A 60948-nucleotide genomic window follows, 5' to 3' on the forward strand; every position below is an offset into this window, starting at 1 on the left:
GTCTACAGCCATATTCTTGTTTGTCAAACTCAAGTTTAAATACTGTTTCTGTAACTGATAGCTAAGTGAGTGTTATTTTTAACATTATAAATCCTAACTTCATCATTTGTAAATGTGGAAAATAGTTTTTAAACTTCATAGTGTTAAAGTAAGAATTCAATGAGACTACTGATGAAGCAGTTTCACAATAGTCAACACAATCTTCCAAACACACCAATTCTCACTGCTATGATAGGTATTGAAAATATGAAGATCGGGATCCCTGGGAGGCTCAGCGGTTTGGCACCTGCCTTCCGCCCAGGGCATGATCCTGGAGACCTGGGATCAAGTCCCACATCGGGCTCCCTGTATGGAGCCTGCTTCTCCCTCCCTCTGCCTGCGCCTCTGCCACTCTCTCTCTCTCTCTCTCTCTCTCTCTCTCTCTCTCCGTCTTTCTGTGTCTCTCATGAATTAATAAATAAAATTTTTAAAAAAAGAAAATATGAAGGTCATTATTAAATTTATTTTTTCAAATGTGTAAATAGAGCTCCCAATTGAGTATATCTACTAGGAGATCTTATTTCTTTAATTTAACATGCCCCAATGTGGACATTCTGCACTTATTCCCCCACCCAAACCATTCTAAAAAATTTCTTCTCTCAGTGAATCACATGCCAAGTCACTGCAATAAGTTACACAAAAACAATTAATGTCATAGAGTATTTATTTTCAAATATAAGGCAAAGATACATGAGAAACATGGTGGTAAAAAAATATTAAGTAAGTAAAGAGAAAATAAAATTCACCAGCCATCCCAGATAATGTAGACAAAAAATTAAATATAATATAGTTACAAACATGTAGATGATGGGTGCTTGGGTGGCTCCATTGGTTAAGCATCTGACTCTTGATTTCAGCTTGGGTCTTGATCTCAGGGTCATGAGTTCAAGCCTAACATTGGAGCCTACTTTAAAAATAAATACGTAGATGATTATCAAACAAGAGAAAGACATCAAGTCTGAGAATATTCTAATTGAAGGATATTGGAGGAGATGCCAAGAAAAGGCTGATTTGAGCATTGAAGAGTGATGATAAGATTACCAGGTAATAGGGGGCGGGTTTCCAAGTAGAGGTAACATCTCAACAGAAGTGAATAGACGTAGTAAAAAAAATAAAAATTCCTGCAGAAGACAGTGATGTTATAAAAACAAAAGAAAAAAAAAGCTTCAAGGAAAAACATACAATTAAAAAAGCAGTTGGGACATCCAATAAGAGAAGATCTGGTGTATGGCACTATGAAGGTCATTGGTCACCTTGGGAAACAAAGAATAGTACAATGGTAATGGTGAAAAGTCCATACAATCTTTCGTATAGTGGATGACACTGGTTTCAGGTGATAAACCTAGTCCAAACCCTGAACTTATGAATTACACAACTACACTATATTTTGTACTTATAAAGCCTACCACTGTTCTTAATCACATAGATTATGAATATGTAAAATCCATGCGACAAACCATTGCACACAGATCAAATCCAGCATGTTGCCTATTTCTGTAAACAAAGTTTTATTGGAGCATCACCATATCCATGAATGTATGTACTGTCTATGGAAGATTTGCCCTCCACTGGAAAATTTGAATAATTAGGACAGAGATCACATGACCAAAAAAGCTTAAATTACTTCCTTTTTTTTTAAATTAATTTTTATTGGTGTTCAATTTACCAACATACAGAAAAACACCCAGTGCTCATCCCGTCAAGTGTCCACCTCAGTGCCCGTCTGTCCTTCTACCTAAAAAATTGGTACATAATTTAGAATTACTAATTGCATCATAATGTCCTTTCTTTTTAAAGATTTTATTTATTTATTCATGAGACACACACACACACACACACACACACACACAGAGGCAGAGACACAAGCAGAGGGAGAAGCAGGCTCCATGCAGCAAGCCTAATGAGAGACTTGATCCCAGGTCTCCAGGATCCAGCTCTGGGCTGAAGGCAGCACTAAACCGCTGAGCCACCCTGGCTGCCCCCATAATGTCTTATATTCCTGTACTATTATCTTTATTGACCTGCTCTTAAGCTTTAAACCTTTGATCAAAATTTTCTATGAGAATTATAAAATCCACCGAAACATTTAGGGGAAAACGCTAGAAAAGATAAAGGTCTACTTTATCACTCAGTATTTCCTATATATACACATTTATGTGTGAAATTTATTTTAGAGTTTAGTCCCAAGGACACACAAAATTTTCAATGGCCAAAGTGGACATATAGAATACCAAAATGAAGTGTCTCCTTTGAAGAATTAATCGTTGTACTCTTTAACTGATATCTATAGTTACAACAATTTCCTTTAAATTCGTTACACTTGGATATCAGATATCAATTCAAAGTAAATATGTAAACCACTAATGAGAATATATTCAGTATTCAAAAATCATTTAGTGTTATCCTTTGTATCAACAGGCTAAAGAGGAAAAATCATATTATTATATCAACTGATTCAGTAAAAGCATTGGCAAAATCCAAAACCCATTTCTGGCGGTGGGGGTGGGGGACCTCTCAGCAAACCAGGACTAAAGAAAGGGTAACTCTTCAAGTTGGTAAAGAACATCTACAGAAAACTTTATATCTAATATCATACTTAATGGCAAGGAACTGGATGCTCTTTCTCTAAAGTGAGCAACATGGCAGATATGCCACCACTCACTATTCCCATTCAGCATCATACTGCAAGTCTTAGCTAGAACTATAATGCAACACACAAAAAAATAAAAGGTATACAGATTTTGAAGGTAAGAATAAAACCATTTGTCTACAGATAAATAGGTGAAGTACATGTGATTTTTAGGTAGATCAAATTCTTTTGTATGATACTGTGATGGCAAGTACATGATATTGTACACCTTAAAAAAAAGAACTTTACAACATAGAATGGATATTAATATATATAAATTAGAAATGATTACTTAGGGGTACCGGGGTGGCTCAGTCAGTTAAGCATCTACCTTTGGCTCAGGGCATGATTCCAGGATCCTGGGATCTAGCCAGCATTGGGCTCCCTGCTCAGTAGGGAGTCTGTTTCTCCCTCTCCCTCCGCCCTTCCCTGTCCTGTGCTCCTGATCTCTCAATCTCTTTCTCTCTCTATTTCTCAAATTAACAGATAATTATTTAAAAAATAATAATTATTTAGCAAATTAGAGGATTCCAAGAAGGAACGTAGATGATAAAAAAAATAATCTGCCTGTTTGGTAAATGCATTGAATAGCTTCACTGAATGGGATGGTGGGAAAACATACTGACTTAAGTTACTTTGGAAAAGAATGGAATGTAGGCATAAAAGCAAAAAGAACTGTTCATAAACCCTTTACTCCAGTTGGTCAAGTTGTTTCCACAGGGGCATGGATTAACAACTTTGATATGGTTTTAGAGGCATATTGGAAATCAACAAGTAAATGTGTGACAGATTGGTTGAAGCCAGATTTTTCACTGTTGGAATGGGACTTTAGCAATAAGCAAATTGAAGTTGTTAGAAAGATCCTTGTGGTAACAAATTCATGTTGCAGATATTAGTAAGAACTATAAATTAACTTAATTTAGATGCAAGTGTTTATATATAGAAATATTTATAGATATGCATATGAACATAGGTTAGCTAACACACAAAATTCCTTGCTCTGTCACCTGAGAGAACTTAAAGCATACCTAAGGCCCTGTTCTTTGTTTCTAATTCTACTCACCAATAAAAAGAACAAAACATCCCAGGGAAATCATAATTCTAGAACTGGGGCAGGAAATACCCAAGATTAGCCTGGAGCATCTTCCAATACCATAAAGCAAAAAGTCACATACACACACACACACACACACACACACACACAGGCAATGAGGGGTAAGCCAAAAAGGAACAAAAGCATCCAATGGTCAGGTTGAAACAATATGAGCAATAAAAAAAATAAAGTAATATTGGATTATACTCAAATTATGACAAAGATACCCATAAATCCATACTGATATAAATAAATGATTAAAGAAATTAATAAGTAGGGAGAATAAATCAATTGCCTTGTAAAAGAATTTTAAGTAATTTATTAAATTATGTATCTACTCCATCCTCAAGGAGAAGGAACATAAATCCCTACTCCTTAAGTGTCGGTTAACTAGAGCAATATTCCTTCCAAAAGCACAGTATGAAATGGTAATTAAACTGAAGAAACCTGACAAATACTATCTCAGATAAGTAATTATGCTCAATATACACAGTTAATCAATTATGTTGGTAATAAGTATCCTTGATATATAATCAAATTGGAATTTAACATCTATGTTTTTCCTCCCCAAAGCACGTAATTCCAATCTAATCATTACATAACATCAGATAAATTCCAATGAAAGGGATTCCTATGGAATACCTGAATAGCACTCTTCAATGTTGTCAAGGTCATTAGAAACAAGGAAAGTCTCAAATATTATAACTAAGAGAAGCTTACAGACTTGACAACTAAATGCAATGTGTCATCCAGGATGGGATCTTTTGAGGAAATAAAGGAAGTTAGGGAAAAACTAAGAAATTTTAATAAAATATGGACTTTAGTAAATCATAATGTATCAATATTGATTCATGGACTATAACACATATTAATGAAAGATAACAATGAGAAGGAAAACTGGGCAGGGGTTCAATGGGAACTCTCAGTAACTAGATACTTAAGTTTTTGTAAAACCAAATCATTTGGATTTAAAAATAATTCATCTTAATAGTCAGATGAATGTAAGTCAAAAAACAACTGAAGACTTGAATGGTGATGACAATTAAAATGATAAAGATGATGAGTTGGAGGAGCAAGATTACTGAAATTAGAAGACAAAAAAGAAATTAGTTCATGATCCTTGGAATTATCAACCTTATGAATTAATTTATTGTTTTTAAAGAACACAATGAAAATATTTCCTCAGAGGTTAACTACTTAAATTTACTTGTGTTTTTAGGAAAATTCCTCACTGAAATATTAAACTAAACTAAACTAAATTAAATTAAATTAAATTAAATTAAATTAAATTAAATATTGACTAAACCAGAAGCAAATCTGCATGTTTTCTGCCTTTTATGTCATCTACTAATAAGTTGATTCTGTATACATAAATACTAATGTTTTAAATACGAATGAGAGCCTGTCTCCAATGTAAAATCTAGAACTGTATCTTTCAGCAGCATAAATGAACTTGAGAAAGACAAAATGTGATCCCAACTATTTCTCAAATTGAATTTTATTATTTGAGAAAAAGTTAAATGAGAAGTCAAGATGAATCTTTGGAGTGGAAAACCTTGGACGCTCGATCTCGAATCTGTTTGGTCTTCACCCCATACACTATAGGATTGAGCAAAGGAGGGACAAGCAGGTAAAGGTTGGACAGAAGAATATGAATGTAGGGTGGAATATGGAACCCAAACCTGTGTGTAAAAAAGGAGAAAAAACCAAGGAGATAAAACTCAAGGAAGACACAAATATGGGCAATGCAGGTGTTGAAGGCTTTGAGCCTAGCTTCCCTCTGAGGCAGATTGAGGACAGTTATAAATATTCGGATGTAGGAGAGTGTGATGAAGATTATGTCAAATCCAAGTATGGTGAAGGCCACAAAGAGACCATAGATCTTGTTGACCCGAATGTCTTCTGCTGCCAACTTCACAATGGCCATGTGCTCACAGTATGAATGGGAGACCACAGTGGTCCAGAAGTGTTTCAGCCGACATTTGATGAGGATGAGACATGGAGCTACAAGGAGGGCTGCTCTGAGTGTCACTCCCACTCCAATCTGAGTGAGAAGTTTGAGTGTAAAGATGGTTGCATGTCTCAGGGGATCACAGATGGCCACATAGCGGTCCAGGGCCATGGCCAGCAGAATTCCTGATTCAATGCATTGGAAGGTGTGGATAAGCCACATCTGAAAGAGACAGGCATCAAAGTATATGTCAGGCAGATGAAACCAGAAGATGCCTAGCATTTTTGGTAGGATGCAGGTACTGAGAGCAATGTCTGTTGCTCCAAGCATTGCCAGGAAGAGATACATGGGCTCATGGAGGCTGCGTTCTGATTTGATGATGACCAGGAGCAGGGAATTCCCAAACAGAGCAATGATGTACATGGCACAGAAAGGAATTCCAATCCAGAACTGCACAGACTCCAAGCCGGGGATCCCAATCAGTGTCAGCACCGGGGGCATGAAGATTGTGCCATTGAGCTTGAACATCTTGGCTTAGAACTGCTTGATTAATGTTGCAAATTTTGTATTGGGTTTCTCTTTATTTGTTCTCATCTAGATTTATTGAAATTTCTAGAAACAGAAATTGAATGTGTTTTTAAAGGGCATTTTGTCAAGCATAGCTGTTGACTGATTGTGTAATTCTAGGAATGCACAGACAGGCTCCCCAAATTCTCTGCCTCAGTCTCTGTCTCTACCTCTCTCCATGAAGGCACACAAATACACAGGACAATTCAACATGCAAAGCAGACCCACTCACATCTGAAACTGTAAGTGCATTTGTGGCCATTTGTCAGTTAAAGAATGTTAGTTTGGTTTTATAATAGGTTCAAGAACTTAAGATGTTACATGTATCAATTTTGTTTTTACCCAAGTGGAATTCACAGGCAGTCATTAGTCTGCAGTCAATGCAAAGAGAGAGAGAGAAAAAAAAAAAAGAATATTCACCATTCTGAGCAGTATTCTATACCAATGGAAAATAGGAAGTTACAAAGTACTGACCTATACCTTAAAGACAACAATCTATCCATGAATATTCGTTGTTTAATAAAAAGTTAAATGTCTCTGTCCTTACGAAAGGATAACAATATGATTAAGAGTCACTTATTGTAGACTTGAGGTACATATACAATGTAACTCTCATCAAAACCCCAGCAGGTCACTTTGCATGTATGTACAAACTGTTCTTCATTCACTTAATATGAAAGGCAAAAGACCCAGAAGAGCAACAGGCGCTAGAGAAAAACAAAATGGAAACAAACAGAAGTGAGAGCCCATAAATAGACACACACATATATAGAATTAACTGACACAAGAACAAAGGCAATTTAATGGAGAAGGAAAATCTTTTCCACTAATGGTGCAGGAACTACTGCATATCCACATGCAAAAATAAATGGATGCAGATGTATAGACCTTACACCTTTCACAAAAATTCACTCCAAGTGGATCACAGTACTTCTAGGTGGGAAATAAAGTATAAACTTTCTAAAAGAGAGGATTGGATAACCCATAGGAGACCATGGCCCCAACAGTCAACTTTTTGTTAACTTTCAAAGTATGATCGGTGAAAAAAGAAATTGATTAAGTTGATCTTCATTAAAGTCGGAAACCATCTGTTCAGTGAAAGCCATGGTTAAGAGAATTAAAAGACAAATCACAGACTGGGACCAAATATTTACAAAGTACGTATTTGATTAAAGGACTTTTATCCAAAATGTACAAAGAACTCTTAAAACTCAACAATAAGAAAGTGAACAAATTAAAAACGGGCAAAAATCTGAACATAAACCTCAACCAAGAGGAGGATATATTGATGAAAAATGAGCACATAAAAAATGCTCAACATCCTAGGTCACGGAATTTCAGAACGAAACAACAGTGCAATATTACCACACACCTTTTTCAATTGCCTGAAATTCAAGACTCTGATGTGTTAAATGCTGGTAAGGAAGTGGGTCAACAAGAATTCTCATTCATTAAGGGTGAAGATGCAAAACGGCACAGCTACCTGGGAGACAGTGCACAAAGCTAACCATAGGCTTATCATGAAATCCAATAACTGTGCTCCTAAGTATGACCCAAGTGAATTAAAAGCTTATGTGAACACAAAGCTTGTGCATGAATATTAATAGCATCTTTATTCACAATTGCCAAAACTGGGAAGCAACCAATATCTCTATCATGTATACACAGACTGTGATACTTCCACATGATGAAGTATTCAGTGACAATAAGAAATGAACTATCAAGTCCCAAAAGATTTGGAGAAACTTTAAGTCCATGTTGCTAAGTGAATGAGGCTGCCCTGGAAAAGCTACCTACATGGGATTCCTACATATAATATTCTAGAAAAGTAAAACTCTAGAGACAGTATTCACCAGGGCTTCAGGGAGAAAAAGAGAGGGGTGAATAGGTGGAGCCTAGGACTTTTTTAAGGTAGAAGAATATTCTATAAGGTACAACAATAATGGCTCTAAGATATCATGCATATGTCCAATCCTGAAGAAACGTAGAACACAAAGAATGAGCCCTAATGTAAATTATGTACTGTAGTTAACAGTAAATATAAAAAAACTAATTAATACCAATGTGTTCATCAGTTGCAACGAATGTACCACACTAGTGCAAGATGTTAATTGCCAGAGAAAATGTAGGATGGGAGAGGAAGAGAGTGCACTTTCTGCACAATTTTTCTGTAAACCTGAAACAAACTGATTTCAAATGAACTGTATTGGAAGTCTATTCAAATATACCCTAGGAAAAGAGCCTCCAGTATCCCAGATAAAATTAGATAACAGTACAAAATAAAATTGATGATGGTAAACGGCAAATTAAACACATTCGACTAAAACTTGATGCAAGGATAAATGTTCTTACTGAAATTCAGATAAGCATTTTGTATATTATGTACAGAAAATAGTGCTTGATAGAATAATGGCCTAAAATGAAGTTTTACTATGTTGAATTTCTCTTGGAAAACTTTCTCATATCAATATCTGCTCAATAAATAATATTGTTTCAAAGAATAGATGGCAATTATTAATTCTAAACAAGATAATTTTGGTAAAATAAATCTGATAATACCAACACAAGTATTTAAAATATCATGGAAGATATAAAAAATGTCTTTATTCAATTAAATTCAACTGCTATGATTTATTGATGAAAAATATTTTTCATATATTTCTTATTACAATTATATATTCCTTACATAAAGTCTCATTGATTTTTGGTTGGATGGGTGGAATAAAATGCATGGAACACACAACTGGATTTAATACAGCCAGGAAAAAAGAGATTAAAATTGTCCTGAACCTGGCAATGCTAATTAGAAAATACAAATTTTGAGGAACTGTGTCCTCTTTAATCAAAGATGCATTACCTCACACCCCTAACCCAACCCTTTAACCACTTCCTTTCTCTTCCAAATACCAGCTCCTCTAAAACCCACCCTTGGATGTCAATGCACAGCGCAGTTTCCTGTTTACTGTCATTCATTCCTCTGGGAGAATGTTAGTATTTGTTCCAGTTTAAACATTGCTCGCACATCACATAACTATGACATTCGCACATTCACTTTGAAGTTCTTCCTTCTCTTTGGTACAATAGTAATACCAAAGGAATTCAGTTAAGTTCGATCTGAGCGCTTTACCTGATATTTCCCACGTAAAAGACACTGTGCCAGGGGCTGAGCAAACACACATGACATCTGCAGAATTTGCCTGCAGCAAACAATGAGGCTACACTCTTGTTGACTCCTTTAGGTTGCAGCTCTATTCTCCCAACAGGACATCTGGCCCTGTGCTTAGCCTGGAGCATGCATTCAGATCGCACGTCTTCAACTTAATAATGTTGTTGATCTGCAACATAAATATCAAGCATTAGCTTTATTTTTCTCATTTATAATGGCAGATGTTGATAGAAATGACTCAGTCAATTGCTGGTTCTTTGGGCCCTTGCTCTTGCAAAGCTCATTCTGCCCCAAAAAGCAGCAGACAGGTTGTACATATAAGAGGCTATCAACACAAACTGTCCCCTTGCTTGTTTGATTTCAACACAAAGAATCGGGAACCCTGGGGGGCTCAGCGGTTTACCGCTGCCTTCCGTCCAGGGCGTGATCCTGGAGTCTCTGGATGGAGAACCACATTGGGCTCCCTGCATGGAGCCTGCTTCTCCCTCTGCCTTTGTCTCTGCCTCTCTCCCTCTCTCTGTGTCTCTCATGAAGAAATAAATAAAATCTTGAAAACAAGAAAATACAAAGAATCAGTGTAAGAAAAACATTAGGAATTTTAGTTTCATGATGTGTAAGCTTTCTTGTTTGCAATCCTACATTATCTTTACATGTACACGAGTCAGGACACAATCCTACTTTAATGAAAGATCTGGAGACATTCACTTTGGATAAGAGAAGAAAGAAAGGTGAAAAATGTTCTTCCAAGAACTTATATCTTGGGTCAAATCTGACAACTGAAGTCTTATATTCCTTTAAGGATTTCTGCTCAGAGTGACTTCTTATGCAGAATTATGAGGTGCAGTTCCCCCCCCCCCACTCCCTTTGGATCCTTTCTAAATATTTCTCCATCTAGATTTCAGAGACACCTATGAAGAGCACATACTCACAAGTTTAATTCTTCAGTCTTCTTATGTGCACTCACCTACTCATGTGGCATTGTTATAAACAGTGTAGTTATTTAAAAAAATCACGTCCAGTGAAATATAATTTTATCACCTGGGCATGAGTATGATGCAATTCTCCTGAGCACTGAAGAAGGGATCACATATGTTCCCTGTGGTCAACACAATTAAATGTATCTGCTTTTTAATTTCTTGTTTTAGTATAAAGATGGGATATATATATATATATATAAAAACTCCCAAACTCCTTTGCCTCTACTCGTTGAATTGTAGGTATTTTTGTTCCTGCCCCACAAAATTTTTACAGAAGAAATCTCATTCTTTGGTAGTCCTTGAAGTTAGTAACAAACAGGGCGAGAAATGCCATCATATGACATAAAGGCTTTAAATGGATTCTAAAATTAAATATATCAGTGGTGGAAAGAAGTCAGACCTGATTCCAGGACAACATTTTCAATATAGTTAGACATTTATACCCACTCATTAAGTTTTTTTTTTTTTTTTTTTTTTAAACAAGATACATGTACCATGATGTTTATTTTTTTTTTATGGTTTCTATAAGTGATATTTGTTGTATATTTTTTTTAATTAATTTTTATTGGTGTTCAATTTACCAACATACAGAAAAAACACCCAGTGCTCATCCCGTCAAGTGTCCACCTCAGTGCCCGTCACCCATTCCCCTCCAACACCCGCCCTCCTCCCCCCTTCCACCACCCCTAGTTCGTTTCCCCGAGTTAGGAGTCTTTATGTTCTGTCTCCCTTCCTGATATTTCCCAACATTTCTTCTCCCTTCCTTTATATTCCCTTTCACTATTATTTATATTCCCCAAATGAATGAGAACATACACTGCTTGTCCTTCTCCGATTGACTTATTTCACTCAGCATAATACCCTCCAGTTCCATCCACGTTGAAGCAAATGGTGGGTATTTGTCGTTTCTAATCGCTGAGTAATATTCCATTGTATACATAAACCACATCTTCTTTATCCATTCATCTTTCGATGGACACCGAGGCTCCTTCCACAGTTTGGCTATTGTGGCCATTGCTGATAGAAACATCGGGGTGCAGGTGTCCCACTCATTAAGTTGATAAAGAGAAATAGAAATAGTTTTTCCAGCAATGGCTGATCATGTTGCACTATCTACTTGAAGCCGTCGATTTTTTTCGCTTATAATTGTCCTTTTACTTGAGAAACCACCCTAGTCATGGTCAATTTTAGTGAACTAACAGTAGGCAACTCTGACTATCCAGAATCAGCTACTCAAACTTTAATCTGAATTGGATCATAGAAGCATCTTATTGTTATTGTATCAGAAACTATTATTTTAACAAAATGGAATTAAACTGGTTCCTGACTCCTGTACTGCCTCCAATACATGTATTTACTATTTTATTTTATTTTCAAATTGTATTTATTTATTTATTTATTTATTTATTTATTTATTTATTTATTTATGAGAGAGGGAGCAAATGCATTTCAAGTGGGGAGAGGAGAAGAGGGAGAGGGAGAAGGAGAGGGGGAGAGAATCTGGAGCATATTCTGCACACAGCATGGAGCCCCAGTGGGGGCCTCGATCTCATGGCCTTGAGATCATGACCTGAATCGAAATGAAGTGTTGGCCACTTAATTCACTCATCAATCCTTGTAACCCATGTATTTACTATTTTATCTAGCATACTTTGTAGTATTAAAGTGTGATTGGTGTAGATCTTGTTGTTTTAAACAGGAAAAGCGTTGTTGACTTGGAGAGAGTACTTTGTGGTTTCTGAAGGAAGATTTCCTCATAAATGTATTGCTATTTTTGTCATTATTGCTATCATAACAAAATCAACCAAACCATAAAGTTAGGAACTCTGCAGTTATAACTCTTTCTCATTAGAAATAATCTTATTGAATAGATAATGAATTCACACTTCTCCTTCAGCCTTCCCAGTCTGAGGCAGGAGAGGGCATACAGAATAATCAGAGCCATTTCTAGTACAGACTTGGATAATTATACTTCCTGTTACTCATGACCATTTTTAATGATTTCTTTAGGCCTTACTTTTCATATTTGTAAAGTGATAGCATAGGCTTACTTAATCTTGAAGCCTTAGGCCCTGAGTCCTTGCCTTAACTTTCTGCAATTATATGAGCTCACCAAAGAACTTCACATATATACAGAGAACCAAAAGAAGATCTTCAGGTCAGGAAATGTGACAGAAGTCTTCATGAGAGAGTCAGGATCTTTCCTGCATAAGTCTGATTATTATTTTTTTTTTAGAATTTTTTAATTTTTATTTATTGACACAGAGAGAGAGGCAGAGACACAGGCGGAGGAAGAGGGAGAGAAGCAGGCTCCATGCAGGGAGCCCGACGTGGGATTCGATCCCGGGTCTCCAGGATCACACCCCCGGCTGCAGGCGGTGCCAAATCGCTGCGCCACCGGGGCTGCCCTGATTAAATAGATTATATATATATATATATGTATATATATATATATATATATACATATATATATATACACACACACACACACACATATATATATGACAATATGTACATATTTTATGGATAATGTCATGTATGCACATATATACAATACACATATTTTATGGATAATGTCATGTATGCACATATATACAATATGGCAGTTTATACATATATATATATATATACTTACTATTTCCCAGTGTCCATAGTATTAATGTAAACTGAAGACAGCGCTCCAAATCTGTGAATCACATATTTCCATTTAATTATCTGATCGGAAAGAGAAGAAGAACAAAGATGATAGCAGAAATAAATGAAATGAAGTTGAAAAAAATGTAGATACGATCAATGAAACTAAGTTGTTTTCTTAAAAAGATAAAAGAATTTACTAACCTTTAGCTAGACTATGAAAAATAAGACAAAGACTCCAGTATGTAAAATCAGAGAGAGAGGAGAGATGAAACATTACCACTGATAACCATAGAAACGCAAAAAAATCATGAGACAAATTTTATACATCAACAAACTGGATAACCTAGAACAAATGGATAAATTCCCCCAAACATAAAACTTACAAAGACTGAATCATGAGGAAATAGAAAATTTGAACAGACCAATTATAGGGAAAGAAATTTAGTCAGTAATCCATTGCACATTGAAAAGCCTAGGATCAGATGTTTCACTGGTGAATTCTATTAAATATTTAGAGAAATTAATGCCAATCCTTCTTAAACTCTTTCAAAAAATTGAAGAGGAAGGAATACTTCCAAACTCATTTTACAAGGCCAGCATAACCTCAGTACCAAAGCCAGATAAGTACACGACAAGAAAACTATAGACCAATATTCCTGATGAACATAGATGCAAAAATTCTTGACAAATATTAGCACAGTAAACACACAAAGTAACAACAGTATATTAAAAAGATTATGTATTGTGATTCGGTGGGATTTATCCCTGAGATGCAAGGATAAGTCAACCTATGCAGATCAATACATGTGATTCACCACATTAATAGAATAAAAGACAAAATCATATGATTAACTCAATAGATGCAGAAAAAGCACTTGACAAAATACATCATCCTCTCATGACAAAAATTCAACAAACTGAGTATAAAAGAAGCATACCTCTGGCAGCCTGCTGGTTCAGCGGTTTAGCGCTGCCTTCAGTCAAGGGTGTGATCCTGTAGTCCCAGGATCGAGTCCCACATCCGGCTCCCTGCATGGAGCCTGCTTCTCCCTCTGCCTGTGTCTCTGCCTCTCTCTTTCTCTCTGTCTCTAATGAATAAATAAATAAAATCTTAATAAAAAGCATACCTCAACATAAGAAGGGCCATATATGACAAACTCATAGCCAATATCATATTCAATGGTGAAAGGTTGCGATTTTCTTCTAAGATCAGAAATAAGACAAGTTTGCCCAGTCTCCCCACTTTTAGTCTATGTAACAGGAAGTCAGAAACTGTAGCAATCAGGCAGCAAAAAGGAAAAAGGGCATCTCAACAAAAAAAGACAAAGTAAAATTGTCTTTTTTTGCAGATATGATCTTATATCGAGAAAATCCTGACGATTCCACCAAAAAAAAAAAAAAAAAAAAAAAAACCAAACAAACAACAAAAAAACCTGCTAGAGTTAACCAACAGATTCAGTAAAGTTGCAGGGTATAAATCAGCATACAGAAAACAGTTTCATTTCTATACACTAAAAGCAAAACATCTGAAAAAGGAAGAAGCAATTCAAACAGCTTATAATAGCATAAAAACAATAAAAACCTTAAAAATAAATTTAACTGGACAGTTTTCAATATCTGCACTCCCTTGTTCATGGCATCACTATCCCCAATATGAAAACAACCTAAGTATCTGTCTACAGATGAGTGAATAAAGAAGATGTGATATATATTGAATATATATTTAATAAAATAATATAATAAATGATTAAATAAATATTAATAATTAATAAAATAATACTCAGCCGTGAAAAAGAAGAAAATCCTGCATTTTAACAATTTTGATAAAGCTTGAAAATATGGTGTTAAATGCAATAAGTCAGACAGAGAAAGATAAATATTGCATAATACCTCCTGTATGTGGAATCCAATGGAGCCAAACTCAGAATCAAAGTAGAGTGGTTGTTCCCAGGAGCTGGGGGATGAGGGAGGTTGGGAGATATTTGCCAAAGGGCACAAACTTCCAGTTATAAGATTAACAATTTCTGGGGATTAATGTAGAACATGGAGATTATAGTTAATGGTACTGTATCATATATGTGAAAGTTGCTAAGGGAATAGACCTTACATGTTCTCACTCTAGGAAAAAAAATGGTAATTATTTGACAGGATGAAGGAGTCAGCTAATGTTATGGCAGTAATTCTTTTGAAAGAGGTCAATTATGAAATCAACATGTGCACCTCAAATTGACACAATGTTACGAGTCTATTCTACTTCAATAAAGGTGGCGGGAAGGAGAAAGAAGCTCTAATTGAGAAAGTTTGTGATCGATGAAAAGCAGTTACTCACAAACACTGGCAAGTCTCCAGAACAGAAGAAACAGAGAGAATCTACCTTGTGGTGGCTGAATGCCTAGTTTGTGAAAGAAGGGAGTATGACAGAGGATCTTAAGCTCACTGATGATCCTGTTGAAAGCAAGTAGAACCGATAAATGAGATAGTTCTAATGTAATTTTAAAGATTAGAGAAAACCCCTGAAACCTTTGAATCTTCATGCTAGGGAAGCAACAGCCTCTGAGAGGTGATAGCAGCGAAATGAAGACAGATGAGCCCTTAAGAGCATATGCCTTGGAGTCGGCCTGCAAGGATTCACAGCTTCGCTCACTCCCTGGGCAACTCGAGCCAGCTGCTTACTCTCTCTCTCTCTCTTTTTTTTTTTTTTTTGCTTACTCTCTCTTGAACTCAATTTAGTCATTTATAAAGCAGGGCTCACAATAGCACCAGTTACCTAGGGTTTGTGTGGTATTACCTATTTTATAATTGAATTATAACTAACATATGCTGTTATGTTATTTTCTCTAATGGTTTTTCAACTCCTGGAACAGTCAGAACATCAAACGGAATATGTGTTTGTTAAAAAGAACAAATGCACTCCCTATGGATAATTCTAGATTGTAGTCAGGTAATAGCTGTTTTGACCATTCATTTTAAAATGTGAACAGAGTATCTCTAGGGACTTGGGGTCCATTTATACCCATCTCCTTCCTGATGTTATACATCACAGTCTTCTAGTTCTCTCTTGATGCAAGCACTTACAAAGATATGATCTACTCTCTTGAGAGCAGAGAAATAAATATATCTTTGAGCTTTTGTTGTTGAGTTGAGACTCGAGCAGTGATTGCCAGATAAAAAAGACAGATTGAATCACCGGATGCAAGAAGAGACAGACTGAACCGCGCACAAAGGTGAAGGGTAACTGGCTTTTTTTTAATAAATACTCTGAAAAATTAACAGACATCTGGAAAGTCAAAATTTATCATAATCTCTGGTTGCTCGAGAAAGACGAAATCTATTTTAGATCACTTTCCTTTGTCTACCCTTAATGTTTCACTAGGTAGACACACAACAAGATTCCTAAGTGTGGAGATGTACTTGGATAACAGGTATGAACAACAGTAAATGTGACTTTTTAATGTAAAGAATTCTGAATTACATACCCATATCATTTTTGCTCAGATTGGTCCTCTATGAGAAAATAATTTGGATGAAAGCGCTCTACCAAATGGACACAAGTGCTGACTCATTGGAAAAATACAGCAAATCATCCATGCCTGCTTTTCCTGCTTATGACACCAATTCCTCAACCTTTCTACTAACAGGCTTCCCTGGCCTGGAACAGGAATATCCCTGGCTGTCCATCCCTTTCTCCTGTATCTATGCTATGGTACTGTCTGGGAACTGCCTGGTGCTGCATGTGATCCGGACTGAGCCGAGCCTGCACCAGCCCATGTTCTACTTCCTGGCCATGCTGGCCCTCACCGACCTGTGCATGGGGCTGTCCACAGTGCACACGGTGCTGGGCATCCTGTGGGGACTCAGCCAGGAAGTCAGCCTGGATGCCTGCATTGCTCAAACTTATTTCATCCATGGTCTGTCCCTCACAGAGTCTGGAGTCCTTCTCGCCATGGCTTTTGATCGCTTTACAGCAATCTGTAATCCTCTGAGGTATACGTCCATACTAACCAGTGCCAGGATTACCAAGATTGGGCTGGGAATTTTAGTTAGGAGTTTTGTGTTCATTATGGCTCCCATAATCCGCCTAAAGTTTTTCCACTATTGCCATTCCCACATCCTCTCTCACTCTTTCTGCCTTCACCAAGACTTACTAAGACTAGCATGTTCTGACATTCGCTTTAACAGTTTCTATGCCTTGGCTCTGGTGATCTGTACACTTTTGTTTGATTCCATGCTAATTATTGTATCCTACATTCTGATCCTGCATTCGGTCTTGGCTATTGCATCCCGGGAGGAGCGGCTTAAGTCCTTGCAGACCTGTGTCTCCCATATCTGTGCTGTCATGGTTTTCTATATCCCAATAATTGGTCTGACTATGGTGCATCGTTTTGGGAAACACCTCTCTCCTATGGTCCATGTCCTCATGGGCAACATCTATATCATCTTCCCACCCTTGATGAACCCCATCATCTACAGTGTCAAAACCCAACAAATCCGTGGCAGGATTCAGAAGTGGTTTTCCATGAAAAAGGAGTAAAACACTTTAGCTTACATGGACACAGGGGCTTACCTGTAGAAAACCTCAGGCAAGGAGTGGGAAGGAATATATTTATTTAAAGACGTTAAAAATAAGGCGACTGAAAATGAAGACTTACAGGATATGCCATTACATGAAAGATTTCTAAGTATCAAAAATAATAATCAAACCCAAGTTTGAAGTTCTGATAGTAGAGTCATTCATAACATGGCATTATCACTTCTGACTAGAAAAAAATAATATTCACAATTGTCCAGAGAAGTTTAACTTACAAGGAATATCTATAAAGAAGTCATCCAAACACATAGTACCCATTTATCACTGGAGGCACAATTTTGTCACCACTTGGTATGGTTGCCTTAATCAATATAGACATTACAACTGGTTGCTAATCTTAAGTGATGTTTTCAGACTTTCAGTCAAGCATCATCACCCTTCTCTTCTGGTTAATTTGTCAACAGACAATTCTGCTGTCTGCTTCTCAAAAGAACAAACTTTCTTTATTTTACATACCTCAAAATGAGTACTAAATTGACAATCTTAATTTGAGTCTCACAGAAATTGATGTCCTTTACCATGTAGAATAAATGTTTCACTAATATGCTTTACGGAATCTTTTTTTTTTTTATATCTTTTTTGGATTTGATAAATATCAACAAGGCAAGACTTTTCTTCTGTAGTGGCGTTTCTCACTGATGGCCATTAGGTAAACCATGATTACCTAATAATTAACATGAGGTCAGATAACTAGCCATTTGGGAAAGTAATAAAACCTAGTCTGTACTAAAAACCACGTGGAATTGCCATTCATGAGCATCTTCAAGAGAAAAGATACTGTTATCTTTTTTCATCTCTAGCAGCAAGTCATCTTCATTCTCATCCTCTTTACCAAATTAGGAAAAATACTCATGCATATGTTATCAGATAGTGCTATTAGACAGAGATGATCTTTATTGTTTTGTGGAACTCTGTCCATAAGCTTCTGAGAGCAAACTTGTTAAGCGTTTCATCCTTAAAGGATTGCTCCAAATACTCTAACCCATAGTCTTTTTTCCTCTTCTATTATTGGAGAACTGAATCATTAAATCCATGATTCAATCTTCATAGCATGCATTTATGAAGAGACATTTATCTTTTGGCATACAACTAAAATGTATTAAGACACATGGATATATATATATATATGATCTGACTGATAGAAAGTATGTAAATGTATAAATTCATAGCTCTTAGATGTTAATCTTTTAGAAAAATGTATAAAATAGAGATAGAAGAATGGATGAAGAACTCTAACTAGGGAAAATGTGTTTTCCTTATTAGATTCCTTTGGAGTCCTTATTTATATTTTGGAAACAAGATTTGAGCAACTCATTAATTTTGTGGTAAAAACAACTTCCAATCTTCAAAAGTAATATGGCATTGGTTTTACAAAATCATTGGCCCTTTTTCCTGCTTTGCATTAAAATGCATCTAAATGTGTATCTCATGTAATAGTTCACAAATAATTGAAAATAAGGAAAAATAGTCAAATGATTGAAAACTTGGAGGTAATTTCCATAATGTAAATGAAGCTCTACTGTAAATGAATCTGGTTTAAAACATACAATTGATTATTCATGCCTCTTTACTTTATGAACCAAAAAGAATCAACAATCCGTATCTAAATAAGAAGTAATTTATTCCACTCAACTTATACTCAAAGAGATGGAGTTTAAAACAGCAATTTTGTAAAACAAACAAACAGATTTTTCATAGATTTTCTTTGTTGTAATTTTTTAAGGTAGGGAAAAGTAAAGATTTTTCTCTATAGGATGATAATTTAATGTTATTTCTTTATAAATCCAGGAAATGAATTAAGAAATGAATTAAAATGTTCTTATGAGATGGAAGAAGGTAATGTTCTTATTGAATTCAAATTTACTCTAAATGTGATACCCAATAATTTTTTCTAAAAATGTGTTAAAACTACAAGCATTCAGGGCACCTGGGTGGCTCAGCAGGTTGAGTGTCGACTCTTGGTTTCAGCTCAGGTCATGATCTCAGTGTCCTGGGATCAGCCAGCATTGCTTGGGGCCTGTGCTAAGCATGGAGTCTGCTTGTCCCTTTCTCTCTGCTCCTCCCCTCATCCCCCACTATAAACGTTCTCTCTCTCTCTAAAATAAATAAATCGCTCAAAAAATTATAAGCTCTCAGCAATTAGCACATTCTAAAAATAAGTGTTATATTTACATTCAAAAATACCATTAGAAAGCATAATTGAATGACAAATCCTATTCACATAAACAGAACCTAAAGATATAATGTGCATAATCACAGGTAGAAATCATTAACACCCTTAAGGCCACCTGGGTGACTCAGTGGATTAAGTGACTCTTAATTGTGGCTCAAATCAGGATCTCATAGTTGTGAGATTAACCCCCCTGCTTAAGATTCTCTGTGTCTCTCTCCCCCTCCTCCATTGATGCTTGCTCTCTCCCTCTCTCTCTCTCTCTAAGAAAAAAAAAGAAAGAAAGAAAAAAGAAAGAAATAAAAAGAAATCATTAACACTCTGTTAGAGGGTGTAAGGGCATACACCAGAAATAGAAATATATTCTTTACTCTGTGTAACTGTATCTGTTCTCCTAAAACATTCCCATAGTTTCACTGTGACTAAACAAATAACAATATTCTTAACTTTATAAAATTTTTATAGTTTCTTAGGAAATATTAAAAATCAGAGAAATAAAAGAATTTAAAAAATACATTTCAAGGGGTTCCTGGGTGGCTCAGTTGGTTAAGTGTGCAACTCTTGATTTCAGCTCAGGTTGTGGTCTCAGGTCATGACTTCACACCCACGCATCTCAAAATAACAGAATATTAAGTACAGAAGTAACACTAGATACATAGAAAAATTAAGGAATAAATTTAATGAATGTTAGTGCCATTTAATTTTTTAAAGAAAATATGGATTATGTAATAGTCATGTAGCAAACTCAAAGATATATCTATACCAAATTTCTTTTTAATTCAAGTTTTTATTTAAATTCCAGTTAGCTAAAATACTGTGCAACATGAGTTTCAGGTGTAGAATTTAGTAATTTGTCACTCACATACAGCACTTCATGCTCACCACACCATACCCATCGCCTATTTAATCTATCTCTCTGCCCTATACCTAATTTCTTAACCCAAATATAAGTATTACTATGCTACAAACTCATTTGTACTTATACCAATATCATACACATAAAAATGAAACTGTAAAATTAAGGAAAAACTGTTCTTTTAAAAGAGATCTTTTGAATAAGCTACAGCTTCCAGATAAGGACAGGAAATGAGAGTTCATAAAATGAAAATCAATGCTTTGACACAGACACACATACATATATAAGGATACATAAAAACAGTAAGAAATATCAAACTCAAACTATTTGCAATTCAACACATGCCAAAATTAGTTTACTCAGGCAAAACATGCTAATACATCAATATGACAAAAGACAGCATAAACCGATAAAAACAAGATATAGAATTTAAGTTGTAAAAAAAAATTCAGTTGTCAGTAGTTTGAAATGGCCAATAAATATCAAAATAGATTCAATCTCATTTAAAATTAAATATCCACAAAATTTAAAATAATAGGTCAAATACAACTCCATATTTGGTATACAATTGGCAAATAACACATGGTTATCAGAATCTGAGGTTGTTCAGAGACTTGCATTTGCTTTTAATATGGATGTAAGTTAGCAAAAGATGTTTGGAGATAAGTCACACATGAATACTGAAATCTCTTATTTAGATTAGATGGAAAGTTACTAATATGTATACTGTTCTATAACGTGTACTTTTGAGGGTCTAATATTTATTAATTTTATAACAATACAATTGTCAAACTACTCTTTCTTTAAAAGTTGTGTATTAAATATTTTCCAAAATTTTGACAAAATGTTTGAATTAAATAAATGCTAAAGTTCATTTTTTAATTGAATCTGTTCTGTATTTCCATGATGACAAAATGGAAGAACAAAAAGAAAACATAATAAGGCTTTAGAATGTTACAGAAACACTTCTAAACATCAATAAACCTTGGATGAATGAATTTAAGATTAATCATTCTCCACAGGATGTTTTTTTCTTTTTGTAATTTAAACTCAATTAGCCAACATATAGCACATCCTTAGTGTCAGATGTAGTTTTCAGTAATTCATTAGTTGCGTATAACACTCCAGTGCTCATCACATCACCTGCCACAGGATTTCTTAAGAAAGTGAGTTTAAAAAAAAAAAGTGAGTTTAAATTTAAGTTGAGGAAATAATTTGTGGAGAGATGACTATGCTTTTCTCTCTCAGCTCTAAAATATCAAACACTAATTGTGGCAAACAAACACTGATGAAAGGAATAGCTTTAAAAATTGAGACAAGATTTTCTGTCATAGTAAACACCACAAAGTATTTAGATATGATTAGCTCATATGGCTTTTGAGGCAAATTTTAATACCTGTTTTCATTAGCTAAAGTTATGTTTCCATGTGAGGTATATGGAGCAAGCTGGTTATGGTTTAGATTACTTTCAAGAAAAATACTAGCACCTAGTAGCTGGCAACATAACCTGGTAGAGTTACATGGTAACTTATGTGACACCAAACTCAGATTTAGTTATAATCAAGATCAATATCTTTCAGTTAGAGTGATAATTGTCACAGAACATCTTAATTCCTGTCAATCTCTAGAGCCATGTATCATTTATTCAAAATGATATTACTGCTATGGGCATAAAATTAGGTTATCACATTTATTTCATAATAAATCAATTGATTTATCTATTTGATATATTACAAAAAACAGATTTATTAAAATTAAATAGAAGTAGAAAAAGATTTGAGGGATGATGAAAGGTAGAGATGAAGAGGACAAAGAAAAACCAAAACAAAACATATCAATGATTATCACCCTATGGGCTTTTGTAGCCTAGAGAGCCATGAACTCACTGCAGACAATGTATAAGTCAAGCATTTATCAGTCATCTTTTCGGAGATTTTTGAATAAAATTTTACATGCATATATATGTTTTGCAGAGTATTCAAATACTATGATTAATAATATACAATTAATTCAATATTACTCTGTTACCACTATATTTTGTAATGTCTTTTTTCAATATACAATTGCTGAGAGCAAAATTATTCCTTATATGAAGAGATAAAAAGCTTACCCCAAACAAGTCCTTATACTTAAATTGGCTAGAAACTACTGTTTTATGCAACTAAAGTACATACGATATGTTTTTTCTTTTTTATTCTTCAATTATTTATTTATTTATTTATTTATTTATTTATTTATTTATTTATTGAAGAAGGACACCGAAAGAGAGGCAGAGACATAGGCAGAGGGAGAAGCAGCCTCCCTGTGGGGACCCCGATAGGGAACTCGATCCCAGGACCCCAGGATCACGCCTTGAGCCAAAGGCGGCTTCTCAACCTCTGAGTCACCTAGGCATCCCTCAAGTTTTTATTTAAATTCTAGTTTGTAATCATATAGTGTAATATTTTTTTCAGGAGTAAAATTTAGTGATTCATCATTTACATGTAACACCTAGTGCTCAAGGCAATAAGGACCCTCCTTAATACTCATCATCCATTTAGCCCATTCCCCACTCACCTCCCCTCCATCAACTCTCAATTTATTCTCTACAGTTAAGAGTCTCTTACGCTTTGCCTCCCTCTCTTTTCCCCTTCCTCTATGTTCATCTGTTTTGTTTCTTAAATTCCAATATGAGTGAAATCATATGGTGTCTTTATCTGACTGACTTGTTTCATTTAGCATAATACACTCTCTTTCCATTCACACCATTAAAAAATGGCAAGATTTCATTATTTATGATGGTTGAGTAATATTCCGTTATATTTATATATGGAATATATATATAGTATTATATATGTAATATTCCATTATATATACGTTGAATATATATATATATAATACTACTCTTCTGGTATTATGTACAATTATATATATATATATATATCACTCTTTTCAATCTATTCATCAGGTGATGGACACTTGGGCTTTCTATAGTATGGCTATTGCTGATAATGCTATTAACATCAGGGTGCATGTGTTCCTTTGAATCAATATTTTTCTATCCTTTGGGTATATATCTAGGAATGCAATTACTAGGTCATAGGGTAGTTCTAGTTTTAACTTTTAAAGGAACCTCCATGCTGTTTTTCAGAGTGGCTGTACCAGTTTGCATTCCCACCAGCAGTGTAAGAGGGGTCCTTTTTCTCCACAACCTTGCCAACATCTCTTGTTTCCTGTTAATTATAGCCATTTTGACCAGTGTGTGGTGGTATCTCATCATAGTTATGATTTGTATTTCCCTGATGATGAGTGATGAGCATCTTTTCATGTGTATGTTAGCCATCTGTATATCTTTTTCAGAAAAATATCTATTCATGTCTTCTGTCCATTTCTTAACTGGATTATTTCTTTTTGGGGTGTTGACTTTGATAAGTTCTTTATAAATTTTGGAAAGCAACCCTTTATCAGATATATCATTTGCAAATATCATCTTCCATTCCATAAGTTGTCTTTTAATTTTGTTGATTGTTCCCTTGCAATCAAATTTACTAACAAGGCCCAGAGACCCATAACTTTAATTTCAGTGAACATTTATAATATTCCCAAGACGGATAACCACACCTGCATAGATGGACAAATTGATATGGAAATGAATGTTGTCGAGAATATGAAAGATAATTGCTTCTATGCACTTTCAAGGCCATTTTGAAGTTAATTGCCTGCCTCTCAATTTAAAAAGAGCAAGAACAGAAAGGTAAAGAAAGAATTCACTGAGTGCATTTTTAAAGAAAATGATAAAACTAGTGTTTAGAGGGTGAGATGGGCCAGGCTGGAAAAAACTAGGAGTGAGACACTACTCAAAATTCAAGGGTGGAAATGAAGAACGGACAGTGGCCACCACATAGGTACAGAGTGATTAGTTTAGATTTGCAGAGTTTAGGCAGGAAATGAGTCCAGAAAATAGATCTTCGCAGTTGAAGTCCAAGGGAAAAGTTGGGGTAAATATTAAAAGCAGGGTCAAATATTTTTTAAAAATAGGCAAATTAGGATGACTTTACATCAAAATGGAGGATATTTTTTCTCAACTAAAGGCATCATGGAGAATGTTAATAGGTAATACCCAGATAGAGTCATTGGCAGATTTTACTACTAGTTTTAGGTTAGAATATCTAAGAACCACCTGCAAATCGACAAGAAAAACTTCAAATTAACAATAAAAATAATAAATTAAATAAACTACTTTATGTGAGAAGAAAGCACAAACGGCATAAACGTGTCTCTCCAGCATGTGCAAGGACGCTCAGACACATTAGCAATAAAAGAAATACACTGTCTGTAAAGTATGCAAACCTGCAGTATCACTTATTTACCATCTAGAAAATAACAGGTGGGATGCCTGGGTTTAGTGCCTCAGCGGTTTGGTACCTGCCTTTGGCCCTGGGCGTGATCCTGGAGTCCAGAGACTGACACACACACTGGCCTCCCCATGTGGAGCCTGCTTCTCCCACTGCCTATGTTTCTCCCTCTCTCTTTCTCTGTGTCTCTCATGAAAATAAATAAAATATTAAAAAAAGAAAATATTAGAGGCTTAGAATCCATAGCAATAAGAAATATAATTTATGAATTACTGATAGGAGAATAGAGAATACACATGAATCTGTGACTGCATATGAGCCTCCATGAACCTGGTGAGAAGAATTACATACTAACGACCCAAAGGCACATTGGGTCACAGTAAAATGGCACAACATAAAAGAATAATAAAATGGAGATCTTGAAATAGACTGAATTATTATTAATAATTATTATATTATATAATAAATAGACTGAATTATTATTATTAATTATTTCCTGGAAAAAAATATTTCCTGGGCTCAGTAGGAATTGCCAGACTATCTGTCTACACCTAACTCATTTTCAATTGTCTTCTTACAATATTCCCTATGAGTTAAGCATTTGATTAACAGTCCACTGACACTGGGTGCTGTAGGTCTGTTCCTAATATCAGTATTTGCCCATATAGGAACAGATGAGCTTTATGCACAAACAAACTCTGGAGAGTCACAGTGTTCTACGGATGCTCCAGTGTTAATATGTCTCTGCATAGTTCTGGCCTGTCTTGTTTACCTCCATCTTTATGTATCCTGTGTATATATTCAGAGGACTTCTGGGCTTTCCTAAACCTAATGAGACCCCAAACATCATAATATCCCATTACCAGGCAGCCATGGCTAACTACCATCTTGTCCACAGAGACCTTAATGTCCCCAAAGTCATTGCTGTCATACACTTAATCATTCTTGAGTAAGTGACTTTGTCTGGACACCGCAATGGAAAACCATCATTTGAAGATTTGCAGAGAACAACTATTCATGTTATTCTATGAGGTATTATTCTAGATCAGTCAAGTGGCAGTCAAGTAGGAAAAGAAGATTTCTAGGTAGAGAAATCACAATGTACGTTTACAAAAGACATTTGAGTATTTGAGTAACGTGAGGTGGTACTAGAGAAAGAAGGAAATATTCTCAGAGGTTAAAAAGCATAAATACAGCATTCTTACTTTTATGCAAGAATCTAAGAAGTTCCTGTTACAGAGTGGTTTCTGGTTATGTAACTCACAGTAGTCACAATGTTGAAAGATTATAGTCTAAGAAAACCAAGGGTAGCAAACGACCATCAAGATGTTGGCCATCTCTAAAGTGTCAGAGGCATGAATTGTAGGATAAAAATCTGTGAATTATTTAAGACTGCAGACTGTATGTACAAAAACATACATTTTGTTCTCAGAATTTAATGAGAGTATACTAGGTTTCAGTATCTTCTTTTTTGTGATACAGTTTCATGAAAGAGATGAATGTGAAAAAAGACACAAATAATTCAGTAAATTAGAGATATTCTCATTAGCTTTAAGGCAATTGTTGACCTACTTTGCTAAAGCAGTTTCACTTATCTGGAGGGGCAATACACTAATGCTACAAAATAAGGAATTTTCAATATTCTTCCAAGAAATATGTGAGAATGGGCTAAGTGGAGAACAGGAAAACATTAGTGAGTTTTAAAGTTAGTACTATTGACTAAGAGGATGCTGTGGTGAGGAAGAAGTTCAAAGTTAAGAGGACACAGGTTACTGATTTAGTGAATCTAAGAGTAGATTATTGGTTGGGAGGATACATGAGTGGGTGATTAAGTAAGGAAATGGGGAAGGATTCCTTCCCTTATGTCTTTGCATAGGGGTGGTGAAGATAAATATACATTTAAAAGCATTTGCAAGTAGAACAGGAACTTTCAGGGAATTTATAATTCTTAATAATCTTCCCTTCTAAGTAGCAGTATCTAATCATGTATAAAGACAAGATAGTTGGGATCCCTGGGTGGCTCAGCAGTTGAGCGTCTGCGTTCAGCCCAGGGCGTGATCCTGGAGTCCTGGGATCAAGTCCCACATCGGGCTCCCTGCATGGAGCCTGCTTCTCCCTCTGCCTGTGTCTCTGCCTCTGTCTCGCTCTGTCATGAATAAATAAATAAAATCTTAAAAAAAGAAAGACATGATAGTAAGTGTAGGTAAAATTGAATCTACTAATAGATAACATTTGTTGAGCATTTCAGCCACTTTTATAAATGAAAATTCTTTACTGTATTACTATGTACTTATTTACATGCATATTCTTATTTAATTCTTTTAGAAACCATCTGAATGAGTACTTGCTATTGTTTTGCCACCATACTCTCAAAGAAACAAAGGCATGATTTTTATGAGGTGGGAATCAAACACCTATTAAGTGGAATAGTCAGACTTTCTACCTATGAAATGCTATTCTTTGAATATTGTTTCTCATAACAATGGCTAACACTTATTAGGTGCTTACTATGTGCCAGGTGGCTGACTAAACATTTCATGTAATTGGGTTATATACTTTTCAAAATTACACTGTAAAATGAAAGACATTTTTATTACCTGCTATTTGGAGTTCAGAAAATTGAGATATAGTTGAAGGAATACTAATAGCTCTAGCTATGATTTTCCCCAGTAGTACTCAATAGCTCAGGTGCAGAAGCAAACCACCTGGAGACAATGTGAGAGAGCTGCAAAATAGATGAGAAAGAAAGTGTTCCAGAGGAAGGATTCCTGTCCCCTTTCAAGAGTCCTTTTAGCAGGACTAAGTATCAAGTTGGCAAGAGACAGATTAGTAGGAGAAAATCAGATGTAGTAGTAGACATGGAAATTTCAAAGACAGTCACTTAAATTGAGATCTATATGTCATCCTGAACTAAAGAGAAGGTAGACCTCAGAGAAAGATTGCAGTTCACAGGGGAAAAAGAAGAGCAAATGTTTGGTAATGGTATGTTGCCGCTGCTATCCAAATGGGTCACTCGGGTAAAATTTACCTCTGCTAGTAATGCTTATTCTGGGAAAGACCCCCAATTTAAATTGTTCAATGTACTTAAGGGAGGGATAAAAGTTTCTCTTGAGCCTGTAAGGTCTTGAAGGTCTTCAGTTCAGAAGAATCTTCATGCCAAAGTGGCCCATGTTGGGGCAGCCTGTGCTTGTTCCCTACAAAAGCAAACGGAATAAGATATTTGGGTATGCTAATAAGTAAAAGTTTGAAGTGATGTTCCACCAAATCTGTTTATCAGGAGAGAAGGAATTAAGGCTGGGTGTTAAAGTATGGGGAAAAAATGAGATTTTATATTCATGATGGAATTTAAGTTTTCAGAGGAGGCACGGTTACAGATGATGATAAATCTATGTGGGATGATATATAGTGTAGTGAATTCATCATTGGAGGAAGAAAAGTGGGAATGATGAATGGCCAGTGGGTTAGAATGGATCTAAATGTACAGATTTCAAAGTCGTGTATTAATATAACACAGTACAGGTGGAAATATAAAGTAAAGCCAGATAGCAGTGTTTAATGAATATGGGGGAGAAATAGGGGACACCTATTTATAGACATCAAAGTGGATGATGAAGAGTGTTTGAAGTGGAAGGTATGGAAGTACAGTGAAATGAAAAGTACCAGTGCAAGGGGAGAGTATCCTGGACACTCCAGTTTAGGGCAACTTAAGAGAATCTTAAAAGAACTTTTTCTTTTCCTTACTTATTGGTATGTCTTTCTTTTATTTTAAGATGGAAAATGGGGTAAATTTTATATAATGAAGCTGAAGCTGCAGACATGAGTTTTCTTTACTTTCTATGTCTTTCTGTTGTTGTTGGGAAAAAAATTGTCTTTAATTATCTTTCAAAATACACCTAAGCCTTTTCCTCAAGTCCCTCCACCTCCCAAAATGTTTAAGAGGCTGATATTATACATTTGGCCCATATAAACTGTTGCTCTTGACTATTTCAAAATACTTATTCCTTGAAAGATAGCATAATTTGGAATAATAATAGCTTCTGGAAAAAAATGAAAACAACTATATACATACATACATACACATATATGTATGCATGTATGTATGTATATAGTAACGAAAACGACTAACCTGTATATTAGCACATTCCCATATGAACAGAATGAGGTTTGGGACTTATGTCTGGCACTGTAAACCATAGTCACCAAATGCCGCTCTCCATGTCTCAAAATAATTCCCTCTGTACCCATTTAGGATACAGCACATAGGGATTCTTTGGATGTGATACTATACTTCCATACTGTGTTGCTTTTGCTTTTTGCAGGAAGCACAGCATTGATGAAAATTAAGAGAATGTCTTATCTTGGATTAAACTGGAGGAGGAATGTACTTATTGATGATGGGTATTTAGTGAGTCTAGAACCACCACCTTCCCCATGTGCAAACAGACATAACATGCTCTCATGATTAAAAACCACCTTTACACTATCAGAACATTATCTACAGAAAGAATGTCTCAGTTAATGTCAAATCACTGACAGTTTAGCTGCTTCCTCTGTATCAGAAAGTGAACAAAACACTGGAGACACAAAGTCCTTAATATATGGTCTATTTATTTCTTGTCTCATATTGATAGAGGAGTACTTAGGACAAGTAAAGGAATAGCTACCACAAGATGTAATATTTGTGCTCATCAATGTATGTGAAAGATATGGGAGCATAGGAGGGTTCATCACAGTTTGAAGTAGACAACAAGCACTTGAGAGAATCGGAAAATAGTCAACAAGAATTGAAAAGACAGATTAAAGATTATAAAGCAGATGAGGGAAAAATTAATCAAGTCCAAATGTAGAGACAGTTTAAAGTCATAAAGAATAAAACCATAATATATGATCCCAGACCTGCTAGAAGTTCTGGGTTACACTGAAAGGAAGTAATGGCAAGACTGGAAGCTTGAGAGATGCAAAAAAACTTAGCGTGAATTAACATTTTTTGGAATAAGACAATTCATTTAATGATAAGACTTTAAGCAAAATAATCATATCTGACTTTTGAAAGATAATTGATGATGTGAGGAGGTGGACTTTATAAAGAAAAGCCAGAAACAGGAGAAATAATTAGGAGGCTATGCCACAGACTTTATGGGAGTTAATAAATGAGGATAAAGGAGCAAAGGATGAATGACATGCTGAATTTGATGGATATCAAATCATTAAATTCAGTGAGATATAATGGTTGCTTGATTGTACTGTTAAGGTTTTAAAGGGCAAAGGGTCAAGGATAGCTCTGAGATTTTTGGTTTAAATGACTGTGTGACAGCTGTTGCCAACAAATGAGAGACAGGCAGATAGTGAGGGAGCTTTCAGGAAAACAGTGAACATTGTGTGGCATATCTTCAACTGTGATTATTTAAGACATGGTAAAACAATGCTATATATAATAAAACAGAACATAGAAAGCATTGGATGCTCTACTAGCATCATGCTCTCTGGAATGGCAGATTGCACGCAACACATTCGGCTAAATAACCCTGATGCAGGTAAAATGCTAAAGTTGGGTGGCAGAAGGAACATTGTATCTGGATGTTTCAGAAACAAATGCAAAATCAGAACTAACAGGAAGCTAGAGGGTGTGGGCAGGCTTTCTGACTTCCCTGGCAATCTGTCTGGTAAATCTAAGGTAATAAGCAACCTCATTGACCTCATTCAAAATAGGCTGCCATGTTCCTGGAGTTGTTTCCCTATAGTTCCTTTAGTTACACATTCCAGGAGCCTGGCCTCTCTATAAATTGAAACTACTTAACCTCTTTCTCCCAGTATTGTCTTTTATTTAAAAGAGAGAGACAGAGACAGAGACAGAGACAGAGACAGAGAGAGAGAGAGAGAAATTCTATCTAGCTAGCTATCATCTCTCTCTCTTTCTATCTATCACACAGACAGAAATAGCCAGAGAGAGCATGAGTAGGGGTGGAGATGGGGGTGTGGTGTGGGAGAGGGCCATAGGAGCAGGGAGAAGCAGACTTCCTGCTGGGCAGGGAACCTGAGGTAAGGCTCAATCCCAGGACCCTGGGATCATGATCCAAACCAATTACAGAGGCTTAAGTGACTGGGCCACCCAGACACTCCTTAGCATTACCTTATAAGTAAATTTACTGATGTCTATAGACCTACTTTTATGACTAAGTATGTATATATCACAAAGCAATTAAGCTTATTTTTTTTTTGTTCTGTGTAATTTTTTCTACCTAGAAGTCATGTTTATACTTCTAGATGTACTACTCACTTGCTGTATACCTAGTTCTCTGCCAAACATCCTCTTGAATTTTTGGTTTTCCTAAATGGAAGAACAGGGAAAAACCTATAAACCTATAAAGATCTTTTTATTAAACTTAAACATCTTTTATAGTTTAAATGTTCAATATTCTCAATTTCTTTTTTTAAATTAATTTTTATTGGTGTTCAATTTACCAACATACAGAAAAACACCCAGTGCTCATCCCGTCAAGTGTCCACCTCAGTGCCCGTCACCCATTCCCCTCCAACACCCGCCCTCCTCCCCTTCCACCACCCCTAGTTCGTTTCCCTGAGTTAGGAGTCTTTATGTTCTGTCTCCCTCCCTGATATTTCCCAATTTCTTGCCCCAAATTCTTATCTCTACCTGAGGTTATGGGACTCACATCCAATGTGACAATCCAAAACTCTGGGTCTCTGTATTCTGGATAATGTTTAAATTCTGAATTCTTCTGAAATATTTATAATGATTAACTCAAATTTGAATTCCCACTTTCTTATACGGAAACACCTCAGATACTTACATAGGTCCAGAGTAGTATATGCTTAAGAGGAGAATATGCACATTATAAGCAGAATGTTTTTTTCTGAACAGATATTACATGAAAATTCAAAGAGGTATTGCCAATAGTAATACTTATTAATATTTATTGAACTTTCGTATCAGATGAGTTTCAGGAGTAGATATTGGGAACAATTACAAATTTTTAAAAAGGCAACATATGAAGACAAGCGTGTGCATTTCCGAATTGTTATATTAGGAAATTAGATCCTCAGAAGAAGGTTTGAGGGCCATTACTGGAACAAAAGGACAAACCAGTGAAGGATCATGAAAAGATGCTTGTAGCACTGAGACCTGGTTACTGGATTGGAATTATTGCTCTCACTGTCATTAGAAAGGTTGCAAAACAAGAGTCAAGGACAGGAATCTGAGGAGCAGAATGCCAAATGGACTTATATTATTCCCATTAGCTAAATATGTGTGTTGATAGCAATGTCTAAATTATCTGAAGGAATGAGGAAATATTTTCAAAAAAGAAAAATAATTGTCAAGGCAGATAACTTATTTACAATTTTCCGCCATCACTTAAAATGCTAAATTAAGTTTCATGTAAATCTTTTAAAAAATAGCATATGGTAACTTCATCTAATGTTGAAAACAGTCAACTGTTTTTGGATAGCTCAGAAAAAAAAACAACAACAGTTTTTCCTCATTATCTGAAACACGGTATACACTTAAAAAATTGGGTGGATTGATAAATGCAGTCTTTTAGGTACTTGTTTGTGAATTACATAAAAGGTTGTAGAGATATAGCCATGGGGAAAAAAAAGAACTTGTGTTCTGGACAATATTAATTTAAAATTCTGATGATACATCTGTGTTTTTCTACTATTTTCAGCTAATACCACTCACTTTTGATACATGCTTCCAATATCCTGTCCTCCTTCTGATTACCTTTAAGATCTTTTCTGAAATAAGAAGGCATTAGCCATGAGTGAGAATAAGGTTTTATTTTTAATGTTCACAAGAATTTTGGTTATATTTAAGCTGCTTGGACTTCTTATTATGCATTCCTAATTATTTAAGTTGTCTGTGGTCTACCACATTGTTAAAATTACAATTGCCTTTTGTATAACCTGCAAATTATTGTATATATGCATGTGTGCATCTGTGTGTTTGTGTATGCCTGCATGAATTTTCACACTTGATTGAAAATTCCTTGAGAGCAGTGGCCTTTGTCTTTCTATTTTTTTTATAAATTTATTTTTTATTGGTGTTCAATTTGCCAACATATAGAATAACACCCAGTGCTCATCCCATCAAGTGCTCCCTCAGTGCCCGTCACTCAGTCACCCCCACCCCCAGCCCACCTCCCCTTCCACCACCCCTAGTTCGTTTCCCAGAGTTAGGAGTCTTCATGTTCTGTCTCCCTTCCTGATATTTCCCACACATTTCTTCTCCCTTCTCTTATATTCCCTTTCACTATTATTTATATTCCCAAAATGAATGAGGACATACACTGTTTGTCCTTCTCCGATTGACTTACTGCACTCAGCATAATACCCTCCAGTTCCATCCACCTTGAAACAAATGGTGGGTATTTGTCATTTCTAATGGCTGAGTAATATTCCATTGTATACATAAACCACATCTTCTTTATCCATTCATCTTTTGATGGACACCGAGGCTCCTTCCACAGTTTGGCTATTGTGGCCTTTGTCTTTCTTAAAGCAAAGTTGATGTCTATATCACACAATTCAAAAAATCCTAGGCACAAAGAAGCAGAAATTTTATCACTGCTTGTATACTTAATAGATAATGGAAATATAAAACTAGAACAGCAAAAAAATTGAACAGTGAAGAGAAAATTTAAAAAGAAGTCCATCGTATTTGTAAATAAAGATACCGGGGACCTTAACGGTGAAGTGATTAACCCAACAACTTACGGAAGTTTTAGAGGAGAGTCAGCCCTTTACATAGGCTATTTTAGTGTGCCTGGAATCTCCATAAATAAATAATTATTCTGTCAACTTGATTTCTTCCTATAGGAAACTAGCCTCACTTCTTTGCACCAGAGCATGCAAACTCTCCAGTTTTAATATGGCAGACAATGCTACACATAGCTACATCTCATCTTTTTTCCTGGTTGGTATTCCTGGTTTGCAAGCTTTTCACTGCTGGATTGGCATCCCTGTCTGCCTCCTGTTTGCCCTGGCCCTGCTGGGGAACAGTGTAATCATCATGACCATCAAAATAGAACCCAGCCTCCATCAGCCTATGTATTTCTTCCTTTGTATGCTGGCAGTGAATGACATGGCTCTTGCCTCTTCCACAGCCCCCAAGATGCTGGGTATCTTCTGGTTGGATGCTCACAAGTTTGACTTTAGTACCTGTCTAGCACAAATGTATTTTATCCACACATTCTGCATAATTGAGTCAGCCCTCTTGGTTGCCATGGCCTTCGACCGATATGTAGCTATTTGTATCCCACTGCGTTATACAACCATCTTGACAACACCAATGGTCACTAAAATGGGTCTAGCTGGTGTGATCCGAGCTACCTTTATGGTTTTGCCCTGTCCTCTTCTTATTAAAAGGCTACCATATTACACTAAATATGTTATCAATCATGCCTACTGCGAGCACATGGCTGTGGTGAAGTTGGCCAGTGCCAACACCCTCATTAACAGAGCATATGGAATCTCTGTGGCCCTTTCAGTGATGGTGTTGGACCTAGGACTCATAGCCACATCCTATTTCAAAATCCTTCAGGCAGTCTTCCGGCTATCTTCTCAGAATGCCCGCTCTAAAGCGCTGGGCACCTGTGCTGCCCATGTCTGCACTCTACTTGTATCGTACACACCTGCACTATTTAGTTTCCTAACTCACCGTATTGGCAAGAAGGTACCTCCAAGCATTCATATAATTTTTGCAAGTTTGTATCTTTTGGTGCCTCCTACAGTCAATCCCCTGGTGTATGGTGTTAAGACCAAACAGATTCGTGACCGAGTGGCTGGTCTCTTCCTCCCTAACAAGAAGATTTCTGGAAACTAAAATATGTAAATACAAACCCGTATTGGCAGATTCTGTTCTATGAAATCATGGTACATTAACAATAGTTGCAACTTTGTCCCCAACACACAATTTCTCAATTCAGTTTTATTTCTCAGCCGGGATATTTGATGCTGTACATTTTTCTCTCTTTTTTCATTTTTTAATATTTCCCTTTCTTTCTCTTGGAAATAAGCTTCATGGAAAGCATTCAATAAATACTTGCAATAACTGTTATTTATTATTGACATCATTTTGTATTCTATATTTATGAATAATATTTTATGATATTCACAAATGTGAGATAACTAGGTTAATTTTCGTAATAATCTTAAAATTCTCAGTATATTGGACAATGTAATTTAAGAAAGCAAATTATTTTCCAATTCACACTGTTACATGCACAGGTTCAAAATTCTTCAGTAAAAGTCGTCACTTTCAAGTTTCATTTTACTTGTTATAACAGTTGTAGTAACGGCTTAACACTCAAATAATGATCACTGTGGGTTTGGCTGTTTACTAAGCCTTTACATTTATTTACTCCTTTAGTCCACAAAACTATACTGTGATGTGGGTAGTATTATTATTCTCCTCGTACCAAGTAGGAAACTGAGGCACAAAAAGGTTTAGTAAATTGCATAAAGGCAACTCCCCTAGCACAAGGCAATGTAAAATTGAAACCAGGGACTCTGGCTTTCAAAATACATGCTCTGTATTATGCAATATTGCCCACTAATATGCTTATACTTACTTGCCTTGTAAATATGGAGGCTTATTCCTCTATTTTAATTTTTTACCCTCCTACATCTCCTCTTCTTTTCTATATTGTGGTAGATATTTCTTAAGTTTCCTTAAAATCCCTTATAAGTGATAAATCTACTACAATACCTTGACAACACCCCAAGCAAGAATTACTTCTACTTTACTAGAAAATTGTCAAATCAGTACAGCCTGGTAACACTATTACTATACAATCATTATGTGGTTTCACTCATACTGGGAATATAAAAAATAGTCAAAGGGATTATAGGGGAAAGGAGAGAAAATGAGTGGGAAAACTCAGAGAGGGTGACAAAACACGAGAGACTCCTACTCTGGGAAACAAACAAGGGGTAGTGGAGGGGGGAGGTGTGCAGGGAGATGAGGTGACTCGGTGATGGGCACTGAGGGGGGTGCTTGACGGGATGAGCACTGAGTGTTATATGTTGGCAAATCGAACTCCAATAAAAATATACATATAAAAATAAAAAATTAAAAAAATATATATATATACTTTCAAAACTTAAGGAAAACTCTAAGATTCTGAAAACACTATTTACCCATATGTTATTCCCCTCTCCTTTTTCTTTTTTAAAAAATTTATCTCTTTCCTCTTTTCCTTCAGTATCATTTGTTTTGATCACTTCATTCAGTGATGAAGTTGAAAATGCTTCACTTCTAAGTTTAATGTTACTATGCATGGAACATAGAAGAAAATACATTGGACATATCTATAGAATGCTCTGTTCAAATGCTCTTTTACTTTAGATCATCATGGGATGTAGTGTTCTTTGATTGGAAATTGCTGGGTTTTGACCAACATTGGCATATATTTTGTGGACAATTCATATTCATAAACATTTGTTTGTTCTCAAATGAATTAGTTCCTCAAAACTTTACCTTTTTAGATGTTTCATCTACAGCCATATTCTTGTTTGTTAAACTTAAGTTTAAATACTGCTTCCATAACTGATAGCTAGGTGAGTGTCATTTTTAACATTATAAATCCTAACTTCACCATTGGTAATGTGGAAAATAGTTTTTAAACTTCATAGTGTTAAAGTAAGAATTTAATGAGACTACGGATGAAACAGTTTCACAGTAGTCAACACACCAATAGTCAATAGATTGACAATAGTCAATCTTCCAAACACACCAATTCTCACTGCTATGATAGGTATTGAAAATATGAAGATCGGGATCCCTGGGTGGCTCAGCGGTTTGGCGTCTGCCTTCGGCCCAGGGCGTGATCCTGGAGTCCTGGGATCAAGTCCCACATTGGGCTCTCTGCATGGAGCCTGCTTCTCCTTCCCTCTGCCTGTGTCTCTGCCTCTCTCTGTGTGTGTGTCTCTCATGAATAAATAAATAAAATCTTTAAAAAAGAAAATATGAAGATCAATTAGTAAATTTATTTTTTCAAATATCTAAATAGAGCTCCCAACTGAGTATCTACTAGGAGATCCTATTTCTTTAATTTAACATGCCCCAAAGAGGACATTCTGCACTTACTCCCCCACCCAAATCATTATAAAAAATGTCTTCTCTCCGTGAATTACATGCCAAGTCACTGAAAAAAGTTACACAAAAACAATTAATGTCATAGAGTATTTATTTTCAAATATAAGGCAAAGATACATGGAAACTAAGTGGTAAAAAAATATTAAGTAAAGAGAAAATAAAATTCACCAGCCATCCCAGATAATGTAGACAAAAAACTAAATATAATATAGTTAAAAACATGTAGATGATGGGGTGCTTGGGTGGCTCCATTGCTTAAGCATCTGACTCTTGATCTCAGCTCAGGTCTTGATCTCCGGGTCATGAGTTTAAGTCCAAAATTGGAGACTACTTTAAAAATAAATACGTAGATAATTATCAAACAACAGAAAAACATCAAGTCTGAGAAAATTCTAATTGAAGAATATTGGAGGAGATGCCAAGGAAAGGCTGATTTGAGCATTGAAGAATGATGATAATATTACCAGGCAACAGGGGGAGGGTTTCCAAGTAGAGGTAACATCTCAACAGAAGTGAATAGACATAGTAAAAAAAAATAAAATAAAAATGCCTGCAGAAGACAGTGATGTTATAAAAACAAAAGAAAAAAAAGCTTCAAGGAAAAACATACAATTAGAAAAGCAGTTGGTGGTATCTTTTGCTGTGCAAAAGCTTCTTATCTTGATGAAGTAAGTCCCAATAGTTCATTTTTGCTTTTGTTTCTCTTGCCGTCATAGATGAATCTTGCAAGAAGTTACTGCGGGCGAGTTCAAAAAGGGTGTTACTTGGGTTCTCCTCTAGGATTTTGATGGAATCTTGTCTCACATTAAGATCTTTCATTCATTTTGAGTTTACCTTTGTGTATGGTGCAAGAGAGTGGTCCAGTTTCATTCTTCTGCATGTGGATGTCCAATTTTCCCAGCACCATTTATTGAAGAGACTGTCTTTCTTCCAATGGATAGTCTTTCCTCCTTTGTCGAATATTAGTTGACCATAAAGTTGAGGGTCCACTTCTGGATTCTCTATTCTGTTCCATTGATCTATGTGTCTGTTTTTGTGCCAGTACCACACTGTCTTGATGACCACAGCTTTGTAGTACAACCTGAAATCTGGCATTGTGATGTCCCCAGCTATAGTTTTCTTTTTTAAAATTCCCCTGGCTATTCAGGGTCTTTTCTGATTCCATACAAATCTTAATATAAGAAGCTTTGCACAGCAAAGATACCATCAACAAAACTCAAAGACAACCTACAGAATGGGAGAAGATGTTTGCAAATGACGTATCAGATAAAGGGCTAGTTTCCAAGATCTATAAAGAACTTATTAAACTTAACAGCAAAGAAACAAACAATCCAATCATGAAATGGGCAAAAGACATGAACAGAAATCTCACAGAGGAAGACATAGACATGGCCAACACGAAAATGAGGAAATGCTCCGCAGCACTTCCCATCAGGGAAATACAAATCAAAACCACAATGAGATACCACCTCACACCAGTGAGAATGGGGAAAATTAACAAAGCAGGAAACCACAAATGTTGGAGAGGATGCGGAGAAAGGGGAACGCTCCTGCACTGTTAGTGAGAATGTGGACTGGTGCAGTCACTCTGGAGAACTGTGTAGAGGTTCTTTAAAGAGTTAAAAATAGATCTTCCCTACAACCCAGTAATTGCACTGCTGGGATTTACCCCAAAGATACAGATGCAGTGTTATGCCAGGACACCTGCACCCCGATGTTTATAGCAGCATTGTTCACATTAGCCAAACTGTGGAAGGAGCCTTGGTGTCCATCGAAGATGAATGGATAAAGATGTGGTTTATGTATACAATGGAATATTACTCAGCCATTAGAAACGACAAATACCCAAGATTTGCTTCAACGTGGATGGAACTGGAGGGTATTATGCCGAGTGAAATAAGTCAATCGGAGAAGAACAAACATTATATGGTCTCATTCATTTGGGAAATATAAAAAATAGTGAAAGGGAATAAAGGGAAAGGAGAAAAAATGAGTGGGAAATATCAGAAAGGGAGACAGAACATGAAAGAATCCTAACTCTGGGAAACGAACTGGGGGTGGTGGAAGGGGAGGTGGGCGGGGTTGAGTGTGACTGGGTGATGGGCACTGAGGTGGGCAATTGATGGGATGAGCACTGGGTGTTATTCTATATGTTGGCAAATTGAACACCAATAAAAAATAAATTTATAAAAATAAAGAAATAAAAAGGCGAAAAAAAGCAGTTGGGACATCCAATAAGAGAAGATCTGGTTTGTGGCACTATGAAGGTCATTGGTCACCTTGGGAAACAAAGAATAGTACAGTGGTAATGGTGAAAAGTCCATACAATCTTGCTTATAGTGGATGACAATGGTTTCAGGTGATAAATCTAGTCCAAACCCTGAACTTATGAATTACACAGCTACACTATATTTTGTGCTTATAATGCCTACCACTGTTCTTAATCAATCACATAGATTATGAATATGTCAAATCCATGGGACAAATCATTGCACACAGATCAAATCCAGCATGCTGGATTGGAAATCAACAAGTAAATGTGTGACAGATGGTTGAAGCCAGATTTTTCACTGTTGGAACGGGACTTTAGCAATAATCAAATTGAAGTTGTTAGAAAGATCCTTGTGGTAACAAATTCATGTTGCAGATATTAGTAAAAACTATAAATTAACTTAATTTAGATGCAAGTGTTTACATACAGAAATATTTATAGATATGTGTATGAACATAGGTTAGCTAACACACAAAATTCCTTTATCTGTCAGCTGAGAGAATTTAAAGCATACCTAAGGCCCCGTTCTTCGTTTCTAGTGCTATTCACCAATAAAAAGAACAAAACATCCCAGGGAAATCATAATTCTAGAACTGGGGCAGGAAATACCCAAGATTAGCCTGGAGCATCTTCCAATGCCATAAAGCAAAAAGTCACACACACACACACACACACACACACACACACAATGAGGGGTAAGCCAAAAAGGAACAAAAGCATCCAATGGTCAGGATGAAACAGCATGAGCAATAAAATAAAGTAATATTGGATTATACTCAAATTATGACAAAGATACCCATAAATCCATACTGATATAAATAAATGATTAAAGAAATGAATAAGTAGGGAGAATAAATCAATTGCCTTGTAAAAAAAATTCTAAATAATTCACTAAATTATGTATCTATTCATCCTCAAGGAGAAGGAACATAAATCCCTACTCCTTAAGTGTGGGCTAATTAGAGCAATTTTCCTTTCAAAAGCACAGTATGAAATGGCAATTAAACTGAAGAAACCTGACAAATACTATCTCAGATAAGTAATTATGCTCAATATACACAGTTAATCAATTATGTTGATAATATGCACCCTTGATATGTAATCAAAATGAGAATTTAACATCTATGATTTTCCTCCCCAAAGCATGTAATTCCAATCTAATCATTACATAACATCAGATAAATTCCAATGGAAGAGATTCCTATGGAATACCTGAATGGCACTCTTCAATGTTCAATGTTGTCAAGGTCTTTAGAAACAAGGAAAGTTTCAAAAATTATAACCAAGAGAAGCTTACAGAGACTTGACAACTAAATGCAATGTGTCATCCAGAATGGTATCTTTTAGGAAATAAAGGAAGTTAGGGAAAAATTAAGAAACTACAATAAAATATGCACTTTAGTAAATCGTAATGTATCAATATTGATTCATGAACTATAACATATTAATGAAAGAAAACAATGATAAGGAAAACTGGGTAGGGGTCTATGGAAACTCTCAGTAACTAGATATTCAAGTTTTTGTGAAACCAAATCATTTGGATTTAAAAGATGTTTAAATTTGCATTCCAATACAAACTTAAACATTCATCTTAATGTTCAGATGAATGTAAGTCAGAAAATAATTGAATGGTGATGACAATTAAAATGATAAAGATGATGAGTTGGAGGAGCAAGATTACTGAAATTAGATGACAAAAAAGAAATTAGTTCATGATCCTTGGAATTGTCAACTTTATGAATCAATTTATTATTTTTAAAGAACACAATGGAAATATTTTAATCAGAGGTTAACTATTTAAATTTACTTGTGTTTTTAAGAAATTTCCTCACTGAAATATTGAACCAAACTAAATTAAATTAAACTGAAGATTGACTAAACCAGAAGCAAATCTGCATGTTTTCTGCCTTTTATGTCATCTACTAATAAGTTGATTCTGTATACATAAATACTAATGGTTTAAATAGGAACGAGAGCCTGTCTCCAATGTAAAATCTAGAACTGTATCTTTCAGCAGCATAAATGAACTTGAGAAAGACAAAATGTGATCCCAAACTATTTCTCAAATTGAATTTTATTATTTGAGAAAAAGTTACATGAGAAGTCAAGATGAATCTTTAGAGTGGAAAACCTTGGACACTCGATCTCGAATCTGTTTGGTCTTCACCCCATACACTATAGGATTGAGCAAAGGAGGGACAAGCAGGTAAAGGTTGGACAGAAGAATATGAATGTAGGGTGGAATATGGAACCCAAACCTGTGTGTAAAGAAGGAGAAGAAACCAAGGAGATAAAACTCAAGGAAGACACAAATATGGGCAATGCAGGTGTTGAAGGCTTTGAGCCTAGCTTCCCTCTGAGGCAGATTGAAGACAGTTATAAATATTCGGATGTAGGAGAGTGTGATGAAGATTATGTCAAATCCAAGTATAGTGAAGGCTACAAAGAGACCACAGATCTTGTTGACCCGAATGTCTTCTGCTGCCAACTTCACAATGGCCATGTGCTCACAGTATGAATGGGAGACCACAGTGGTCCGGAAATGTTTCAGCCGACATTTGATGAGGATGAGACATGGAGCTACAAGGAGGGCTGCTCTGAGTGTCACTCCCACTCCAATCTGAGTGAGAAGTTTGAGTGTAAAGATGGTTGCATGTCTCAGGGGAAAACAGATGGCCACATAGCGGTCCAGGGCCATGGCCAGCAGAATTCCTGATTCAATGCATTGGAAGGTGTGGATAAGCCACATCTGAAAGAGACAGGCATCAAAGTATATGTCAGACAGATGAAACCAGAAGATGCCTAGCATTTTTGGTAGGATGCAGGTACTGAGAGCAATGTCTGTTGCTCCAAGCATTGCCAGGAAGAGATACATGGGCTCATGGAGGCTGCGTTCTGATTTGATGATGACCAGGAGCAGGAAATTCCCAAACAGAGCAATGATGTACATGGCACAGAAAGGAATTCCAATCCAGAACTGCACAGACTCCAAGCCGGGGATCCCAATCAGTGTCAGCACCGGGGGCATGAAGATTGTGCCATTGAGCTTGAACATCTTGGCTTAGAACTGCTTGATTAATGTTGCAAATTTGTATTAGGTTTCTCTTTATTTGTTCTCATCTAGATTTATTGAAATTTCTAGAAACAGAAATTGAATGTGTTTTTAAAGGGCATTTTGTCAAGCATAGCTGTTGACTGATTGTGTAATTCTAGGAATGCACAGACAGGCTCCCCAAATTCTCTGCCTCAGTCTCTGTCTCTACCTCTCTCCATGAAGGCACACAAATACACAGGACAATTCAACATGCAAAGCAGACCCACTCACATCTGAAACTGTAAGTGCATTTGTGGCCATTTGTCAGTTAAAGAATGTTAGTTTGGTTTTATAATAGGTTCAAGAACTTAGGATGTTAAATGTATTTTTTTATTGTTTTGTTATTTATTTCATGTCTCCATGGATTTTATGCTGTCTATTCTTTTAAATAACTTTTAGAAAACAGATACAATAAAAAAGGGGAGGTAAGTGAGACCATTTGCCTGTCAGAGATCTTTCTTTCTAAAACTATGATTCATTGTAAATCCATTTACTAAGCAATTGGTTAGTATCTAGGAACTGTGGGTTAAGTTAAATTAAAAAAAAAAAAGCTCTCAATGTCATCAAAGAGATTAATAGGTATGCTAAGTATGATAAAATAAGATTTTAAGTTTAGAGGGAAGTAAAGCCTCATGTATAATTCTGTGGGATGTCAATGTAAGAAAAGCTCACACTAGGGGAATTGACAAAGACAAGACCGAGAGGAGAGATTTTCATTGAAGATGTTACATGTATTAATTTTGTTTTTACCCAAGTGGAATTCACAGGCAGTCATTAGTCTGCAGTCAATGCAAAGAGAGGAAAAAAAGAAACATTCACCATTCTGAGCAGTATTCTATACCAATGGAAAATAGGAAGTTACAAAGTACTGACCTATACCTTAAAGACAACAATCTATCCATGAATATGCATTACTTAATAAAAAGTTAAATGTCTTTATGCTTAGGAAAGGAAAACTTAATATTATTAAGATGTCATTTATTCTAGACTTGATGTACATATGCAATGTAAGTATCATCAAAATCCCAGCAGGTCACATTGTGTATATGTACAAACTGTTCTTCATTCAATTAATATGGAAAGGGAAAAGACCCAAAATAGCAATAGCACTAGAAAAGAACAAAATGGAAACAAATAGAAGTGAGAGCCCATAAATAGACACACACATATACAAAGTTAACTGACACAGAACAAAGGCAATTTAATGGAGAAGGAAAATCTTTTCCACTAATGGTGCAGGAACGACTGCATATCCACATGCAAAAATAAATGGATGTAGACATAGACCTTACACCTTTCACAAAAATTCACTCCAAGTGGATCACAGTATACTTCTAGGTGGGAAATAAACTATAAAAATTCTAAAAGAGAGGATCGGATAATATGTAGGACACCATGGCCCTGACAGTCAACTTTTTGTTAACTTTTAAAGTATGATCCATGAAAAAAGAAATTAAGTTGATTTTCATTAAAGTTGGAAACCATCTGTTCTGTGAAAGACATGGTTAAGAGAATTAAAAGACAAATCACAGACAGGGACCAAATATTTACAAAGTACGTATTTGATTAAAGGACTTTTATCCAAAATGTACAAAGAACTCTTAAAACTCAACAATAAGAAAGTGAACAAATTAAAAATGGGCAAAAATCTGAACATAAACCTCAACCTAGAGGAGGATACACTGATGAAAAATGAGCACATAAAAAATGCTCAACATCCTAGGTCACGGAATTTCAGAACAAAACAACAGTGCAATATTACCACACACCTTTTTCAATTGCCTGAAATTCAAGACTCTGATGTGTTAAATGCTGGTAAGGAAGTGGGTCAACAAGAATTCTCATTCATTAAGGGTGAAGATGCAAAACGGCACAGCTACCTGGGAGACAGTGCACAAAGCTAACCATAGGCTTATCATGAAATCCAATAACTGTGCTCCTAAGTATGACCCAAGTGAATTAAAAGCTTATGTGAACACAAAGCTTGTGCATGAATATTAATAGCATCTTTATTCACAATTGCCAAAACTGGGAAGCAACCAATATCTCTATCATGTATACACAAACTGTGATACTTCCACATGATGAACTATTCAGTGACAATAAGAAATGAACTATCAAGTCCCAAAAGATTTGGAGAAACTTTAAGTCCATGTTGCTAAGTGAATGAGGCTGCCCTGGAAAAGCTACCTACATGGGATTCCTTACATATAATATTCTAGAAAAGTAAAGCTATAGAGACAGTATTCACCAGGGCTTCAGGGAGAAAAAGAGAGGGGTGAATAGGTGGAGCCTAGGACTTTTTTTAAGGTAGAAGAATATTCTATAAGGTACAACAATAATGGCTATAAGATATCATGCATTTGTCCAACCCCGAAGAAATGTAGAACACAAAGAATGAGCCCTAATGTAAATTATGTACTGTAGTTAATAGTAAATATTAAAAAGAAAACTAATACCAATTTGCTCATCAGTTGCAACAAATGTACCACACTAGCACAAGATGTTAATTGCCAGAGAAAATGTAGGATGGGAGAGGAAGAGAGTGTACTTTCTGCACAATTTTTCTGTAAACCTGAAACAAACTGATTTCAAATAAACTGTATTGGAAGTCTATTCAAATATATCCTAGGAAAAGAGCCTCCAGTATCCCAGATAAAATTAGATAACAGTACAAAATAAAATTGATGATGGTAAACAGGAAATTAGACGGATTCGACTAAAACTTGATGCAAGGATAAATGTTCTTACTGAAATTCAGATAAACATTTTGTAGAAATATCTCATAGAAATGACTCATAGTCAATTGCTGGTTCTTTGGGCCCTTGCTCTTGCAAAGCTCATTCTGCCCCATAGAGCAGCAGACAGGTTGTAGATGTAAGAGGCTATCGACACAAACTGTCCCCTTGCTTGTTTGATTTCAACACATACAAAATACTAAGTCTAAATGCCTTCTCCTTTGAAAGGACATGAATCATGCATGTATACAAAATTTAGGGGGTATCCTCCAAGATAATCTCTGTACTGAAGGATCAATTAATTGAAAACTTCACTTGTCTGATGCTCTAACCATTTGCCTCAGGGATCACTGGGTAATCCAGGGCTCAGATAAATGTGAAATCACGGCTCTACAGCCATTCCATTATTTTATTTCTGAGATATATCCAGAATCCATGGTCTGGAACCTTGTTGTAACTCTCTGGATTGATGTAATTACTCTGTTCCTGGCTCTTGATATTCCTCTCGCATAGTCTTACCTCCCTAAGCACATCTTTTTTTTTTCTTTTTTAATTTTATTTATTTATTCATGAAAGACACACACACACACACACAGAGAGAGAAAGAGAGAGAGAGAGAGGCAGAGACAAGGGCAGAGGGAAAAGCAGGCTTCATGCAGAGAGCCTGCTGTGGGACTCGACCCCAGAACTCCAGGATCACGTCCTGGGCTGAAGGGAGGCACTAAAACTGCTGAGCCACCCAGAGATTCCCTCCCTAAGCACATCTATTCTATTACTATTCTATATCTCCTTCCTCTCTCTCTCTCTCTCTCTCTCTCTGTCTGTCTTTCTTTCACACACACAGACACACACAGAGACACTTCAAAAAATGTTGTTAGGTCCATTTCAGGTATTTGTGATGTGTACAGATCCTTTTCTCTTTCCAGTGCAAGAAGGAAAATGTTTAATCTCCAGGGAAACTGTCTTCCCACCTGCACCATCTCCAGGTTTTCATGCTTGCTGGTCACTTTCTTTGGCCTTCTCTATTAGCTCTAACAAAGAAAAAGCTCAACTATGACCACATCATGCTAGACTCAGAACCACCTGAAGGAAGCTTTATTCTGAGGATGACTTGATACCTAAGGGAAAGCTAGTTTCCATGTGGATGAGATGTCATGGATCCGAATATCAATGGATATTATACCTACCTAAAAAAAGGCTCAGACCCCTGGCATTCCTTATCTGATTCATTATAAGTAACTTCGGTTTTGGCCTCTCTGCTTCTTTTTTTTTTTTTTTTTATTAATTTTTATTGGTGTTCAATTTACCAACATACAGAAAAACACCCAGTGCTCATCCCGTCAAGTGTCCACCTCAGTGCCCGTCACCCATTCCCCTCCAACACCCGCCCTCCTCCCCCCTTCCACCACCCCTAGTTCGTTTCCCCGAGTTAGGAGTCTTTATGTTCTGTCTCCCTTCCTGATATTTCCCAACATTTCTTCTCCCTTCCTTTATATTCCCTTTCACTATTATTTATATTCCCCAAATGAATGAGAACATACACTGCTTGTCCTCTCTGCTTCTTTTTGTGCTATTAATTCATTAGCAGCTAAACATGTGTGAAGTCAGTTTAAATTTTTACAAAATAATTTAGGCAGATGTATATAATGAATGCCCTTCAAATAGACAAGAGAACTCTAATTCCACTCAATGTGGACTTCTACCCCTCACTTGTGTTAGATGACTACAGATTTTCCTCTTTGGCAGGTGCATAATTAGGTTGTATGAATTTGATTTCAAAGACATCATGAACTTCTGACTGTAAATGAGGCAAAACAATTGCCATCTAATTTCTCTAGTTCTTGAAGATATTTTAAGGGCTGTGAATCTGAAGGTGTTTTTTTTTTTTCTGTTTTTGGTTGGGTGTCTTGTTTGTATGTTTGTTTGTTTGTTTGTTTTTTTCTAATTCACCACTTTTCCTGGCTAAAGCAGGTCCTTTGTATCTCTCTGTCCTTGATTCCCATCATTAATCCCTAATACCCTCATAAAAGTCCTTAGTGTCAGGCCAGTATTCTTTATTTACTGTCATTACATCTTCAATCATGCAAGGCCTCCTTTGTGTCATTCCGTCCATGTAAGTTTCCTTCTACCCTTCAATGCTTAAGATCAATCTATCCCACATTCTCCCCAGAAAAATTCATTGATCAATGCAGTCCTGAAATTGTTGTTTCTCTATCCTCCTCATTCTTTAAACATGTTTTTCCTTTCAATATGTGCTGATGTATCAGCCTACACATCTTTCAGAATGTAACTTGTTTAATGACATTATTGACTTCAAATCACCTAAATTTTCCAAATTAAAGAAAAGCAACTGATTAAAAGGCATAGAATTTTTATATTTAGAATATAGAAATCACAGGTTAAAGGAGACAAGTGTTTATGTATCTGGATTTTATTTTTCTGTCCTAGCAGAAACACTAACATACTGTTTTACTGATTGAGAATGAAGAAAATAGGTGTTTCATTTTGTTTTCCTGTTTTTTTAAATCCCCATGAATAAAAGCTCTCATTTATGTATCACATTCATAGAACTTCATAGAACATAGAACATGACTATCCATTGGAAAAAGGACAGTTCTTCAATAAATGGTGCTGAGATAGTTTGACAGCTATGTGCAGAAGAATGCAGACCATTTACCTACACCATACACAAAGATACACTCAAAGTGGTTGAAAGATCTAAATGTGAGACAAGAATCTATCAAAATCCTAGAGGAGAACACAGGAAACACCCTTTTTGATCTTGGCCACAGCAACTTCTTGCAAGATACCTCTGTGAAGGCAAGGGAAACAAAAGCAAAAATGAACTATTGGGACTTCATCAAGATAAAAAGCTTCTGCACAGCAAAAGAAACCGTTCACAAAACTAAAAGGCAACGTACAGAATGGGAGAGGATATTTGGAAATGACCTATCAGATAAAGGGCTAGTATCCAAGGTCTATAAAGAACTTATTACACTCAACAGCAAAGGAACAAACAATCCAATAATGAAATGGGCAAAAGACATGAACAGAAATCTCACAGAGGAAGACATGGACATGGCCAACAAGCACATGAGAAAATGCTCCACATCACTGGCCATCTGTGAAATACAAATCAAAACCACAATGAGATACCACCTCACACCAGTGAGAATGAGGAAAATTAACAAGACAGGAAACAACAAATGTTGGAGAGGATGCGGAGAAAAGGGAACCCTCCTGCACTGTTGGTGGGAATGTGAACTGGTGCAGCCTCTCTGGAAAACTGTGTGGAGGTTCCTCAAAGAGTTAAAAATAGGGCTACCCTATGACCTAGCAATTGCATTGCTTGGGGTTTGCCCCAAAGATACAGATGCAGTGAAAGACTGAGACACCTGCACCCCGATGTTTCTAGCAGCAATGTCCACAATAGCCAAACTGTGGAAGGAGCCTCGGTGTCCATCGAAAGATGAATGGATAAAGAAGATGTGGTCTATGTATACAATGGAATATTACTCAGCTATTAGAAATGACAATACCCACATTTGCTTTGACGTGGATGGAACTGGAGGGTATTATGCCGAATGAAGTAAGTCAATCAGAGAAAGACAATCATTATATGGTTTCACTCATGGGGAATGTCAAAAATAGTGAAAGGGATTATAGGGGAAAGGAGAGAAAATGAGTGGGAAAAATCAGAGAGGGTGACAAAACATTAGAGACTCCTAACTCCGGGAAATGAACAAGGGGTAGCGGAAGGGGAGGTGTGCGGGGGGATGAGGTGACTGGGGTGATGGGCACTGAGGGGGGTACTTGAGAGGATAAGCATTGGATGTTATATATTGGCAAATCGATCTCCAATAAAAATATATACATATTAAAAAAAGGACCATAAAATAATTTTCAGGAAATTATGCTAAAAATATATACAAGAGATACTATTCATGCACATGTTACTCATCCTTTTTGTTGTTGTTTTACTCATCCTTGTATTCTGACATATATTTCATTTTTATTTCCAGTATATTGTGGTCTAGTGTTATTTTTCTCTTATTCAGGGCCATATCCCCCCTTTTCCTAACCCACATTACTTTCCTGCTTTTTATTTGTTTTGAGACACATTAGCTACTCTTTGGTCATATGACCAAATGTCTTTATTCCTTTAATTACCCACCAGTCGGTGTCTGAAAAATATCAAATTTTGATTAGTCTATTCAGTTTTTTCAACAGAGAAACTCAATAATGCTAGAGAAAATCACAATTCTTAAAGAGTTGCCAGGGGCACTTGGGTGCCTCAGTGGTTGACAGTCTGCCTTTGGCTCAGGTCTTGATCCCGGGGTCCTGGGATTGGGTCCCACATCAGGCTCCCCGCCGGGAACCTGCTTCTCCCTCTGCCCCTCTCTGTATATCTCTCATGAATGAATAAATAAAATCCTTAAAAAAAGAGTTGCCTCAAAATTAATGCAGCATTCAAATTCCTGACTGATTTCTAGAGATTATGTCTAAATCCCACCTCTCTGTGAATTTGCTTTGATAACCTCCTTCTCTGTCATTCTCTCTCTCCCATAAAATGCAGTTACAATACATATATGCATATACAAATTGTATCTTTAAAAAATCTACTTATTTATTCATGAGAGAGACAGAGACAGAGAGAGAGAGAGAGAGAGAGAGGCAGAGACACAGGCAGAGGGAGAAGCAGGCCCCATGCAGGGAGGGCGATGTGGGACTTGATCCCAGGTCTCCAGGATCACACCCTGGGCTGTAGGTGGCGCTAAACTGCTGAGTCACCCAGGCTGCCCTCAAAATTCCTTTGAATTAAATTCACCTTTTTCATTGTTGTTGACAGGACTTCTCCCTATGTCCCTGATTCCTGTCAACCTATAAGTAGGAAATATCTATCTTAAAATGTTTGGGAAGATAATTCCTATGCTTAGTTTCAGTTCACCACTCACTTTGCCAAAACGTAAAGATGAAAATGAAAAATGATTCATAAAACTGTTGAGATTAGAAAAAATGTTTAGATGAGAGTCATCTTTCTTTAACCTTTGGTAGTCTCCCTCTAAATATTTTTTTTTTTCCCTCTAGGACTGTCTCTCTGACTCTGTCTCTCTCTTTCTTTTATTTTTACTTCCATCTCTCCAATATAGTCAAGAGCAATATATTTATTTTCTTACTTCTGATGCCACATAGTGGTTAACTTCATTATTGACTGGTTGTAGGTGGATGAGAAAATCCTTCTAATTCAGTTAGAATTAGGAAAACAGATTTTTTTTTGCCTGATATTCTAGAATTCTGATTTAATCGACCTTCACCAACATGCAAATCAATCTCACTGGATCAAAATATCTATAAGAAGACCTATTATTGTATTTGTATACTCAATAAACATATTTCATTTTTTTCCAGAAAAAATAGCTAACCTACCTTTCCTTCAAACTCAGTCATACATTTAGTGACTAAATGCTTAGCTTATAAGGGATGATCTTTAGTACATACTATTAAACAGTGTTGTTTTTGCTACCTTTAACTGAACTTATTGTTGCCAACTTATTGTCGTAAGAAAGTGTATATTAGAACTTAAAAAGCCATTTGAGATTCTATACTTTCATTATACTTTCCTTTCCTCATAGTATGTTTTCCCTTAGATTTCCTCCCATACCCAATGTGTTTACTACCTAACAAATAATTTTATCATTCAACTCTCACCTCAGAATCAGCTCCTCTAGGAAACATGTCCTGTTCTCAAGCAGAATCATAAATTCCGCCCCTGTGTCCTCAGGGCAAGATAGTGACTGGTTACTAAGTGCATCCTAGTAGGAATTAATTAATTTAGCAGTTTACTTTCCCTGGATCTGTTTAATACCAAAAAATGCATCACATTTAACGTGGATGCAAATCCATTTGTTCTATTTCCAGGAGTATGCCTAGAAGAGAAAGATTAGAAAATACAAAGAATCGGGAACCCTGGGGGGGCTCAGCGGTTTACCGCTGCCTTCTGTCCAGGGCGTGATCCTGGAGTCTCTGGATGGAGAACCACATTGGGCTCCCTGCATGGAGCCTGCTTCTCGCTCTGCCTGTGTCTCTGCCTCTCTCCCTCTCTCTGTGTCTCTCATGAAGAAATAAATAAAATCTTGAAAACAAGAAAATACAAAGAATCAGTGTCAGAAAAACATTAGGAATTTTAGTTTCATGATGTGTAAGCTTTCTTGTTTGCAATCCTACATTATCTTTACATATACACGAGTCAGGACACAATCCTACTTTAATGAAAGATCTGGAGACATTCACTTTGGATAAGAGAAGAAAGAAAGGTGAAAAATGTTCTTCCAAGAACTTATATCTTGGGTCAAATCTGACAACTGAAGTCTTATATTCCTTTAAGGATTTCTGCTCAGAGTGACTTCTTATGCAGAATTATGAGGTGCAGTTCCCCCCCACTCCCTTTGGATCCTTTCTAAATATTTCTCCATCTAGATTTCAGAGACACCTATGAAGAGCACATACTCACAAGTTTAATTCTTCAGTCTTCTTATGTGCACTCACCTACTCATGTGGCATTGTTATAAACAGTGTAGTTATTTAAAAAAAATCACTTCCAGTGAAATATAATTTTAGCACCTGGGCATGACTATGATGCAATTCTCCTGAGCACTGAAGAAGGGATCACATATGTTCCCTGTGGTCAACACAATTAAATGTATCTGCTTTTTAATTTCTTGTTTTAGTATAAAGATGGGATATATATATATATAAAAAAACTCCCAAACTCCTTTGCCTCTACTCGCTGAATTGTAGCTATTTTTGTTCCTACCCCACAAAATTTTTACAGAAGAAATCTCATTCTTTGGTAGTCCTTGAAGTTAGTAACAAACAGGGCGAGAAATGCCATCATATGACATAAAGGCTTTAAATGGATTCTAAAATTAAATATATCAATGGTGGAAAGAAGTCAGACCTGATTCCAGGACAACATTTTCAATATAGTCAGACATTTAGTTGAAAAAGAGAAATAGAAATAGTTTTTCCAATAATGGCTGATCATGTTGCACTATCTACTTGAAGCCGTGGATTTTTTTCACTTATAATTGTCCTTTAACTTGAGAAACCCCCCTAGTCATGGTCAATTTTAGTGAACTAACAATAGGCAACTCTGACTATCCAGAATCAGCCACTCAAACTTTAATCTGAATTGGATCATAGAAGCATCTTATTGTTACTGTATCAGAAACTATTATTTTAACAAAATGGAATTAAACTGGTTCCTGATTCCTGCACTGCCTCCAATACATGTATTTATTATTTTATTTTATTTTCAAATTGAATTTATTTATTTATTTATTTATTTATTTATTTATTTGAGAGGGAACAAGTGCATTTCAAGTGGGGGAGAGAAGAAGAGGGAGAGGGAGAAGGAGAGGGGGAGGGAATCTGGAGCATATTCTAGCATATTCTAGCATATTCTTCTCCAGTCTTGTAAAGTGATAGCATAGGCTTACTTAATCTTGAAGCCTTAGGCCCTGAGTCCTTGCCTTAACTTTCTGCAATTATATGAGCTCACCAAAGAACTTCACATATATACAGAGAACCAAAAGAAGATCTTCAGGTCAGGAAATGTGACAGAAGTCTTCATGAGAGAGTCAGGATCTTTCCTGTATAAGTCTGATTAAATAGATTTTATATATATGACATATATGTACATACTTTATGGATTATGTCATGTATGCACATATACAAATATGGCGTATGTACATATATATCATTTAGTTTATACATATATATATATAATTACTATTTCCCAGTGTCCATAGTATTAATGTAAACTGAAGACAGTGCTCCAAATGTGTGATCACATATTTCCATTTAATTATCTGATCGGAATTACATCACTGGAGGAAGAAGAAGAGCAGCTTTGGAATTAAATGATGAATGCAGGAAGAAAGGTCCGAGATTGGAATTTCTCCTATAATGGTGTGAACATAATCTATTTTATTATTAAAGGGAAGATATGATAAAGGTAAATTTGTAAACTTTTTATCAAACTGGTGTTAAGTCTAGATCTCTCTTCATTTTGCATGACATTGAACACATTACTTAAATCTGTGGTGACATTTCTTTCCTGTATGGAAGCAATAATTTGAGGAATTATTAAAACAATGCCATGTGGTATAAGAAAGGACATATAGCACAATATGCAGGGAATAAAGCACTAAATAAATGATAGCTAATATGTGTGTGAAACTCAAAATTTTTAATCACTGGACACTTCTTACCTTTAGCTTTATATTTAACACTCTGACTTACATTTCCACAAAGGTTTCAGCAATTTCTATATTATGATACGATTTTACTAATCTAGGTAATCTTCAAAAAGTCATATATGGAAATCACAAAATTTATTTTAATTTGAGACAGAATTGTAATAATTTGCCATTTTTAAATATAAACCAGACAAAACTTATTCCTAAAATACTTTTATATTTCTAGGTATGTTTTTCTCTCATTAACCATACCCAAAAAAGCACTTTCCAAAAATTTTTGTCTCACTTTCCTGATAGTGCAATAAGATATTAAAGACATATTTAAGGACACTCCTTTTGGAGCATATTAAATTCTCCTCAATTATTTACATTAATATGTTGTAAGTAAATTCAATTGGAAATACTAAAAACTAATGTTATGCTGTATTTAAGGCTTTCAAAATATTAAATATTGCTTTCATGAATATAAAATAGGATATTTAAAATGCAATCCCATTTATTTTTAAATAATTTAACATTATACATCCTATTTACCTAACTCTTAAATTGCCAAAAGTATGTATTATATAACTCTTGATAATGTAGAATTCAACTGAAGGAAATAAAATGTATTGGTATAGGAAAGAACAGAGTATAAGACATATGTCAGTAGTGTATCTTGGACATCTAGGAATCTACTTTTTTCAGTTAAAAGGATATTGGTTAAGAGGGTATACTTGATTTTCCCCCAAAGTTAAGATGCTCTTAAATGCTGCCATAATTTTACTCAGGATGGCTTTTCTAATGCAAATGACATTCCTTTATTTTGGAGTAACAATTATACTTCCCTTTAGACCTAACACTGTAACAGAATACCCCCTAATATCTTTATTTGTTTCCTTTGCTAACATATTAAACTGCCAATAAGTAAAATATGAAAAACAGTTTAAATAATTTTCCCTATTAAAACTATGCATCAAAAAAAATTTGCATCCTGCAGGTAATCAATGTAATCACGAATCCACCAATGTATTACTTAGTAAAGACCCATTTATTCTATAATCAGTTACCCTCCCAGAGTATGATGCTGGATTTTGAGAATATTAAACTTAGGATGATATGTTCAGTTAATCATTGCATTCAGACATCATTTTCTGTAAGTGAAAACAATATAAAATTTTGTAAAAATATTTAAATGAGATAGTTTAACAGCGCATTAAAAAAAATAATCCTAAATGTGATCCAGAATTTGCAAGGTGGTATCTTCCTTAAATTCTTCGAGAAAGATGTAAAATTCAGCTTACTAGTAGTTTTCAGGAATAGAAAGATTAGTCCTAGATGATTTGTTACATTGTTTGAAAATACTGTGAGGTGGATTTAGGAGTTAAGATTTTATGGCACACTATAGTGATGTGCAGCATCAGCAGGACTCATGACCAGAGATCTGGGAAATTTCTATGAAAATTACATCATCAGGTTCTACAGCATTGACGAGCCATAGACTAATCAAATATTTCTCTAACTTCAAAGCAGTTTACATGTAGTTGGAAAAGAAAGATGTATAGACACAAAGATTTATAACAGTAAGGCTTTGAATCTAAAAACATTGGTCCATATGTTAAACTCAAATTAACCAGAAAGGAGTTTGATAAATGCATAGATCTGAGCGATCTACCTTGTGATGAAAGCATCCTTTAGGCCTGGATATGGACGTATCTTTGCTAAATGGTCATCTCAGACGACAAAGTGCTAGAGCACTGGTCTTTTATTTTCTTTTATTTTTTAGATTTTATTTATTTTTCATGAGACTGACAGAGAGAGAGGCAGAGACATAGGCAGAGGGAGGAGAGCAGGCTTCATGCAGGAAGCCCGATGTGGGACTTGATTCCAGGACTCCAGGATCATGCCCTGAGCCAAAGGCAGATGCTCAACTGCTGAGACCCCAAGGCATCTCTTCATTGATATTTTCAATAGAAATCCTAAACTACTATTTAATTCTACCTGTTTAATATATTTTTTTAAGCAAGCTCCATGCCCAGTGTGGACATCCATATGGGGCTTAAACTCATGACCCTGAGATCAAAACCTGAGCTGAGATCAAGTGTTAGATGCTTAACCAACTGAGCCACATAGGTACCCCTTTAATTCTACTTTTGTGCTTTTTAATATTTGTTATTTCCACTCAAGGTGAAGAACAGGCTTCCCACTGATCTCAGTTTTCATGCTCATCATGTCTCACATTAATTAGATACTTTATAGGGTCATATGAGAATGAAACTAGATTTTACATTTTTCAGTAAAATTTTATTTTGTATAAGCCAATGTCACCACCATACTAGGCATTGGAGATGTGAAGATGAATTACATAAGGAATTTTCTAGATCGTATGTATAGCTGTTAAGTAGATTTCTGAACTAGGGAGATATATTTTGTAAATTAAACAGTAACATAAGCAGGTTTTATGACTATGTTTCTCCAACTAAACCATCCTTCAAAATTCCTAATATCAGTGAACACCACACCAAGTCAATGAAACCAGTAAAAGACAGCCAGTCCAAGTTGTTGAATATTTATTAAGTGTCACATACACGACAAAAAGTTAGGTAAAACCATGTGATAAATATTAAGTTATTAGACATCCTGTGTAACCACCAAACTATAGATACATTTTTATATAATTTGCTTTGAACTGTACAGACTACTATGGATTAAAAAGAATAACACTGAGCACAGAAGGAAACTTCTATTAAGTCACCCTGGGAAAGATACCAAAAAAATGTTGAACCTACTCCTATAGAACAAAGATTCTGCCAATATAGGAATCAGAGACAGAGGCTCCAGCTAGAGACTATATCACAATGAGTGTGAGGGATGGGGAAAAAGTGATGGATAGATCTCTTGGAGAGACTAATGTTTTAAAAGCAAGAACAGATGTCCAGTTGGGAAAATTCTGACTTTTGGCACTATTCAGATTATTGATCATCTTTGGAATTACAGAAAGGTGCAATGTTAATGATGAAAACCCCATACAATTTTGTGTGTGGCAGAGGACCATGTCTCCATGTGAAAAATTAACTCCCAAAACCCAAACACATTAATATAAGAAATCGTTACTTTTTGTCCTCATGGAGTCTGACACTGTACTTCATCAACCACATAGAATGGGAAAAAGGCAGGTTTATATCAAAGAACATGATGTGAAAATAAATCAACCAGTGGGTAGTACAATGAGAGAGAGGGCCTGAATCCACATCTCCTATTGTCTAAAATTAGGCCATCATCATGCAACTATCCAAACAGTTGTCTTTAAATTCTTTATCTTATGTATCCTTAAAGTTATAAAATTCTTTATATTTTTGTTGTACTTATTTGTAAAGTCTTAACACAAAATTAGCAAGTATGCTCACTGAAGCTCATGCCATATTTATTTTGTATGTTCTCCATTCAAATTAATCTATTGAAGCTTAATTTACATTAAGAAATTGAGTATATATGCTCCTATAGGAGGCTGTGTGAAATATTTTGTGGGAAAAGAAGAAATTATTATTGCATTTTGATGCAAAAGTTAAAAAAATCAATCTCCACTCAATGCTTAATTCATGATCACTCAGTAACGTACCTTAGAATGATGAAGTATAATCATAAATGATAGTAGAAAAATGATGGAATTAGTTACAAAAACATAAGAATCAAAATATATTGAATTTCTTATGTAATATGAAAAAGGCCATTGATGTTTATAAAGATGCCAAAATATTAATATTTAATATGATTTAAGAAATGTCTGTCTTTGTGATGAAGAAGTGATTGAGCTTCAAAAACGTGTTCATAATTTTGTCTTCTATATAATGCACAGACTAAACATGATTAGCTCTTGTGTTTCAACTAATATTTATCAAAAAGAAGTGAATATTAAAAATAGGATTCAGACCCTACTACCTTGAATTCAAAACTATAACTTCATATTCCTTTAAACAATGAACCTGAGAAAGCATTGACTTTAACCAAGAATATTTTTTCACTCCTTGTGGTTGTTGTGGTTTTGTTATTGTTATTTGAAATAAAATAAAATAAAATAATAAAATAAAATAAAATAAAATAAAATAAAATAATGAGAAATCAAGATGGAATTTTAGAGTGGAAAATCTTGGACACCCTATCTCGAATCTGTTTGGTCTTCACCCCATACACTATGGGATTGAGCAAAGGAGGGACAAGCAGGTAAAGGTTGGACAGAAGAATATGAATGTAGGGTGGAATATGGAACCCAAACCTGTGTGTAAAGAAGGAGAAGAAACCAAGGAGATAAAACTCAAGGAAGACACAAATATGGGCAATGCAGGTGTTGAAGGCTTTGAGCCTAGCTTCCCTCTGAGGCAGATTGAAGACAGTTATAAATATTCGGATGTAGGAGAGTGTTATAAAAATTATGTCTAAACCAAGTATAATGAAAGCCACAAAGAGACCATAGATCTTGTTGACCCGAATGTCTTCTGCTGCCAACTTCACAATGGCCATGTGCTCACAGTATGAATGGGAGACCACAGTGGTCCAGAAGTGTTTCAGCCGACATTTGATGAGGATGAGACATGGAGCTCCAAGGAGGGCTGCTCTGAGCGTCACTCCCACTCCAATTTTAGTGAGAAATTTGTGTGTAAAGATGGTTGCATGTCTCAGGGGAAAACAGATGGCCACATAGCGGTCCAGGGCCATGGCCAGCAGAATTCCTGATTCAATGCCTTGGAAGGTATGTATGAGCCACATCTGAAAGAGACAGGCATCAAAGTATATGTCAGGCAGATGAAACCAGAAGATGCCTAGCATTTTTGGTAGGATGCAGGTACTGAGAGCAATGTCTGTTGCTCCAAGCATTGCCAGGAAGAGATACATGGGCTCATGGAGGCTGCGTTCTGATTTGATGATGACCAAGATCAAGGAATTCCCAAATAGAGATGCAATATACATGGCACAGAAAGGAATTCCAATCCAGAACTGCACAGACTCCAAGCCGGGAATCCCAATCAGTGTCAGCACCGGGGGCATGAAGATCGTGCCATTGAGCTTGAACATGTTGGCTCAGAGACCCCTGGTTCAGAACTTCTGGTTCAGTGTGGCAGTGTGTGTTGAGTGTCTGTCTTCTGTTTTCTCTTCTCAACCTAGATTCATCCAATCAGAGGCTGAATGTGGTTTCAGTAGCATTTTGTCACACATACTCATATTTTTGCTGAAGTATTTAAATGGGTCCCAGAAAGCAGAGATACGCTCCCTGGGTAACTCATCTTGGATTCTTATTTTGTCTTCTATCTTTGTCTCCTTTCATTTCTCTCTCTCTGTTTCTCTCTCTCTGTCTCTTTCTCTCTTTCTTTCTGTCATGCATTCACACAGATACAAACACATACTTACATATTCATACAAACATTCACTATGGGAAAAAGAAATATTCATTCTAGTGAGTGTGAAGTCTACTTTGAAAACTAGTTTTTGCATAACTAGTTAAAAGCTATCTCATTCAAAGTAGTTTGAACTCCTAAATTAATAGGATTGTGGAATTAAGAGCTGTGCTATGTATGACTTCTTGTTTTCTTACCAAAGAAGTTTTGGTCCAGTCCGTCAGACAGGCAGAGGTTAAAACAATAGTAATGACAAGAATGATATTAATGAAACACTCTCTCTCTGGGACCTCGTCTTGATCTGGGGCAAATAAGTAGTCCCAAAGTGGGGGCTTTGTTCTCAGGAGGCAGAGCTATCTGGGGCAATGCCACATGACAAGCACTGGTGTAAAGGTATGCATCTGGAACATGTGGAAGAGTATGTAACAGTGTATTTGGAATCTGCCTTTATCCTGGGGCACCAGGGTGTCTCAGTGGTTAAGCATATGCCTTTGGTTCAGGCCGTGATCCTGGGGTCCTGGGATCCAATCTTGCCTCTGGCTCCCTGCAGGGAAGGTACTTCTCCTTCTGCCTATTTCTATGCTCCCCTCTCTCTTTGTCTGTCATGAATAAATGATGCAAATCATTAAAAAATAATCTGACCTTATCCCAAAATTAGAACCTTGAGAAAGTTTCTGAGAAATACCGATAAAATTTCACATCTTAGACATAAACAATTCAAATAAAATATACCATGACAAAGAATAAATAAGACATGTATGCTTGACTAAAATGTTATACGATTTTTTTTTCATTTGAAACTTTTTCTAAAAATATGAACTTAGGATGTTTTTATGTGACAGAATAATAATCCAAAATTAAGAGTTTCAATCATTATTGCTTCAATGATTTTTTTCTATCAAAATGATCAACAAATAATATTTTGTTTTAAAAAAAATAGGGGAGTAAACTGATCTCAAAACTATTTTAGTAAAATAAATCATTAATTATCAAAACATGAACATAAATATTTCACATATCCTATGCAATTTTAAAGAAATAACTACATTTTTCCAATTGGAATCAGGTTTGTTTTGATTTTTATTTTAGCATATTTCTATGAGCCACAGCTTGGCTTCCTCTTTGCTGCCATTCATTCCACTATGGAAGTGGTAGCACATGTTCCAAACTGCACACTTGTTGGAAATTCCTGTATTTAAGCATTAGTATAAGTTTTTGGAAGTTTATTTCCCTCCAACATACTGAAATTAGGAACAGTGTTAATATAGGATTATGTTAATTTCAACATGCCTTCATTGAATTTCTTTTTTTTTTTTTTTTTTTTGAAGAGAAAGTTCTGGGCCAGGATCAGGGTAATCAAAAAGTACAGCTACAGAAGACAATTGTATCAGAAAAAGAGACGGAACTTGTTGGACTATTATTTTCGGTTCCACTTTCACCCCAGAATATTTGGCCCTATGTTAGGACAATACCATGCATCCATTCCTATGTTTCTAACCTATTACAGTTCTTGTTTAATGATAAAAAGTAGCTTTGTAGTATTTCAATAACTATTCTTGGCCACTCCTCTAAGTCATGTAATTCTGCTGTAAGAGCCTCTATCCCAAGAGGCTACACCAAAGCAAGATGAAGATGTATGGATGTTTTGACAAAATTGACTTTCTCACTTGTTAAATTTCAGTGAAAATACGATGCTAAGTCTAAACATCTACTCCTTTGGAAGGATGTAAAATGTACATAAATGCAAAAGTTAGGTGGTCTCCTTCAAGGTGACGTCTGCATTGAAAAATGAATTCTTCAAACACCCCCCTTCTCTGCTGCTCTAAATATTTGCTTACCATTACTAGGTAATCCAAGATCGAGATAAATCTGGAATCACTGATATGCAGCCACTCCATCAGTTTAGATCTCAGATATGCCCAGAATCTACCTGTTAGGTAGATCTACCTGTTAGGACCACCTGTTAACTCTCTGGATTGGTCTAATTATTCTGTTCCTGACCTTTGCTATTCTCACTCACCCTTTCTTTCCTAATTAACCTGTTCAGTTACCACCTCATCGCACATCCACACAGAGGCACCTTATCATCATC

The 60948-nt window shown here is 35.8% G+C and overlaps 5 protein-coding genes across 5 annotated transcripts; 2 read left to right on the forward strand and 3 right to left on the reverse strand.

The window, feature by feature from the left end:
• Positions 1–5289: 5289 nt before the first annotated feature.
• LOC140594513 (olfactory receptor 52A5-like) lies at positions 5290–6240 on the reverse strand. Its single transcript, XM_072727448.1, has one exon. It carries the CDS (start codon positions 6238–6240, stop codon positions 5290–5292), a length of 951 nt encoding a protein of 316 aa, XP_072583549.1.
• A 10360-nt stretch (positions 6241–16600) lies between these two features.
• Positions 16601–17590, forward strand: LOC112912795 (olfactory receptor 51V1-like). Its single transcript, XM_025989401.2, has one exon. The coding sequence runs from the start codon at positions 16601–16603 to the stop codon at positions 17588–17590; it is 990 nt and encodes a 329-aa protein (XP_025845186.2).
• Positions 17591–33894: 16304 nt separating this feature from the next.
• LOC112912428 (olfactory receptor 52P1-like) lies at positions 33895–34848 on the forward strand. The gene has a single exon (XM_072727449.1). It carries the CDS (start codon positions 33895–33897, stop codon positions 34846–34848), a length of 954 nt encoding a protein of 317 aa, XP_072583550.1.
• A 6650-nt stretch (positions 34849–41498) lies between these two features.
• On the reverse strand, positions 41499–42449 carry LOC140594514 (olfactory receptor 52A5-like). The gene has a single exon (XM_072727450.1). The coding sequence runs from the start codon at positions 42447–42449 to the stop codon at positions 41499–41501; it is 951 nt and encodes a 316-aa protein (XP_072583551.1).
• Positions 42450–57585: 15136 nt separating this feature from the next.
• On the reverse strand, positions 57586–58536 carry LOC112912423 (olfactory receptor 52A5-like). Its single transcript, XM_025989124.1, has one exon. It carries the CDS (start codon positions 58534–58536, stop codon positions 57586–57588), a length of 951 nt encoding a protein of 316 aa, XP_025844909.1.
• Positions 58537–60948: the final 2412 nt, after the last annotated feature.

The sequence above is a fragment of the Vulpes vulpes genome, chromosome 11 (genome assembly GCF_048418805.1).
Source record: "Vulpes vulpes isolate BD-2025 chromosome 11, VulVul3, whole genome shotgun sequence".
NCBI lineage: Eukaryota > Metazoa > Chordata > Mammalia > Carnivora > Canidae > Vulpes > Vulpes vulpes.

Excerpts from the sequence above, each read along its gene's own strand:
- LOC140594513 (XM_072727448.1), bottom strand. The coding sequence starts at position 6,240 with ATGTTCAAGCTCAATGGCACAATCTTCATGCCCCCGGTGCTGACACTG.
- LOC112912795 (XM_025989401.2), top strand. The coding sequence starts at position 16,601 with ATGGACACAAGTGCTGACTCATTGGAAAAATACAGCAAATCATCCATG.
- LOC112912428 (XM_072727449.1), top strand. The coding sequence starts at position 33,895 with ATGGCAGACAATGCTACACATAGCTACATCTCATCTTTTTTCCTGGTT.
- LOC140594514 (XM_072727450.1), bottom strand. The coding sequence starts at position 42,449 with ATGTTCAAGCTCAATGGCACAATCTTCATGCCCCCGGTGCTGACACTG.
- LOC112912423 (XM_025989124.1), bottom strand. The coding sequence starts at position 58,536 with ATGTTCAAGCTCAATGGCACGATCTTCATGCCCCCGGTGCTGACACTG.